This window comes from Colossoma macropomum, unplaced genomic scaffold (genome assembly GCF_904425465.1).
Source record: "Colossoma macropomum unplaced genomic scaffold, Colossoma_macropomum, whole genome shotgun sequence".
In the NCBI taxonomy this organism is placed as follows: Eukaryota; Metazoa; Chordata; class Actinopteri; order Characiformes; family Serrasalmidae; genus Colossoma; species Colossoma macropomum.
Genome location: NW_023494785.1, coordinates 1517811 through 1575941, shown reverse-complemented (window position 1 = coordinate 1575941; position 58131 = coordinate 1517811). Strand labels below are relative to the sequence as shown.

The window sequence follows — 58131 nt, the reverse complement described above, 5'->3', positions numbered from 1 at the left end:
TCAGTAACTACAGGGACTTCAGCACAAACTGACTGAGCTATTCTTAGGTTATAGAAGTGGAGTGGGTCAAGGGGAAAAAGGAGTCAGAGGAGGGTTCTTTCCATATATTAATGGGTGTGGCTGCACTGTGCTCTAGTTCATCTTTTGCACAATTGACAGGACAGACTACTGGCCAGAAAATCTCCCAGTACTCCAGATGACAGTCCGAGCCTGGAGATGCCCAGTAAAAAAAAATTGTAGGCTGGTCGCCATGGGCCTCCCTTCGACCAACTAACCCCCACCCCCCACCCCGGGCCCCCCGTTACACCACTGGGCTCTCACTTGACCACATGTAAAGCCAGGTGTCAACACCCCAGTATGCCCTGTGATCGAATTACAATCAGGTCCCTACACACATTTTCTTCAAACTGCATTTTTGTGCCCTTTTTATGAGATGATCCAGCACATTTCTTTGGACTGTAGTTACGAATTATGATGGAATTCTGATTAGTCAGCCTAATTTTAACGTATGTGTGCAATACAGAGAATCAAGCTGGACAGAGCCGGAGAAGGTCTTTTTTTTCAGACCAGGAGTTACATCATGCAGACTGGCCCAACTTAAACTCTATATACACACATAGAGCATTGATTTTTTTCATCTTTATCATATCTTACTCTTATGCATTATTCATCTGGTGCAATGAGATCTAATGTGATATATAAGAGACAGTCTGTGCTACAAACTAATGCTAGCTAAGTAAGTTAAGATCACTATTTCTCACTGCACACTTCGGATATGCCCTCATCCTCCATAAGTAGTTTTTTCTTGTCTTCTCTTTTCCACCTTGGGTTTTTGCAGTTCTTGCTGCTACTGTTCATCTTTACATGATTCACACAGGAAAACTGTGAAATGAAGTAAAAGTTCTGTAGAGCTGCCTGTTGTGTTAGTCAGCACCTAATTTACACAGATACACTGAATTTGATGTGCTAATTTCTTAAGGCTGATGTTAGCTTCTTATTAGAATTTCTGTTCCACCTTAAACAGTGCAGCAGTTAAATGTTAGCACCCATACAGGTGCCAAAAATGAATGTTACATCATTTAAGGTGGAACAAGGAATGAGAATAAGAAGCTAACTTTAGCTTCGTCTAGTCTCTACCCACTGTATGAGACTCAATTCTCCCCGACTCTCCCGATCACCCATTCTGGCATTGGAACTAGCTCTGATTAACGCAGCATCGCAGTCTGGTAGGTTCAGACTCAGTGTGAAAGATAGTGTTTGGAGTGCCTGTAAATGAACAGGCCTTAACACCACAGCTTATTTCTAACTGCTGTATATTCCACAGCACAGGATAAGGATTACAGGATTGCAGGATTAGAACTGAAACTGTGAAAAATGCATGTTCAGCTTTACTGTGAGGGCTTGTGGGTAGGACATGAAGGAATTCATAGCCGTTATAGCAGTTGCTTATGGTCTACTGGAATAGAGGGCTGTGTACAAACTGTAGGTTATTCTAATATGAGCCAGTGTAGCTGTAAATTCCCTCTAAATCAATAATGAGCGTTCTGCACTCAGTCACTGTTCCAGTTCTAATTAAGTGGGTTGAAACACAGAGAACACAGAACAAAAACTCTATCACTGCCCAAGTACTTATGGACTGCACTTCCCCAAATCACACATCATATATATTTAGCTCTGGTTTTCTTATAACACAGTCACATCAGGCACATTGACCACTTAAGTCATTCTGCTCTCAGCATCATGCTGGTGCTAGTCAACTCAGCTTTTCTGCTGCACAAGGAAAATAAACAGCTTTGTTATTTCAGCCTGTGGTGAACAAACATTTTCCCTGAGTACATTTTCCAATGAGTGTCACTGGATCCTCCAAATGATGAGGTTGTTAAGGAGCCTGAATATACATAATGCTATGTACATGCTAACATGCTACATACATTTCACTGAAAAAAACAAGTAAGCACTGTTTATACCAACACCAGCTACTCAAAGTCTCTAAACTACCACACTTGACAAAGCCTACTGGGGTATTTGGTGAAATTATGATGTCGGTTAATTTCACCAAATATGAAAACATTCCTTTGACTGCACCATTTTTATGGTGGTCAGTTCCGCCTCTGCAGCGCCCCCTCTGGTACCATGACACATCACAGTATGCAAATCGGTCAACCAACGTTACCGCCCCTACTCGTGCTGGTTCGTGCAGTTAATCTGAGCTTAGTTTGTAATAAAGATTTTGGACCGATTAAGCGAGTCTCCGTAAAGCTGCCGGTCTTGGGTCCAATTCACCTCTCCCTTTACAGCTCAGACCCTCGGAGCGACTCACTGAACAGAAATCAACTGCAAGCAACACTGGAACTACGGAAAGCAAAACAGTTCAGGAAAAGATTAATGTTAAATGGCCATTGTTACTGAGTGTGTCATTCTCAGGCTTTTTTCCCGCTTTCTGTAGTTCCAGTGCTGCTTGCCGTTGATTTATGTTCAGTGAGTCGCGCCGAGGGTTCAATTAATAAAGGGGAATGTGAATTTGAGTGGGAACTGAATCAGATGTAACACCGGTAAATGCCATGAACAGCTCGCAGAACGTAAGGATTTAGGGGCCACTGCAGCAAACCCCAACTGACCGGTGATGCAGTCTGCGACTTTGATGTCAAACTGAATGAAACTTAGACAGAGTTCAAAGAAATCCACTTTATTCAATCAGAATTCAGCATCTAAGAAATCAGGACTCTGGTTATATCGAATGTGGACCTGCTGGACAGATAATTAGAAGCAAGCTGTCGCGGTTTTAGAGAATGTTCTACCGTTCGGCGTCTCTGCCTCTCACTGCTAATCATTTTCTGGTGCTATGTTAACTCTTCAGGGGCTTGAGTCAGTGACTCATACTGTTAAGGCTCAAGACGCACTGCCTGATCAGAAACTCCTTCCCTAGTCGAAGATGGGGATGGTAGTAGAAAAAATCGTCAACCTTGTGAGACAGTTGTAAAAGTGCCATTTGATTCTGTCACTCTCCATATTTTCTGGTAGCTAATGTACACTAGCTCTAAAAACACAGCAGCCCAGCCCACCCAGTTTCCCTTCCAGCCCCACCTCCAAACCCGTAGATCACTGCAGTGCCCCTCCCAGCAGGCCCCACCTATTTTGAGCATATTTCAGAGTTGAGCCCGGGGTGGAGTCAGCTGAAAGTTATGGGGTATAGTTACTCTTTAAAACGCCATGAAGCTTCCTTCATTGGTCTTAAATAAACCTATTCCGTGTCCAAAATGGTCCCCTAATCGCTGTATCCTACATTTGGAAATATGGATCACTATACAGAGCACCATTATAGGGAACAGAATTTGTGGTGGTAGTAAATGATTTCAGACACTATGTCATACGGGATTGCTCATTACTGTGAGTAAACACTATTAAGGTCATTTCACCAGTCCGCTATAACCGTTGAGAAGCGTTAACTTGGGTGTCACGTGACGCAAATGGCGGAATAGTGGCTTGGCCAATGTGCTCCTGCAGCCCAACTGAATATTAAGCTTTTGATAACTGCACACTCGATATTAAGAGGCTAGACATTCTAAGACAGTGCAGTATAATGCCGGTTGACCAGAGGAAGCTTACGATTGTGCCAAAAACAACGCAGGGGGGATGAAGTGGAATCGCCGTGAGAAGAAGCTAATGCTAAAGTGGCTAAAGGTGATGAGGGTAAGCTTCAAGCCACATGCAGCGATAGCACCAACTGACTGGTCAGCAGGATTACAACTGAGGTTCTAAAGGGAGTGGAGGCGTTCTTTGACAAAAAGACTGATCCAGTTTTGCAGAGGCTAGAGGCGTGTGCTGCTAGCATCACGAAAAACTGAATCCCAAATGACTGAAGCAGAGGTTCGCATATCAGTCTCAGATGACATTGTAGCGAACCATGCTGCCAAGCTCGCCGATGTTGAGAGCAAACTAGTTGTGGCCACTGGCAAAATAGACAACTTGGAAAACAGAAGCAGACGGTGCAACATCTGCATTGTGGCCTTGCCTGAAGGAACAGAGCGGGGCAGTCCAATTTCATTCTTCAGGACCTGGCTGCCTGAGCTTGTTAAAGTCTCTTTTAAAGGGGGAGCTGTGAAGCTGGACTGTTGTTACCAGGCTTTCACTCGTCACCCCATGCAGGGTTAACGGCCCCGGGCCGTCATTGTAAAGCTCCACAACTTCCAGGCTAAAGTGCTGATCATGCAGGCTGCGAGGAAAGCTCAGGGGCAGTGTGGTAAGAGTTCAGTATTTGAGGGCTTTTCGGCTGTGGTGATTAGGAGACAGCAGGAATTCTTCCTGGTTAAGCAACAGCCATGTTATACCTGGTGGTCCTCCGTGTTAGCCATGGCGGCCAGGAGAAATTCTTTGGGATGTTGAGGTTTTACTGAACAACTTGCAGGTGGAGGCTTTACCTGCTTCACCTCGTTCGCCAAGGGAGCCATCGACATCTGATTGAGGTGGATGAGAAGCTGTCGGCATTCAATGTAATGTACAAAGGCTAAAGTTTATAATTTTGGGTGCAGAAATATATTTGTTGTTAATGCTGTTGTTGTGATTTGTTAAGTTGGTATTCTTAAGCTTTTAAAATGTTAGCAGGTGTTGTGGGTGAGGTATTTATTAAGGTTGTAAGCAAGTGTTGCATATTCTTTTGGGTTGTGCCCAAAAATGTATTTTATGTCTTTGGATTACTGACAAAGCACCTAATGTAATTCAGTGGCAGCAATCGGTAACGAGTTTTGGTTCATATATTAGTCCTACTTGTGAAGTGTATTTTTGATGGCAAATCGTTTATCTGCATATGTATTTAAATGTATCTATGCTTAGGATGTCCATGAAGCTCCCACTGTTTTTTTCCTGTGCTCCATAATTGTATGTTGTTTATAATGGTATTATTATGTCTTTTATATAATAATATCTTTGTTTTGCCCTAAAATGTTTAAAAAATAAAAGAAAAAAAGAAGAGTTTACTTATATCTGTAACAGGTCTAAAGAGAGGAAGAAATCTTCTGGATATGTTCATTTTGAATCCAGCCTGGGTACCTTTAGTGCTGCACTGTAGTTCCAGTCCTGATTTTAATCCAGTCCTGCTGGACTGAAATAACCCATGCTGGTCTCCTCCATTGTGGGCTCAGCTCTGAGTTGCCAAATAGCCATAATTTTAGTGTGTAGCAATTGCACTAATTGAATTAACATGAAGAATTATAGTTTAGTCATTCATAGTAGAGAGTGCCTGGATGTTAGTTTCTGATGTGAGGTCCAGCAGCAGACTGGCCTAAAGGATAGTCACCCTTGAATGTGTTTGAATACAAAGGCCTGATTTTGCTGTTTGCCTGCAGTAATCCTCTGACCACCAACACTCACAATAACATGAAAGAACAGGACTTAAATTAATCTGAATGTGTTTCAGGACTTTCAGAAAATTTCTACCAAATCTACAAGACTTGATAAAGCCTTGTTGGTAATCATGCTTTAGTTCTATCATGATGTTGAATAACTGTGTGTGTTTATTGACTCTCAGCTGTTTGATGTTTTAGTGTCTGATGTTGCTGAAAAGTCTCTCATCTGTGTACTAAAAGTGTCCTATTTTTAGGGACAGTCTGCCAATCATTGTGCGAACCATGAAGGATCTTGGTTGATCGTGCATCCTCTGGATGACAGATCGCTGCCACGTCTCTCCTGCATACTGACCCTCTTTTCAGGCTGCAGATCAGGTAAGTGTCTTTTCTTCTTCTTATAAAGATCTTTTGTTTTTTTGTTTTTCTTTTATCGTCTTGACTATGGGAGCCACTACATCAGAGGTAAGTCATTTTCCCCGAATGTTTTGAACCGAGTGTTACAGTACATTGTTAGATACCACAAGGTCTGTAATAACATATCTTGCAAATATGGATTTCATTGTATTGATCATTCTTCAAGTTGTGGCATCACTCAGCTTGCTGATTTCTGGGTGGTCGACTCCACTGTACTAAAAAATTCAGTACCTATCTTCTCCCATGGTCATCCAGTCAGACTTGTGCCAGTATTTCTCCAGGTGCTATTCTTACTGTCTGTTCATTCAGCACATCAGGATACAGCTTCTTCTGTTTCAGTGGACATTGTTGGCTACTAAAGCACGTCTCCTGTTCTTACTTTTCCCTTGACTTTATGGATGCTGGTGAGTATCTCGTATCTCAGCTGCTCTTCAGCATGAGCTTTTCAGCATTTCATGATCGTCTGCTTTTGCTCTCTTGAACATTTTTCATTTCTCCTCTCACATCTTTCCCTTGCAGGATCTTTCTTCTGTTATTCCAGGTAAGCTCACCTTAGTGCATCAGCATTATTCCACACCTGGATGTATCAGACTTGAACTTAACACTTCTTCATCTGCGAAGCACCCTTAGAGCTCAGTGTAGTCATTTTTAAAGATGTCTTCTAGTGGTTTGTAATCACTTTAAATGTCTCTGTTATAACATACTGGTGGAATTTCATCTGGAATTCTTCTGATGATGATGGGATTCCAAAAATGTTAGCACAGGAAACACATGAAGCACAGGAAGCAGTACAAATTACAGTACATACATACATACATCATCTAAACCGCTTATCCTTCTGGGTCACGGTGGGGTGCTGGAGCCTATCCCAGCTGTCATTGGGCGGAAGGCAGGATACACCCTGGACAGGTCGCCAGTCAACCACAGGGCAATAACAGTACAGGTTCTTACAAATTAATATAGCTAACATTTCAAAATATAGTGAAAATACGGTGTTATATATTTTTTTTAATAACAAATTATCAAATTAGTACATCATCAGTTTATGTACTGGGACAGTTCAGGAAAGCAAATGTGTAATTTGGTTTAGTCACTCAAAAGAATAGAGCCTAACAAATACACACATACAGAAGTGCTGAATGAACCTTCAGTACCTTCAACAGTGCAGTACAAACATTTCAGTTTAGGCTTGGGACAATACTTCTTAGTCGTTAATGAAAACTCCAAGACTTTATGCTGCTTTTACATCACTAGTTTTGGAGGCAGGTGCTGTAAATACTTGGTCATCATTTTTGTTCATTGTTAGATTTTTCCTGAGGCCTTAATTTTGGGGATTTTAGAGACAGTTACAAGACACGCACAAAAACTCTAAACTAAATTTCATTTCATCTCTAATTTTCATTTCATTTCAATGTGTTAAGTGAATACACAGTCATATACATAGAATAATGCACCTACTGACATAAAAAGTAAACAATTTCAGTGCACTGAAGTAAAAAAGGTTATAGTTGAGGGTGATTTATGATGGGATTTTTTTTGGCTCAAGTCTGATTCAAGCCCACACAATAAAAGGCTGCACAATGGAATAATTTACACGCACACACACACACACACACACACACATCTTCTAAGCCGCTTATCCTTCTGGGTACAATGGAATAACTTATTAGATCAATTAACAGAAATTTCTTCAGCAACTGTGAATGCTGGGATAATTCACAAACTTATCAGATTCTGCAGTAGTAATGACTGGAATGCTTTGTTTGTAAGAGACCTCTTTGAATACCTTCCCAGTGTTCAGCTTTATTATTAAAGACATTCTGTTCTCTTTTCTATTTCCTAAAGCAGATTTCATCTTGACTAGAACGTAATGCGAGAAACAATCCATCCATCCATCATCTAAACCACTTATCCTTCTGGGTCACGGTGGGGTGCTGGAGCCTATCCCAGCTGTCATTGGGCGGAAGGCAGGGTACACCCTGGACAGGTCACCAGTCCATCGTAGGGCAGACATACACATTCACACCTAGGGGCAATTCAGCATGTCCAATCAGCCTGACTGCATGTTTTTGGACTGTGGGAGGAAACCCACGCAGACACGGGGAGAACAGGCAAACTCCACACAGAAATGACCCTGGCCGCCCAGCCGGGAATCGAACCCAGGCCATTCTTGCTGTGAGGCGACAGCACTACCACTGCGCCACCGTGCTGCCAGAGAAAAAATCTTTCAGGTGTTTTTTTATAACTAGATAATTGACCACTCAACAAAACATGTAATCTCACAGTGGTCTAAACTTTTGCACACAATGATGTTTATAATGGGTGGGTCAAGGTGCTGCTGCTCTGTGTCTGTATTTCTTTCTTCAGGACTGTGGATGAATGGAAAGTCTCCGTCAATGAAATTTCTGTAGGTACCAATAACACAGTAGTAGTGGGTTAATTCGTTAAAAAGGTTCCTTGGAGCAGTTTTCTAGTACAGTGTTTCTCAACCCTGATCCTGGAGGCCCACTGTCCTTAACATTTCAGTGCTTTTTCTGCTTTAACACGGTCACTTTAACTCAATGATGGACTGTTAATGATCTGATTAACTTCAATTAAATTCATGTATTATATATCACATTAACAGTGATCTGTTTATCTGGTCATTTTTACCTGGATTAATCAGTTTGGTCTGATGAGCTGGAATTTCACTCGGATACAGTATTTGAAATCAAAGAATAATGTAATGCATTGTCTGTAGCTGTAGAAATGTAATGTAATAGATTATAAGAGAACCTTTAAATACCCATGATCAACATGCATATTCACGTGTTGCATCAATATGCATGTTGTAAAATACCAGCAGCTTTTTGTGTTTCAGCTACCTGGAGTTTGGGGTCCAGGTTCTGCCCACCAAATGTACTTACAACACTGCTACTAGACAGTATAAAGTGAGGGAAAACGCACAAACTCATCTCAGCCTTTAGAATGTTATATAATGACAGAATATTATAATCCTGTGGATCTTATTTACTTAGAGACACAGGGAGAGTTTGAAAGAAAAGCTTTATTCAAAAATAGTGACAACATAAGTGCTACACGCATCAAGTACTTTCAAAAGCTCAACACAGCAAACTTCTTCACTGCACAATGCTTGTGAAGATGTTAAACCCAGAGAAGAGGATTTTTGTTTTACGTGTGGCTTACTGGTAAGGTCAACCAATAGAGTGGGCAAGAGTAAAAGTAGAGTGCACAAGCAAGCAGTTTATTTACACAACAGGAAAACAAAAACTGTACAAAGTGAAAAATACACTGAGGATAAAGTATTTACAGTATGTACAAACACTAAGCGTCAGGCTTAGTCATGGCATTTTCTTCCCATCGGTAGATCCTCCCAATAAGGATAAGGTAAGTAGGTCTACCTGCTGTCCCCCTTTTGCTACTTTCCCTTTCACAGGCAGACACAGGTAAGTACCTTCATATACACACATGTATTTTAAAGTCCAAGGGATGGTATTCACTGGTGATGAGGGAGTCCTCGCCTTACCACATCACACAATGCTATCATATCAATTTGCAAACTACAAATGACTGTCTAATCATCCTCTTCCTCATTCCGTATCAGTGCAGTGTATGACCACACTACACTGATACACACTCACTTAGGAAAGCCCACATTGAAGGAGCAGTCCAACAAACAACACTGTCTAATCATTGTTAAATATCATAATCAACAAACCAGGCACAAAATCACCTGCACTGTCACTGCAAAACAGATGGATTAGTGAGGAAATGTCATTTCACAGGCAAATGAATTGGTAGAATGGCACTTAGTCATCCAGTACACACCACTACACGTTCTTCATAATTGTGAAATATACTAATGTGAACTTTCAGGTGTCACGAACCTGCAAATATAATTTTGTACTGAATTATTTAAATGTAAGTCTGATATTTAAACTTTCTAATGTTTCTTTGCTAATGTAGTGGAACTGGCTTTACTTTCTCAACACTGCACATCTTTCAGCTATGCTTCTTGCAAGCATTGTGTTTTTTTTATTTTATGTATCTGTATCTATTATTTTATGTATCTGTAGTGTTGTATCTTATTTGTTCTCTATGTCCCAAATGTAGTATGAAAGCTGCCGTATCTCATTTGGCATAGAAAAAGATTTATGTCAGCATTGATAAAAACCTACTATCAGAAAAAAACTACCATTTTCATCAATATTTGAAAGACAATTAAAGTTGAGTTAGCTTTACTGAAATTAGCTTATCTAGAATCTAGAAATATTGCACAAGTAAAAATGAATAAAAGCATAAGTAGATAAAAAAAATCACTTCACATATTCAGACTCTATTAAACCAATACAAACAGCTACAAATGAGTACACAGTTGAGTACTGCAATATATGAGTCATGCTAATGAACTACATATTAAATATGAAGCTACACAGCACATGCACGACCGCAATCACTGAAAACAATAAAACATTCTGACCTAAAATTTAGTATCCAGGAAGGCAAAAAGTAGGAAATATCCAGCTGACCACCATAAAAACAAGGTGATCACTGGACTTTGAAGGAATCTGACTATGAATGCATTTCATTTTAACTCATGTTTCCTGATTTGTCTTGTGTGATACACTCAGGCTTTTATGCTTAAAATGAACAAATTGCTAGTCAACACGTTTGGTTACTGCCACTCTTTCACACCTTGACCAGAGGTTCTGCTTAAAATACTTATAGTGCCTAGTTGCTGTTGTGTATATCATTCATAGTTTAGTAGTGCAAGGTTGAGTACTCTTGTCCAATATATATTAAATATGAAGCTACACAACACACATGACCCCAATCACTGAAAACACTGAAACATCCTGACCTAAAATTTAGTATCAAGGAAGGCAAGAAAGTATGAAATATCCAGCTGACCACCATAAAAACATGGTTCTCACTGGGATTTGAAGGAATCTAACCGATTATCTGAACTGAAATTAATGCATCAGAATTCCCTCCCATTTTAACTCCCTCGCATGTTTCCTGACCTGTCTATTGTAATACTTCTATGTGTAGTTGCTTAAAACGAACAAAGTGCTAGTAAACATGTTTGGCTACTGCCACTTCTTTACACCTAGACCAGGGGTTCTGCTTGAAATACTTAATATGACTAATACTGTAGTGTGAAGAAAAGTGCTCAACGCAATACTCTAGAGCGATTCTCAAATCCTTGATATTAAAAACATACATTAAAATGCTGAAACCTTATGAGCAACAGCTGAGAATTTCCCCGTTGTGGGACTAATAAAGGATTATTTTATCTTTTATAGCTTCTCGGAATGAGACCATAGAAACAGGGTTAAGCCTGGGTTAATTCCCATTGATGTAAATCACCACCTTATTAACGTCTCCATTATCTGGAAAAGAACAGAAAAGGAGAAGATTAAGAAAACACACTGAAAAACACCTCAATTTTAAAAAGAATGCTTTAAATCCTGTATTGTGTTTCGCAATGTTGGAAGTTTCAGAGAAGCCTTCCTTTCTTTTTAGCAATGAGTTGAAGATTTGTGTTTCAGTTTAAACATAATTTCTTAACTCTGTTAGATTGAAAATAAGGCTTCTCTTTCAGTATATTTACAAGTTTAAAATAAAATCTGAGAATTTTAAAACACTAAACACAATCCCATGTTCATGTAATTTTTTCAAAGATGAGGTTTAATCTGCTTCCAGTAAACCAGGCCTAAACGTTTCATCATGAACTCGTGGGCTCCATGAACCATGATAACAATGGAGTTGTTACAGATGGATCAGCATATAAACTAAGTCACGTGTACAATCAAACTTGTTAACTGCAAACCTGTGTATTAATAATGTTATTGTGAATATAAGAATAATTAAACTTCATGAAACACAAACTGCTGTTCAACTCCATTGGTGCCGTTTGCAGCAGAAAAGGACAAGACAGATCAACAAAGAGATAAGAATACGCACAGGCTGGAGATCTGTTGAAGTTAAAAGACAATTATCTTAAGAACAGCAGTGGCCATATGTATCATAGAGTCCCCACTAAATGCATCCATCCATCCATCCATCATCTAAACCGCTTATCCTTCTGGGTCGCGGTGGGGTGCTGGAGCCTATCCCAGCTGTCATTGGGCGGAAGGCAGGATACACCCTGGACAGGTCGCCAGTCCATCACAGGTCAGACAGACAGACATACACAATCACACCTAGGGGCAATTTAGCATGTCCAATCAGCCTGACTGCATGTCTTTGGACTGTGGGAGGAAACCGGAGTACCCGGAGGAAACCCACGCAGACACGGGGAGAACATGCAGACTCCACACAGAAATGACCCTGGTCACCCAGCCAGGAATCGAACCCAGGCCATTCTTGCCGTGAGGCGACAGCGCTACCCACTGATTATTCTCCAATTTCTCCAGTAGTGTCAAAGCAGCCATTGCACATGGTTATGCACGGTCTTTCCACACTCCTATATAGGCTACAGCAGAGGTCACTAATAGGCGGACCGCAGTCCGAGTCCAGACCCAGACGCTGTCCTATGCGGACAAACTATAAACTATAGGGAATTATTTAATCTTCGCTTTACTATTTTAACCGGCGTAGCTTTTCTAGTCTTTACAGTAGATTCAGCCGCCCGGGAGACTGACAGACCAATCGCATGCGTTGTCAATATCACACGTTACGCATTACAATGAGCACTGAGACTCCAGTGAGCGAGGCACACATGAGATGTCAGAGACGAAAGTGAGCCAGAGGAAAGTTATTTTACATGACGTTCTCTAAAAAGTGAAAACTGACAATAAATATTGTTGAAATATGACTGAAGTGTACTTTATTTGATTTAACATTCAGTAGTTGACTGTATAAGATGTAGCCTAATAGGTATATCAACTTCAGTAAACAGTACATGGCACTGAATCATGATGCAAGTTAGACATTATGATGTTCCGGAAAATATTAGGGATTCCAGATTACTGCACAAGTATATCTGCATTTCACTGGTCAAAGTGAATGTTTCTGATAAACCAACCTACCTGTTGAAGTTGGAATATACACCACATGTCCATTGCTGGTTTCATTTGACCCACTCTTACTTTTCTCACCTGTTAAATCAAAATAATTAAATTAATGCACTCATTTTCATTATGAATGTGCTGTAACTTTTACACAGGCCACATCTTATGTCCCAATATGTTAAATTCAGTAAATAAACGGTAACTGTGTGTTACATGTACAGGAATGTGTTCAGTGTAGGGGGTGTGTAAACTTATTTTCAATAACACTTGGAATTTGACCAGGGGTGCCCAAACTTTTGAGCATGACTGTATATGCTGACTGTCTGTCAGGGAGGCCTGAACGCACTGTGAGGGCAGAACAACACTAACAGACGGCCTGCTGAGGCAGGACGGGGGGAGTGGGGGTGCTGAGATTTCAGGATCCTTTAACTGAAACTCCTTAAATGAAAACAGATCTGAACTGTAAATGAATCTGAACGCAGTAAAGTTCAGTGTGTTTGTTTTAGAGTTTGAGTTTTTATATTTTATCCGTATATTTTCAATCCCTGCAGTAGCCGTTCACTGTTTAAGAGCCGAATCACTTCCCTGACCTGCTGACCACTTTGGGGGCGTCACTAAAACACTCCCAGGTTGAGGTTAAAGAGGGAAGTGTGGTCAGAGCTGTGGGCAGTTCTGAACCCCAAAGCAGCCGAATACCATCTTTACACTCAAACACAGAAAAATGTCCAGCACTTTGAACACATTCTTTTTTTTATTAACTGTTATTTCTCCATTCAAGTGCTGAATCTTGAATGCAACATATATCAGCAATCTGATTGGTCGCCGTTCAGTTCATTTGCACAAAGTTCGCCCAGAAGAAGAGAGAGCAGAGAAATCATTATCAGCGGTTTAATGTATCAGTTATGATATTAAACTGTCGTCCTCATTACAGCAGGTCACAAAACGCTGTTTGATAGAAAATAGAAAATTCAAAATAAAAAGGTGGATCATTTTGCATAAAGTCATGTCACAAACACTGCTTAAAATTTCAGCTCCCCAACTTTAAACACCTTCCCATGTCACTGAACTCTAGAAGTAATTCTAGTAAACTACTTATGATGATTGTCTATTTTACCTGAAAGTAAAAACTGTATTTATAATCCAAAACAAAATGATAATTTGCAACCTGAATGTATTTCAAAAAGAATAAAAGTTACAGACAGAATCTCTGCAGACGTTAATATGAGTCAGCTGGACAGGCTCTACATGAGTGTGTGCTAAACTCAGCTGCCTCTATCTTAATGGGTGGTGCTGTTTTAAGGTTCTGTCCACTCTGGATGGACAGCTCACTAACTAGAATCTCCACAGCTCTACCTCTGACCACTGCTGAGTATCACCATTTGACTGTCCTGAACAAAGTCTAGCTATGAATCACTGTTTTTGTGTGACCTGCAGGCAGATTATCTCACTCTCTTTAGATGCACTGCTACTGGAGACTCACTGTTCACTGATAAAACATAACAACAGGTAAAAGTCCCTGTAATTCAAACTGAGTTCAATTCTAATTCATTTTTCAATATTTTAATTAGCAAATATGATTAAATATTGAAATAAGACTAAATTAACAATGAAACACATTAAAACATTATAAATATTAAGTTACTACACTATACTATGACGTGTGCATGCACAGCAGAGCCGCTCTGTGGGTTCTAGAGACTGTTAGAACACCGTCTCTAAGAACTGACCGGCTGATGTGAAATTCTAAAGGGAGGATCTTTACGGTTCTGGTTATTATAAAGTTTTCTGCCGATTTCACCTCTAAAGCTGCCACTAATGTCACACACTGAGTTGAAGAACAGCTGGAAACATCAGTGACAGCACTGATCTAGTAAAACTCTGGAGATGTTCTGTGGGCAGAGTACATGGTGGAGTATTTACATCACTGTTAATGTTCCTTCTTTAAACAGAGTCTGTACTGATTCAGTCTATACTCACCTCTACTTTTACTCTTCTTTACACAAAAATATATGATCCCACCCAGCACAGCCAGCAGAGCCACCACTCCTACAGTCTCTCCTCCAATCACTCCTCCAATCACTCCTCCAATCACTCCTACAATCACTCCTCCACTCAGACCGCTCTGGTAGTTACTGCATTTTCCATCTGCAGACAAAAAAAATAATCACTTGACTGAAATGACTGAAATTCATCTATCATTCCAGAAAAGCTTCATCCTGTGGAAACAGATACACTTAAACACATCTGGGTGAGTCTGGATCTCTATTGAACTTCCACCATTACAACCACTATTCCACCATCAGAGCTCAGGATCCAGTGTGATGTAATGGAAGACCTACTGTACGACCTGCTGTACGACCTGCTGTACGACCTGCTGTATGCTGTATGTACAACTGTTAATTTATTTAAAGTGTTGGTGCATGATTTTTTATATCTATATTGTTTATATTTGATTCCTATTTGAAACAGATTCCTAAGCAGGAATGAGTCCAGTTTAAGTGTAAAAAATAAAATAACACATCTGGACCTTTTGTAAACAGATAAGCCTCTATCTCTGCTCTTTCTCATATTTAAGAACTATGAGATGTCTGGACTGTGTCCTCCACCAGAGGGCACTGTAGAGCCGGTGTGTAACATTTTGGTCAGAGGTTCTAAGGAAGTATAATACAGACAGTACAGAGTGCAGCTACAGCACATGAGAAGTGCTGAAAACTGCTGATGAACAACTCAAGCTCAGTTTACACTCTATAGATTTAACAGAATAAAATTCTCACAGCAGCAAACACAGTTTTTCAAATCACGCCTTACAAATTTGAGTATCAAATTTGACTGAAATTATAATATTAATGTACAACTGAAACAGGCATTGGGGAAGTAATTCCAGATATGGACCACTCTACAGAATTAGTTTAAACGTATGATCTATTTAAACCCCAGTCATTAACAGAAACAGTAAAAAACTAAATACGTTCAAAATCATGGATTCTTTCTATTGGGAGGTGTCTGGCCCAAACCCAAACTGTTTCAAGACCCCTGGTTCCTATCACCACTACTGTAAAGACATCTGAACCATTTCACACTAAACCACTCTGAATCTCTCTGTTTACATCTCACTCACTTTTAGTTATTTTTGAAAAAAATGTCAGAATTGCTCTTTAAGTGAACTATTTGTGTTTTAATACTGGTTAGTGTTTTTGAGCTCTGCTCAAAATGAGCTAAAATTGCCACTACTGAAACAGTCACCACTGAAACATTTGGTAAAGTTTCGGTAGTGTTATGATTGTTTTGGTAGTGACAAAATGAAATGATGAATCATTTGTTTAATAAAATTAACATAATTAAGGTCCAGAGTCACTCAAAGCAGAAGGATTTTAGACTAAACTCCCAGATCAGTCAAAGGTCTGAAATGTGTTTAAGCCAATTCGCTAGAATGATCCACACTGATGTTGATTAAATCAGACAAATGTTCAGAAATTTAACTCATTAAATGTATTTTTGGCTGATTTTTGGTTTCTGTAAATCTACTATTCTACTGCTGTTCAGCAAAGATAACAACTACATTACAATAATAACTGCAGTAACTTCAGAAGCCTAGAATCTCCTCAAACTGGCTTTCAATCAGCTATAAGATCAACAAACAGATATATTTACCCCACTGTTTAATTACTGGTGTGTTGATGGAGCTGTGAGTCACATAACAGTCATAATCTGCTGCTTCGTCCTCATGGACGTCCACACTCTTCCTCAGCTGGTAGGTTCCATCATCATTGGGTCTGACTCCTGAAGATGTCAGTACATATACAGGCAGTGAAGTGGTGAACTTCCTCAGTTCAATCTCCACATCTTTGGGGTAGAAGCCCGTGGCCAGGCAGGTCAGAGTCAGCTTCTTTGAGTCAGTTACAGGTTTTCTTGCAAACACATGAACATCCATTTGATCTGGAAAGAAAACAAATTCACAATATAGTAAGTAAGTAAGTTACCCTTTATGGTGGGCAGCCCTATCCACAGTCATGTCCGGTTAGCTCTGGGTACCGAACCAGCAACCTTCTGGTCACAAGGCTGGTTCCGTAACCTCCAGCCCACGACTGTTCCTTTGAGAAGGTTAGGTTTCCCATCATCAACATTCCACATAAAAACTGTGTTTACATCTCAATATGGAGGAGTTCAGAAAAATCAGTGGAATTACCCTTTAATACCAAGTTTACCACTTCACTCTGTGTACACCTACATAATACATAATGATTACATCACTACTACTATTAAAATAATAATAATTATATTATTACTCTGATCATGGCAAGTTTCTACATACTCACTCTGTTTGGTTTCAGTGGTGTTGTACTGTAAATAAATCTTCAGCCAGTGCTCACACTCTTCACAATTCTGAACAGGGTTCTGACCGCGTCCAGCGTTCCACTCCTCCATTACTCCATTCTGACTGAATGAGGTTGACCATTTCCTCGAGGCCCAGTCATAAGAGATTAAACTCTGTCCATCGTAGCCGAATTCATTAATGCAGTTTAACACTGAAACTGAGCCGTCAGATTGTTTTTCACCCTCACAGCCGATTCTCCACTGCAGAGAGTGACCATCTGAAATATAAAGAGTGATTCATGTGAGCAAAGCCAGATACAGATTATCTGTCTGTATTACAGCACACGCCTATCTCAAAGATAAAAAGCAAAGAAAGGATCAGCATCATGTCTCTGTCATATAGTTTTCCTTTGATTTATTTCATTTTTTTATTTCTACAGAGTGTTTATATACACATTTTTGAGACGGTTCCTAACTCTGAAGTGGACGCAGGAGAAAACAGTGACTTTGTGTGAGCTTAGTTTTAGTATTTGTCAGATTAAAGCACAGTTCAGTACAGGTTGCGGCTGTAGTTCACTATTCCCCCCTAATTGTGTTCAATCAGTGCAGCTCAGCAGTCATGTTTCTAGGGCTACGTTCACATTATCAGGTTGAAGTGACACAAATCTGATTTTTTGCCCTAATGTGACTCAGATCTGATGTTTTCAGGGCTGTGTGGACATAAAAATCTGATCTTTTCAAATCCAACCTGAGCCGCTTTCATATGTGGTCCTAGATCGGATAGGTATCCGATTCGTGGCCATGTGACCTTAATGTGATGCTCAGACCATCATTCAGCGTTACCATGGCAGCAGCGCCGAACAGAAGTTAAAGTCTGTAAACGGTGGAAAAGCAGCTCATCTCCCCTTTTTCTCCTTCGTCTCGCTCTAATAATGAAGCTGAGAGCTGATCAGAGTTAATTACCTTCTCAGCGAAGCTCGTTAGTTTGTGCTGATGATGCAGTGATTCATTCACGTGACGTTACTGAGTAGGACGAGCTCATGCAGGTAATTTCAGGACGCCGGTTTGATTTGAGCAATGAGGCCTGTAATGTGAATGTAGCCTCGTCTACTCATCTATCTAGGTACAATATGTGATGTTTTCCTTATTAATGCTGACATAAAACAATTGCAAACATGGCTGTTCCTGCTGTGAATCTGCTCTACTCCATTAATCATACGATTACTGAATGCAGTTGAATTTGAAGAATTTGTATTTGAAAAATTTGAAATGTAAAGAATGTGATCAGGCAAAGCAAAAATTAGGAATATAAATCACGTCAGCTGAGCATTATCATCACAAACAAATCAATAATAAGCTCTTACTGATCTGAACTGCGCTCTGTTCAGTTATGTTTATAAAACTGGCTGTAAATTTACTGTCACTGACAGCTGTTCCCATGGTAACCTTGTTAACTGGCACCAGGCATAATGATAAACAATACGTTTCCCTGAAATTCATTCATGGCATGATTACGCCCAATCTGGCAACACTAATCAGGGTTGTGGTGCTGTTTGGATGTGTCAGTGATGAGCAGGACAGCAGAGGAATCTTTATAACCATCACCTTTAACCCCTCTACTCAGAGGGTGAGGAAGTGATCATATTTATATTAATAATAATAAACTTTAAGAATGTAGCACCTTTCATATATTTAAAGTGCAGCTCAGAGTGCTTTACAGCGTGAACTGAAAACAACAGAGAAGGAAAAGAAACAAGTGGCAGTCAAATAAAATCAGCAAACTGCAATACGCAACAAATAAAAGCAGAGAACAATAACAATTAAAAACATAAACGTAAATAGAATAAACAACAATAACAAAAACAAAGGCATCTGAAAATAATGTAGTAGTAACATTCCAGTAAAAGCAGGAGTAATAAAAGCTTGTTAAATGCTGAAGTGAATGACCTTTTTAACCCCTTATAATCCTTAAGGCTTATTATTCAGTAACTACAGGGACTTCAGTTCAAACTGGCTGAGCTGTTCTTAGGTTATAGAAGTACAGAGTTCATCAGACAGTCGGAGATGAATGAAGGCGCTGCGCCATTTAGAGATCTGAAAACTAGTAAAGTAACTTAGTAATAAAATATTCAGCCAGAGTGACAGTAAAACTGCTCTCGTATGATCTCATTCTCTGGAACGTGTTAATATTCCTGTAGGTGTGTTTTGCACAAGCTGCAGTTTGTTGGTTGTGGAAGCGACGCATTACAATAGTCAAGGCGAGAAAACACAAAGGTTTAAGGTATAAATTAAAAGTTAAAAGGTTTTAACATCACTCAGAAACCACTTTATACCTTTTTACTGCGTTTGTGAATCTTACATTTCTCTGTAACGCTAATCCAGACAGATTTGCTAATCCAGAGCCATATTCTCATATTGGTGAAAAACTGTAAAATGCCTCTGGTAACACTTTTCTTGAATTCTGCGACATAAGACTGACCTAATCAGGCCACAAACATGTCGCAGCAGAAATCATTTGCTGTCGTGAGTTGTCATGACAGGTTATGTTCAGTAATATAACGGGATCATGTTACCATTACTGGCAATTATCATTATATATGCCATGATGTTTAATCAAACATAATGTATCTGTCATGACAACTGTCCATAACTGACACTTATATTAATGAAAATAATGTGTTATTCTATCAATGCTCATGGCATGGTTATGTCAATGTAACACTGTTCAAATAATGGTTTTATCTTAAATTTAACATTAACGTTCTATGAACTAGCGCCAGCTCACTATGTTCGTGTTAGCATTTCCCACTGACCACCTGCTCAGATAAATCCAATAACTTGAAGCATTTTACTGCATCCTGAACAAAGTCTTTTAAATAAAGATTAAAAGCAGAATATAATTGTTAATCTACCTCCATCCTCTGCATGAAGACATGAAATTAATAAAAAAAAGACAAAAGCTTTTCCTCACCTGACTCATCGTGTCTGAAGGCCTTCATTTGGTTGTCGAGGACCTTGTTTAAGTATTGTCCATCAGACTTCAGCTTTCCAATGCCATCTTTCCACTCACTCTCCTTTATGTCCTTCATCCAGTCCTGTTTAGCAGTCCTGGTTTCTTTCGTACTGTTGTAAAAGTCAATCTGTCTGTCATCCAGCAGAGTCACTGCACTGAACTCATAGCCTCTGTCTGAAGAGCTTTTAGACTGGACAGTGTAGAGATAACACAGAGAGTGTTCATCTGTGGAGAAATAAAAAGACTGGATATTAAACAATGATTTCACTACAATAAACAGGACCAGTGATTTATATGAAGGAATTTCTTAAAGTCAAGTTCAATATCATTTCATTCTTTTGCACTTTTACACTCCGATTCCACCTGAACTGAATCATAATTTACCTCAAGCATATAAAATATAGACGTCCTGATCAAGACCTGATTTAATTTCAAGGCTCTTTTAATATCCAGTATCTGCTGATACCAAAGTGTAAACAGTGTTTGTAGTTCACAGATATCACAGTCTCAGAGTGGAGGATTCAGTTAGTCAAACAACAAATACAACTAGTAAGATAGCCTATTTCTGTGCATCACCTCTATACATTTCTACACCACCTCCAGAACACTGGTGTAAATAGAGTGAACAGGGTAAACTAGACTTCACAAAGCACTGAGATCTGACCAGGCTTATTGTCGGCGATACCAGTTTCCCTCTTCATACTGGAATTTGGGAACTAATCACTAAACAGCAGCACACATTCCTCAGTCTACAGACTTTCTCAGCACTACTGAACTTCACTCGCCCCAAAACAACAACCTCAGATTAGTTTTCTCTGTTCAAGGTCTCCATTTCTGTTCAGCCATTCGTTCATATGTTACCAGATATTATTCTATTTATACTCCACACAGTGTTTCACTGTCTGTACTCTGGAGAATCTTTAGTTAGGTGATTAACTGGACATTCGCCAGTTGAGGCCTTTAATGACCATAAACATTTCAATACAAACTGAGCTGAACCGAGCTGAGCAGAACCGGTGTTACGGTAAATTCAGTTCCCCCTGTTCCCCCCCTCATCGCGCATGTCGAAATCATGACGTCTTCAGTCGATGCTCCTCTGGGGGGCTCAGGTGGGCTTAATTCGTTTGTGTTTGTACCGTTATGTCGTCCTGTTCCTCGCAGTAAGCGAATTATCACGTTGTTTGTAAAATGCCTTGTAGTTAAACACGTTTAAAGTGTAAAATGTGTTGTTAGCAGATGTTTTAATGCTCAAAACACTACGTGGGCCATCTTGCCAATGCTAGCTTTGGCTCCGTTTCCAGCTACTCCGAGTAACAGAAGTTAGATTTATTGCGCCATTTCTGATTTAATTACCGCACATGCAGACACATTCTGTAGTTCAGACTTCAGTGGTTTTAAGGTGTACTTATGTCCCACATCCTCATCAGTCTCGCCAAGTTCTGTAAATAGATCTGAAACATTTGTTGCTGAAACAAATAAACTGCATTAAGTTACACAGCACAGTAATTAGCCTGTGTTATTATTGTTAGACTACGTATCTCAGTGCACCTAGGAAGTTGGTTTCCCTGTAGGTTTTGAGGCTGAAGTCTTACTGTTATGGTACTAATGTGACTCTTTACAGTAACTTTTATTCATATTTTATAATCTTTACACTGAGAATACAGGGGGAACGTCTTTAACCAGACCACCTTTACACTGAGAATACAGGGGGAACGTCTTTAACCAGACCACCTTTACACTGAGAATACAGGGGGAACAGCTTTAACCAGACCACCTTTACACTGAGAATACAGGGGGAACGTCTTTAACCAGACCACCTTACACTGAGAATACAGGGGGAACAGCTTTAACCAGACCACCTTTACACTGAGAATACAGGGGGAACAGCTTTAACCAGACCACCTTTACACTGAGAATACAGGGGGAACGTCTTTAACCAGACCATCTTTACACTGAGAATACAGGGGGAACGTCTTTAACCAGACCACCTTTACACTGAGAATACAGGGGGAACGTCTTTAACCAGACCACCTTTACACTGAGAATACAGGGGGAACGTCTTTAACCAGACCACCTTTACACTGAGAATACAGGGGGAACATCTTTAACCAGACCACCTTTACACTGAGAATACAGGGGGAACAGCTTTAACCAGACCACCTTTACACTGAGAATACAGGGGGAACATCTTTAACCAGACCACCTTTACACTGAGAATACAGGGGGAACAGCTTTAACCAGACCATCTTTACACTGAGAATACAGGGGGAACATCTTTAACCAGACCACCTTTACACTGAGAATACAGGGGGAACGTCTTTAACCAGACCACCTTTACACTGAGAATACAGGGGGAACGTCTTTAACCAGACCACCTTTACACTGAGAATACAGGGGGAACATCTTTAACCAGACCACCTTTACACTGAGAATACAGGGGGAACAGCTTTAACCAGACCATCTTTACACTGAGAATACAGGGGGAACATCTTTAACCAGACCACCTTTACACTGAGAATACAGGGGGAACATCTTTAACCAGACCACCTTTACACTGAGAATACAGGGGGAACATCTTTAACCAGAGCCTGAGAAAAGTGTTTTCCCCTTGTATATTACAGCTGGAGTGGATTTAAAACACAGCAGTGATGCTGATAATCTATATCTGTGCAAGATCATTTCACTGAGTAGCTTTTATTCATATTATACAAACTTTACACAACACAATTATTACAGTACTTATAACCTGTTGTAATATAAGGAAATGATAGGATTATTAGTACCTTTATGCCCCATTGTAGTGTAGGGAAAGGAAAAACCATTTACCAGGAACACTGATCAAATCCCAGTTGTTTACTTCCATTAGACGTGGTAACATAGTAACAGATGACATAGCTGTATCAAGAAACATTACAGTGTAGTACACCTGCATGTAGTAATCATTGAATTTGAGAAAAATGGTAAAACATATAATGTATCTTTTTTTTACATTTAATTAACTACATTTTAAGATTTTGGACCCATTGTAGTTACTGGGAGGACAGAAAAAGCAAAGAAAGCATTATAGTATAATAAACTGATCCTACTTGCCAGTTTTTACTGGAACTTACTTTTTTAGGGTCACTGGGTAAATCTGTTCTACCGTTTAGTCTCTGTATAAAACAATGTTAATGGAAAAAGCAGTTGGAATAAAATGAAAATATAAACAACTTAATATAATAGTGCATTAAATCTTTAATATCTGTAATCGACTAGTACACTGAGAATGCTGTTCCATCTGTATTCTCAGTGTAAAGGAGGTAATAAATAATGAATAAAAGTTATTGAGTGAAATGATTATGCACAGATATAGATTATCAGCATCATTGTTGTACATTAAATTCACTCCAACTGTGATATACAAGAGGAAACCACTTTTCTCAGGCTCTGGTTAAAGATGTTCCCCTGTATTCTCAGTTCTAAAGATTATAAAAAATGAATAAAAGTTACTGAGTGAAATGATCATGCTCAGAAATAGATTATCAGCATCACTGCTGTACTGTTAATCCACTCCAGCTGTAATATACAAGCGGAAAACACTTTTCTTATAAAATATGAATAAAAGTTACTGTAAAGAGTCACATTAGTACCATAACAGTAAGACTTCAGCCTCAAAAACTACAGGGAAACCAACTTCCTAGGTGCACTGAGATACGTAGTCTAACAATAATAACAGACTAATTACTGTGCTGTGTAACTTAATGCAGTTTATTTGTTTCAGCAACAAATGTTTCAGATCTATTTACAGAACTTGGCGAGACTGATGAGGATGTGGGACATAAATACACCTTAAAACCACTGAAGTCTGAACTACAGAATGTGTCTGCATGTGCGGTAATTAAATCAGAAATGGCGCAATAAATCTAACTTCTGTTACTCGGAGTAGCTGGAAACGGAGCCAAAGCTAGCATTGGCAAGATGGCCCACGTAGTGTTTGAGCATTAAAACATCTGCTAACAACACATTTTACACTTTAAACGTGTTTAACTACAAGGCATTTTACAAACATGATAATTCGCTTACAGCGAGGAACCGGACGACATAACGGTACAAACACAAACGAATTAAGCCCATCTAAGATTTCGACATGCGCGATGAGGGGGGGAACAGGGGGAACTGAATTTACCGTAACACCGGCCTTTAGTAAATAGTTAATACTGCAGTTTAATCAGACACTGAATCAGTTTAACCCCCTCAGCGCTGATTTACTGACATTAATCAACACTATAAAGAGAATAACTGCGCTGCAGTGATCTATAGGTTACCTTATATTCAGTCTGATTCATTTAAAAGTGAAACTAACTTCTCAAACTTCAGTCAGAGTAAAAGGACAGAAAACTCACCTCCAACAACATCAGGCAGAAGAAAACTCAAACTCAGCAGCGCTAAAACTAAACCAGTATGAATCATCGTCACCTTCGACCACCGTGAGCATCGTCGAAGAAGAGTTAAATAAACCATTCTTCGAAAAAGAAAAAGCGGACGAGGGAAAACTTCCTCCACACTCCTGTACGAGGTTCATTCAGAGAACCGACTCTTCGAGTCAGGCTCTTTTATGTGAACGGAGCCGACTCACAAAGCAGGGTTTCCCAGTTAGCCTAAACACTCAGGCCAATAAAACAGGCCTGTCCAACAGGAGAGGAGCTAAAGACCATTCCCACTGGACAGTCCTCGAGTTCTCCTGCTTACTGAGAAATGCTGCTCTGTCAAATCCCCGAGTTGAGTTTAAATGAGTTAAAATGTAAAATGAGGGCAGCAGACACAGCATAAAGCTCACCTGAGTAATGTACAGTAATCTCACCTGTATGTAGTCTGTGGTGTGAGCACTTTCTGTCTTTTACTTCTATTTAAATACAAACACAACACAAGATATCCGAAAGAATCGACTCTCATCAGTGAGCCGAACCAACTGATCCGACTCGCACAGGAAGCTGCAATCCCCGTTAGACCCGTCGTTATGCCACTGCTTACGTTTTCTGTTAAAGAAAAAAGAAAGCTTCTGTTCTGAGTTTTGAAAGTAACCGATTGTTATTTCTCTTTGAATGTCTTCGTTATATGTTATTATTATTGTTGTTGTTATTATTAAAAAAAATATTTTTTTTTATAAAATATAAGCTACTTTTGCGTAAACCTGCATTTTAAAGAAAACTACAAAAACAAAAAAACTTCTTGCAACGTTGGTGCAACATTGTCAGAAGCACCGTCTGCGCTGTTCGCGTATCGACATTGTTGATAATCCCATCTTATTCTCAGTCTCATTGTAAAGTAATGTCGCCCGCAGCCGCGCCTATCAGTACGCTGTTTAACCGACCAACTCATAGCCGAGCCAGCAGAGAAGTGTCGTTCGCGAAGGAGTCGGCTCTTTGAGTCGGATCTTTTAGATGAGCGTTGGGAGCCGACTCGCACTGAGGAGCCGTTTTTTGATTAATCTACTTATCAACATCTAACTTTTTCGTTTCATAACAAACACAACGCACATTTCTTTAGAGAGCAGACGGAGGTTTTACTGAAAAACAAATAATAAACAATATTGTTAACTTGGCTAATCAATAAACGGACAATGCTGCTGAATGAAGAGCCGTTTGGGAGCCGAAAGAGTAGAGTCGACTCTTATTAACGATCTGAGCCGATTGATCTGACTCACTGAAAAGAGCTGCCAGGGAGTGATTTTCCCGCCCACGGCGCGAGGGAGCGATTCGAACAGAGTGACTATGCCGCCCATTGATTGGATGCGAGACTCCGGTTCCTTTCACAGATGTTTATTGACACCACATCAACACCGTAGAACTAAATGTTCAAGTAAACAAAATAAAGACAACATTAGTTATTGTAATCATTACAAAAATAGCACTGCTTAGCATTGTAGCTGGTACCAAAATAATACTCAGAGTAATACTAACCACTTTAGCCTGCTTCTCAACCAACGGCAGAGTCATTCCCCAGAGGCAATCTTCACGGTCAAAAATACAATTCTTCAGCTTACACTTCTCCTAACATCACGTTCACAAGGCTGTAGCAAACGACACGAAGCATGGAGTAATAAAAAGAAAAAACAAACTGGCAGGTAACATCACCGCTACAGGTGCTCCTCGGTCTCTGTGAAGCTCACGGAGTTACGTCCTGTTTGTACTCGTTTCAAAATAAAGGCGTGTATTTCAAAATAAATTCAAAAACTGCTGCATTTACAGTGACCGTTAAACGGTTTCTCCCTCAGGCAGCCGATCCGACTCAAATCTGTGAGTAAAATTACTGAAAAATCCCTTAAAATACATAATTTAAAGGGACGTTTACTCCTAAAACACCAACCGTGAAACCGTGTGATGGTTTTGAGTAAAGTGTAAGAATATTAACAGTATTTTCTGTTTAGCTGTGAGAGGCGTCTGTGACCGGATTAGCGTTAGCTCGCTAGCTTAGCTAACTTAATTAGCCTCAGAGGATCACATATGAGCTCACATGAAAGGGGGAGAGGGGCTTCCACGGGTTAAAAACGTTTTTCTGGGTGTATATTAGAGCTACTAGGTTAAATAAAATTACATATAATGTGTTGAATTTATTCCTACAATCATATTTAGCTCAACAGTAAATTATTATTATTATTATTATTATATAGAAATAAGAAAACCTGGCACTATAAAACTAGATATACACCTTCATCGTTTCCACCTGGTTCTCAGGAATATGAGCTGATGGTCATTAACCAGATCTAAAATGGAGCTAAAAGCCGTAAATTAGCTAAAAGCTCCGCTTCTCTGCTTGAACTGCGCTGTGACTGTAATCATGGCAACATAAGCAACCCACTGCAGCAGCTTTTCTGATATTTCAGTTCATTTTAAAGGGTTGTTTTCTGGCGGTGTCGGACTTTGATTGGGATTCAGATACCGGATTACGGAGAGAAATTACTTTCGACCCGGAATGACTCCGGTCACCGAAACGGAGCTGTCGTTCGTCTCTTCTATGCCGGGTTCTCATTCGAACTTTCCGTTCCACCTTAAATCGTGTAGCAGTTAGTGGGGCCTGTACAAGCGCCGTAATGTAACCTCTGCGCCACTTAAGGTCGAACGGAAAGTTGGAATGAGAAGCTGGTGAACAGAGAGAGGGCGGCATGGTGGCGCGGTGGGTAGCGCTGTTGCCTCACAGCAAGAAGGGCCTGGGTTCGATTCCCGGCTGGGTGACCAGGGTCGTTTCTGTGTGGAGTTTGCATGTTCTCCCCGTGTCTGCGTGGGTTTCCTCCGGGTACTCCGGTTTCCTCCCACCGTCCCAAGACATTCAGTCAGACTGATTGGACATGCTAAATTGCCCCTAGGTGTGACTGTGTATGTCTGTCTGCCCTGCAATGGACTGGTGACCTGTCCAGGGTGTGTCCTGCCTTCTGCCCAATGACAGCTGGGATAGGCTCCAGCACCCCACCGCGACCCAGAAGGATAAGCAGTTTAGATGATGGATGTATGAATAGAGAGATTTTCAAAGCGTGTCGTCTCGATATTAGCATATTAAGCATTTAGAACTAATCTAGAAGGGCTCTGTTCATTTTGAGAGATAAAGGGATTAGGCAGACTGTCTCACTCTGTTTTACTGCAGCGGCCAGACACCTGCCCCTGAAAGGGAAATTCCACCGATATATTTTATTTGTATATATATTATATTTTATTTTATTCAGTCACTATGATGTAAACAGAGTGATTCAGAGTGGTTTGGTGTGAAATGGTTCTGATGTCTTTACAGTGGTGGTGATAGGAACCAGGGGTCACCATGACTACAACACAGACATAGAGATTTTATTTACTATCCAAACCACCAGTGAACCTACACGAGTCTTCTGAGTTTATATGGAATGTTGATGATGGTGAAACAGAGGTGAATCCAAGATTATTTTTGCCTTATAACACTGTGATGATGTTAGGACACCCCAACACATCACCAGGACTATAGTTCACCTCTTACCTTCATCGACATTAAGGTGGCTTTTATTATGACAGACGTTTAGTAGTAAAAATCTAAACTTCTATTTACCTGAGGTCCAGGGGGATCCAGGTGAGGGGGGATCCAGATTGCAGGTACCTGTAAAAAGGGAAGACACAATGTTAACTATGGCTAGCTTATCAATATTGTTTGTACGTTGAATGTGGACATGTATGTATGGAGAGAAACTCCCGCAGCACTGCTGTGTGCTGTTTTGTTTGGGTAAATGGTGGATGCTGACTGAGGGGTCAGTGGAGTCATTTCTCTACATATGTTTGGTTTTTACACTTTTTCTCGTGAGTATAAATATGTTTGTGTGCATAGCTACAATAAACCTTATAGCAATGTGTGTGAGATGGAGATCTGATGTCCAAGTGTGGTGAATTGGGAGCCTCCAAATCACTCACCTACCACAACTCCATCAAAGGTGGCGACCACACTCACCACAGACATCCTGCATGTATCTCTCCACCATAAATGGATTTGGGTGTCAGTGTCTCAGGGATCAAACAGCGTATTTATAATTATTTCACTTAAAAATATTCTGTAATGGATAATTTCACATCAAACCACTCTGAACGACTTTGTGTACATCTTAACTACTTAATTAAATTTTTTTTTTTTTATCAGTGGAATTCCCCTTTAATGCATGTGAATAATCAAAAGATATCTGCGTTACGTTAAACACACTGCAGTGTGTTTTTTATCCATATGAGCATGATGTGTAGTCAGCTATTTTTAAGCTTATCAGATTTTCAGTTTTGTTCTTGCTTTGATTTTTAATGTAGCTCTACATTTATGTACCTGTGTGTGTTAATGATGTTGATTTAAATTATCACCCAGAATTCTGAATATGTTCATTCTGAATCCAGCCTGGGTACCAGTATCTCTTTTTACCCAGCATTTGGTCTGCTGGGCTGAAATAACCCATGCTGGTCTCCTCCGTTGTGGGCTCAGCTCTGGGTTGCCAAATAGCCATTATTTTAGTGTGTAGCATTTGCACTAATTGAATTAACATGAAGAATTATAGTTCAGTCATTCATAGTAGAGAGTGCCTGGATGTTAGTTTCTAGTGTGAGGTCCAGCAGCAGACTGGCCTAAAGGGATAGTCACCCTTGAATGTGTTTTAATAAAAACGCTTGATTTTGCTGTGTGCCTGCAGTAATCCTCTGACCACCAACACTCACCATAACATGAAAGAACAGGACTTAAATTAATCTGAATGTGTTTCAGGACTTTTAAATTGTCTCCATGATCTGACTTGATAAAGCTTTGTTGGTAATTATGCTTTAGTTGTTTGAAGATGTTGAATAAGTGTATGTGCTTAGTGACCCTAAGCTGTTCGTTGTCACCATGATGAGCATCTACAGTGTCTGATGTTGCTGAAAAGTCTCTCATCTGTGTACTAAAAGTGTCCTATTTTTAGGGACAGTCTGCCAATCATTGTGCGAACCATGAAGGATCTTGGTTGATTGTGCATCCTCTGGATGACAGATCGCTGCCACGTCTCTCCTGCATACTGACCCTCTTTTCAGGCTGCAGATCAGGTAAGTGTCTTTTCTTCTTCTTATAAAGATCTTTTGTTTTTTTGTTTTTCTTTTATCGTCTTGACTATGGGAGCCACTACATCAGAGGTAAGTCATTTTCCCCGAATGTTTTGAACCGAGTGCTACAATACATTGTTAGATACCACAAGGTCTGTAATACCATATCTTGCAAATATGGATTTCATTGTATTGATCATTCTTCAAGTTGTGGCATCACTCAGCTTGCTGATTTCTGGGTGGTCGACTCCACTGTACTAAAAAATTCAGTACCTATCTTCTCCCATGGTCATCCAGTCAGACTTGTGCCAGTATTTCTCCAGGTGCTGTTCTTACTGTCTGTTCATTCAGCACATCAGGATACAGCTTCTGTTTCAGTGGACATTGTTGGCTACTAAAGCACGTCTCCTGTTCTTACTTTTCCCTTGACTTTATGGATGCTGGTGAGTATCTTGTATCTCAGCTGCTCTTCAGCATGAGCTTTTCAGCATTTCATGATCGTCTGTTTTTGCTCTCTTGAACATTTTTCATTTCTCCTCTCACATCTTTCCCTTGCAGGATCTTTCTTCTGTTATTCCAGGTAAGCTCACCTTAGTGCATCAGCGTTATTCCACACCTGGATGTATCAGACTTGAACTTGACTCTTCTTCATCTGTGAAGCACCCTTAGAGCTCAGTGTAGTCATTTTTAAAGATGTCTTCTAGTGGTTTGTAATCACTTTAAATGTCTCTGTTGTAAACATAATGGTGGAATTTCATCTGGAATTCTTCTGATGATGATGAGATTCCAAAAATGTTAGCACAGGAAACACAGGAAGCACAGGAGACAGTAAAAGTTACATTCTTTTGGTGTATTTGGTGTAGTAATCTCTACTTGCTCACAGCTAAGTTACCTAAACCCATGCTGCCACCCAGCACTGAAAAAGACACATAACTGAGCACTGAACTGAGCACTGAATTGAAAACTATACATCCAGGTCAAAAAAACATTCAGGATGTTTTTGTGCTATCTGACCTATTTTTTGAACACAGCTTACAATGACCTAATTTTATTCTAACATTGTCTTTTTAATCATGCCTGCTTACAGCATTGGGTCATTCTGGTTTCTTTCTCAGTTCACGAGACTGATTTATTGTGTACACTCTCAGAAAAAAAGGTACGACACTGTCTCTGGCGCAGTACCCCTCTTGTCATTGGGGTGGTACCCTCAGGAGTACGTCTCAGTACCTTTAGTCAGGGAGAATAATTGTACCATAATCCATTGAAATTATATTTTCTAAGTTGTTCTGTTTTAAAACATTAGTCTATAAAAGATACAAATATCTACTTTTCCACTAGGAAAAACATATTTAAGGTACACAACTGGACCTTAAAACCGCTGTTGTACCTTTGAGGGTACACATACATTGTTTGCACCTTGATGAACGAATCATGTACCTGCATAGTACCTTTATTTCTAACAGTGTAATGGCTCCATCTTGTGGCTTAAATATGCCTATAGTGCAGCTTTCCACTGATGTCTACTGTGTTGAGTGTATTCATACTGCACTCTCCACCAGTGTTAAATCTCACACTCTTTCATTTTTAGTCCTATTTTCATCACTATCAGATTCATTATTTGTGTTCAGACTCTTATTTAGGTGTGATTAGTCAGTTTCTTCCAGTTGAATTGGCTGAGCATATTTAAATGTACAGAAGTGGGGTCCCTGTAGAGGATGTGTTATTGTGTTATATGTGTATATAACTTATTTACTATGCCACCTGTACAATGAGTCCAGTCATTAAATTTCCTCGCTACTAAATATTCCACAGTCAACTGTCAGTGGTATTATAACAAAGTGGAAGCAACTTGTAACGACAGCAACTCCACGTAAAATGACAGAGCAGGGTCAGTGGATGCTGAAGCAGCTGCATCCAAGCCTTACATCACCAAGCGCAATGCAAAGCGTTGAATGCAGTGGTGTAAAACTGGACTCTAGAGAAGTGGAGACGTGTTCTCTGGAGTGACCAATCACGCTTCTCCGTCTGGCAATCCGATGGACGAGTCTGGGTTTGGCAGTTGCCAGGAGAACGGTACTTGTCTGACTGCACTGTGACAAGTGTAAAGTTTGGTGGAGGGGGGGTTATGGTGGGGGGTTGTTTTTCAGGAGGTGGGCTCGGCCCCTTAGTTCCAGTGAAAAAAACTCTTAATGCTTCAGCACCAAGAGATTTTGGACAATTTCATGCTCCCAACTTTGTGGGAACAGTTCGGGGACGGCCCCTTCCTGTTCCAACATGACTGCGCACCAGTGCACAAAGCAAGGTCCATAAAGACATGGATGAGCGAGTTTGGTGTGGAAGAACTTGACTGGCCTGCACAGAGTCCTGACCTCAACCTGATAGAACACCTTTGGGGTGAATTAGAGCGGAGACTGCGAGCCAGGCCTTCTCGTCCAACATCAGTGTCTGACCTCACAAATGCACTTCTGGAAGAATGGTCAAAAATTCCCATAAACACTCCTAACCCTTGTGGAAAACCTTCCCAGAAGAGTTGAAGCTGTTATAACTGCAAAGGGTGGGCCGACATCATATTAAGCCCTATGGATTAAGAATGGGACGTCACTCAAGTTCATATGCGTGTGAAGGCAGGCGAGCGAATACTTCTGGAAATATAGTGTATCTAGCCATATTTCAAAATTTTGCACATAAATAAAACACTATGCTTGTCCCTAAAGCTATTAGGAAGCATCTGGCTCTTACAAATTAATATAGCTAACATTTCAAAATATCGTGAAAATACAGTTCATTGAGTTCATTTTTTTTCAATAGCAAATTATTATCTTAGTACATCATCAGTTTATGTACTGGGACAGTTCAGGAAAGCAAATCTGTAATTTGGTTTAGTCAGTTAGTTCTTAGATTTTCCTGGGGCTTTAATTTTGGGGATTTTAGGCAGTTATGCAAATAAGCTCAAAAACTCTAGACTAAATTTCATTTTTCAAAAATGTATTACCCTTTGAATAAATGTATGGTCAATAAAAATATGTTTTAAGCGCATACAACACAGTCATACACACAGAATAGTGCAACTGTACATAGACATAAAAAGTAAACAATTTCAGTGTACTCAAGTAAAAAAGGTGATAGTTGAGGGTGATTTATGATCATTTTAGGAGCATGGGACTCTTTTGGTCTGATTCAAGTCCACACAATGTAACTCGAGTACTTGCCTCTGCTGTGTTCAGTAAAAGGCTGCACAATGGAATAATTTACACACACACATCTTCTAAGCTGCTTATCCTTCTGGGTACAATGGAATAACTTATTAGATCAATTTCTTCAGCAACTGTGAATGCTGGGATAATTCACAAACTCATTTATCAGATTCTGTAGTAGTAATGACTGGAATGCTTTGTTTTTGAGAGACCTCTCTGTATGCCTTTCCAGTGTTTAGCTTTATCATGAAAGATATTCACTTCCCTTTTCCATTTCCTAATTCAGATTTCATCTTGACTAGAACGTAATGCAAGAAAAAATCTTTCAGGTGATTTTCATAACTAGATAATTGACCACACTGACTGCGGTCTAAACTTTTGCACACAATGTTGTCTATAATGGGTGGGTCAAGGTGCTGCTGCTCTGTGTCTGTATTTCTTACGTGTTGGTATATCAGGACTGTGGATGAATGGAAAAAGTCCTTCCTTGGAACACGTCGTAAAATATCAACAGCTTTTTGTGTTTCAACTACCTGGATTTAGGGTCCAGGTGCTGCCCACCAAATGTACTTACAACACTGCTACTAGACAGTACAAAACACACAAACCTATCTCAGCCTTTCGAATGTTATAAAATGATAGAATATTATAAACCTGTGGATCTTATTTATTCAGAGACACAGGGAGAGTTTGAAAGAAAAGCTTTATTCAACAAAATAGTGACAACATAAGTGCTACACGCATCAAGTACTTTCAAAAGTTCAACACAGCAAACTTCTTCACTGCACAATGCTATCATATCAATTTGCAATCTACAACTTACTGTCTAATCATCCTCTTCCTCATTCCTTCAGTGTGGGCTTTCCTAAGTGAGTGTGTATCAGTGCAGTGTGGTCATACACTGCACTGATACACACTCACTTAGGAAAGCCCACATTGAAGGAGCAGTCCAACAAACAACACAGCCTAATCATTTTTAAATATCATAATCAACAAACCAGGCACAAAATCACCTGCACTGTCACTGCAAAACAGATGGATTAGTGAGGAAATGTCATTTCACAGGCAAATGAATCAGTAGAATGGCACTTAGTCATCCAGTACACACCACACGTTCCTCATAATTGTGAAATATACTAATGTGAACTTTCAGGTGTCACGAACCTGCAAATATAATTTTGTACTGAATTATTTAATGATAAGTCTGATATTTAAACTTTCTAATGTTTCTTTGCTAATGTAGTGGAACTGGCTTTACTTGATATTATTTATTTAAACTTAAATAAATGTGAAAAAAAAATAAATAAATAAATAAAAAAAAAAATATATATATATATATATATACACACACATATATATATATATATTTCCATAAATGCAATAATTTAGCTAAATATCATATCACATGACAGCAATACTTTAGTATTTTTAGTGAATACAATATTTACTTTCTCAACACTGCACATCTTTCAGCTATGCTTCTTGCAAGCATTGTGTTTTTTTTATTTTATGTTTCTACTTATTTTATTATCTGTAGTGTTGTATATTATTTGTTCTCTATGTCCCAAATGTAGTATGAACGCTGCCGTATCTCATTTGGCATAGAAAAAGATTTATGTCAGCATTGATTAAAACCTATATCAGAAAAAACTACCATTTTCCTTCACAGTTACACGTAAAAAATACTCCCACCATCAATATTTGAAAGACAATTCAAGTTAATTTAGCTTTACTGAAATTAGCTTTACTGAAATTAGCTTATCTAGAATCTAGAAATACTGCACAAGTAAAAATGAATAAAAGCATAAGTAGATTAAAAAATCACTCCACATATTCGGAACCAATACAAACAGCTACAAATAAGTACACAGTTGAGTACTGCAATGGCATGCTTATGAACTGGATATTAAATATGAAGCTACACAGCACATGCACGAACACAATCACTGAAAACAATAAAACATTCTGACCTAAAATTTAGTATTCAGGAAGGTAAAAAGTATTCATTTTAACTCATGTTTCCTGATTTGTCTATTGTGATACACTCAGGCTTTTATGCTTAAAATGAACAAATTGCTAGTCAACACGTTTGGTTACTGCCACTCTTTCACACCTTGACCAGAGGTTCTGCTTAAAATACTTATAGTGCCTAGTTGCTGTTGTGTATATCATTCATAGTTTAGTAGTGCAAGGTTGAGTACTCTTGTCCAATATATATTAAATATGAAGCTACACAACACACATGACCCCAATCACTGAAAACACTGAAACATTCTGACCTAAAATTTAGTATCAAGGATTGCAAGAAAGTATGGAATATCCAGCTGACCACAATAAAAACCAATTCTGACTGGGATTTGAAGGAATCTAAATTGAATTTAAATGAATGCACCAGAATTTCCTCCCATTTTAACTCATGTTTCCTGGCTATTCTATTGTAATACTTCTATGTTTATTTGCTTATAATGAACACAGTGCTATCCCCACTGATGTCAATCGGCACCTTTTTAACGTCTCCATTATCTGGAAAAGAACAGAAAAGGAGAAGATTAAGAAAACACACTGAAAAACACCTCAATTTTAAAAAGAATGCTTTAAATCCTGTATTGTGTTTCAGTCAGAAGAGAAGCCTTTTTTTCTGTTTAGCAATGAGTTGAAGATTTGTGTTTCAGTTTAAACATTAAACATTTCTCTGTTAGATTGAAAATAAGATGTCTCCTTCAGTATATGTACAAGTTTAAAATAAAATCTGAGAATTTTAAAACACTAAACACAATCCCATGTTTAAGTAATTTGTTCAAAGATGAGGTTTAATCTGCTTCCAGTAAACCAGGCCTAAACATTTCATCATGAACTCGTGGGCTCCATGAACCATGATAACAATGGAGTTGTTACAGATGGATCAGCTTATAAACTAAGTCACGTGTACAATCAAACTTGTTAACTGCAAGCCTGTGTATTAATAATGTTATTGTGAATATAAGAATAATTAAACTTCATGAAACACAAACTGCTGTTCAACTCCATTGGTGCCGTTTGCAGCAGAAAAGGACAAGACAGATCAACAAAGAGATAAGAATACGCACAGGCTGGAGATTTGTGTTGAAGTTAAAAGACAATTATCTTAAGAACAGCAGTGGCCATATGTATCATAGAGTCCCCACTAAATGCATACATACACATATTTTTTACATACACGAAAGACACGTCTGGTTAGATTATTCTTCAATTTCTCCAGTAATGTCAAAGCAGCCATTGCACATGGTTATGCCCGATCTTTCCACACTCCTATATAGGCCACTGTAAACAATAATGACCACAAAAGTGATCATATTTAGAAAACTGAACATTTATTTTCAAACTCGAAATGTGATTTTTAATTAACAGTACTCTTGAAGAACAAATTATTAGGGATTCTAGGTTATTGCACAAATATGTCTGCATTTTATTGGTCAAAGAGAAGGTTTCTAATAGACCAACCTGTAGAAGCTTGAATATATGCCCCACTCTTACTTTTCTCACCTGTTAAATAAAAATGATCAAATTAATGCACACTTACATTTATGTACATTCTTTCTATGATGACCAAAGGAAAATTGTAAACATGAAATATATCCACACTATGCAATAAGCAAAGTATGAGCACTCTGCAGATAGAGAGCTGGCTGGATTTCTTTAACCCCTGGCAGCACTAATGTACAGTTGATCAGTTTATGTGTTTTGAGAGACTGTCTGAGAGATTATCAGCTTCACAGACAACAGTTTCTTTACTAAGATATGGCTGATAATTAACTTATACATATGTATATGATAGTTTCCCACTAGTTGTTGAGCTAGGTGTCTTAGAGCATACTGTATGTATTCACCATTTCTACCTTAGTCACATTAGCTAAAATAAAACAAAGGAATAATGTAATGCAAGTATGCAGGTGTACTCACAGATTTTTCCTCTCTTTTTAAGAACAACGATGACAGCGACCAGGACCGCCACAAGCCCTGCAAGTAGGGCTCCAAGAATGAAACTCACAATGTTCCCCGTTGTACAGTCATAGCACTTTCCATCTTGAAAGGAAACAAAAAGGAATTAAAGGAATCCCACTTGAACTGAGCAAGCACTAACAAAGAAGCTGACAAAATGTTCATTTTGCATTGTGGTTTAGTACAGAATTTACATTTATGCTAATGTCAAGTAGTGCAGCCATTCTCAGTACTAAACTATGAATGTCAAACAAACAACAAATATAATTACCCCATTGTTTAATTAGTGGTTTGTTGAGGGTGATGTGATTCACAAAACAGTCGTATTCTGCTTTTTCATCCTCCAGGATCTCCACACTCTTCCTCAGCTGGTAGGTTCCGTCTTCATTGGGTCTGACTCCTGAAGATGTTAGTAGATGTTCAGGCAGTGAAGTTCTGAACTTCCTCAGACTCACCACCACGTCTTTGGGGTAGAAGCCCGTGGCCATGCAGGTCAGGGTCAGCTTGGTCGAGTCAGTTGTGCATTTCTTCGCAAACATATGAACATCTGGTGGAGCTAAAGAGAACAGATGAATACACACATTTATTTCAAAATACGTTTTTTACCAGATTTTTCTGGTGAGAGCTGACAGGAGCTCCCTCTGTTACATCTAATCACACCAGTCACCATTTCTGCTCAAGCTACCACTCACACAAGTGCTTCAAACTGCAGAATGCATGTGAGGGACGGAAATAGTACCTGAAATAGGAACGGCCATGTTTGGCTATTTTTTAACAATGAAAGGAGCTTCACCATGTTGGAGCTTATAACTCAATAAATTATAACATATTAATACAGGACTGCTGCTGCTCTTTTATTCAGAGCTAACATGCACTATAATGGGCATAAGAAATAGCTGGCAAAGAGTAATTATGAACAATTAACATTTTAATTTTCAACGTTTATGCTTGTCTTTAGAATAAGAATATAGCATCGTATTTTTGTGCCTTGGAACATAATTTAGGTCTGAAAGAGTTAAATGCTTCGGCACTACGAGACATCATTGGCTAATCACTTAACGCAACAAGCACTGGACTGCAGACTGTGAATAAAACTACCATATTCAATCAGGTTACAGGGAGACTATAAAACTCCAACATACAAAGTAAAAAATTTGTCCATGTTTAAGGCAGAGCATGAAAAACAAACATGAACAGACACAATCATTTGCTTAATCCTAGCTTACTTAATGGAAATCAGTATTACATTTAAAGTAAAAAATTGATAAATTTACACTATTTTATGAAGAGCAGTTTCTACATTAAACATTGCCATTTTTACGGTGGGTTTGAACTGCTGGTACGTTTATGATTTTATGACTTTGTTTTATAGACAGTAAGAGTTAAATTAACACATGAGAGGTAATCCTCACTAAAACGTCCCAAAAAAGTTTACATCGTCCCATACACTATTTAGAACAGTTCACTGTCTGTGGAGTATGCTGTAAAATGTCTTCGTTGTTTTTCTGAACCTTTGTTTTGAAGGTTGGACATCTGATCTTAACTATTTAACAGTGACTTGTGAGACCCTAAACAAAGGAAGTAATTTCAATAAAATTAGCTTTCAATAGAAGCAAATAACCCAGTCGAACAAATGGTTACTAGTTCAAATTTAAAAGAAGTTTTAAAAAGGGCTCTTACGAGGCAAGTAAGCAAACTCACAGTGTTTTCTCAGTGTTTCTTCTCCGTACTCCATGAATTTGGTGAGCCAGTCCACACATTCTCTCTCCAGGTAACCCTTGGTGTACTGGTTCAGGATGGCCACATCATCCCATTTCCTTTTGGTTGACTCAGCTTCTGGAACTGGAGCGATCCACCGCATGTTGTCATCATCAAAAGAGAGGAACTCTGACCCATCGTAGCTGTACTCATCAATGCCTTTCAGAAATTTTACGTGTCCATTTGACTCATCGATCTCACAGCCATGTCTCCACTGAAGAACGTGAAGGTCTGGAATTTGAGTTAATGTAACAAGACAGTGAAGATAAAGACATTAGCTGCTCAAAACCAGAGGAATCACACAGTGGAAGGAAACTTGTGATGTTTTTAAAGAAGAATGAGTGACAGATCACTAACCGGTCTGATTGTGTCTCATTCGCTGCATCAGGATGTCCACGTTGACCTTGAACCACTGCTCTTTGCTCTTGCGAGACTGGGTGCCTTTTTCCCAGTAATCTGTTTGCAGCCTCTCCCTCATCCAGTCCTGCTTAGGAACCTTAACCTGGTCCTTACTGTTGTAGTAGTCGATCTCCCGGTCATCGAGCAGACCCAGTCCTGTGAACTCATAGATCCCTGGTAGAGCGACATCTTTGGAGAGAGCGGTGTAAATGTAGTACAGAGAGTGTTGGTCTGGAAGAGAAATGGGAAAGAAGATGTAACGTCTAATTAAAACATAATATAATTAAAAGGGCTGGCATAAACAGCTTTTTACAGGCTTTGAGTATTTGTTCAAAACAGACATATTAGCAATCACTGTTACATCTAAAAGCTTTTGTGTATGAAATGTATTGTAGTTCAGGCTAAAATATGTGTGGCTTATAAAAAGATAAAATGTCTGAATACTAAATAGAGAATCAAATACCACCGTAATGGATGAATACATCATACAGTATACAATATATACTGTATGTATATATAACAACACACTTGGCAACATAGAGACTTTAATAACGGATTAAATATACATAGAAAAAGTTTATGCATAAATGAAATATGACAAAAGTCACAAGAACTGCTCAGAAACAAGCATTATCACGTTTATCACAGCATTTTAAAACTTGCAAAAACAAATAATCAGAACCCCTTTTTTGGACTACACTATGTTTTTGTTTGGAAGAAAACAATTATGCACCCGAACATATGTACAGTACACAAAGACAAATACATACATAACTATAAAGATATGAGAAATTAAACACATACAAAGACAGTTTTAATGTCTTTATTGCAAGAAAGTACATTTAACCCTGTTGACCTTTACAGAAGTCACATGGATTTCACATTTGATCATATGGTGACTAAAAAGCACATGTTCACAAGTAAACGTGACATAATGTGAATGTAACTGCGTGACACATTATGATCACATGACATAATTTGAAGGATATGTGATCATATGTAATGTTATGCCCTAAAACCTGATAAGTAGCCTTGTGGTTATCAAGTGTTGCACGATAACAATAACACAATCAGATATCAGCCAAGATTGTAAAGACATTTTTGTTCTAAAATGTACATTTATATAATATAAAATATATAATAACTTTTCAATACAGGTGTAGCTGCAACATTTAAATACAGCCCAAGGGCACTTATCTGAGTCATGTTATGTACTTGGCCAGTTTACTATTTTAATTCTGACTGATCTGTGTTGCAGTTTTATAGTGTAAATAACATGACTCAGCTAACTGCACTGTACTGAAACATACATGATGTATAGTCATATTTTCTGCAAACATCATTCAATATTTTAAAAAGGTGCAACATAATGTTTTGAGTTTTACATTATATTTACGTCACGTCTTCTTCTGTGAGTTTATTGGCCGGGTGCAAGGCAGAAATCCCATTACTGCCTGACTCATGTAGAGCTGGAGTTTCCCCAGTATCTGATTACTCCAGAGCATGTAAACACACTTAACGATTACTGACAAAATCTGATTTTCTGCACTTATCGGATTAAAAATTCAGTGGGCCTCATTCAATAATATCATCCTAAGTTTGTTCTTATATGTGTTTTTGAGTAAGATCCCAAGAAAAAGTCAGAACTGTTCTCACCTTTGAGCTCTTGAGTGTTTGTAGATTGTGTTCTTACCTAAGAAAAAATCCCTAATAAGGAAACACTGGTGAATCTTGGTGAAACCTGCGTAAGAGGGTTTTATGAAAGGGATTTCTTCTTGAGAACGGAAGGTGAATGAGGCCCAATTGATTATCAGCTAATCTGAAAACTGAATCGTCCCTAACAATTCATCTATCCCTACTTATCACAGGTGATAACGTGAAAGTCCATGAAATCATACATATGAAAGGTATAAATTAATCCATCATGATGAAATTAAAAAATAAAGACGTGTAAAAAGAAAATACTCAGCCAACGTGAGGAAAAAGACGTAAAAAATAACGAGTAAAACATCTGAACAGAAACACGAGACTATTCACAAGTGAAAGTGCGATTGTTCTGTGAGGGATTCACGTGCTCAACTTGTTTAAAGTCGCATTTTTAGTTACACAACAATAAAAAAAAACTAGACATTTCCAGTTTTTGTTAGGTTCTGTTCTTTACATTATCAAAATTAATGCAGCATCATTAAGAAATTCTGATAGAAAAGGAGAACAGCGGGTTAACTGCTGTTTATAGGCTCTGATGGAGCTGCTGAGAGTTACTCAGACCGTTACTCAGCAGCTCTCTTTCTCTCTCTCTCACTCTCTCTCTCTCTCTCTCACTCTCTCTCTCTTTCTCACTCTCTCTCTCTCTCTTTCTCACTCTCTCTCTCACTCTCTCTCTCTCTCTCTCTCTTTCTCACACTCTCTCTCCCTCACTCTCTCTCTCTCTCACTCTCTCTCTCACTCTCTCTCTCTGTTTCTCACTCTCTCTCTCTCGCTCTCTCTCTCTTTCTCACTCTCTCTCTCTCTCACTCTCACTCTCTTTCTCTCTCTCTCTCTCTCTCTCTCTCTCTCTCTCTCTAATGTCTTCTTACCATATGTCCAGGTCTGTGACAGACCCAGTTAGGTTTAACACAGTTTATCTAACCGGTGCTTTAACTCCAGTCCGGATTCTGGGGGAAGGTAAAGTGAAATAAAGCAGGTAATCAGGTGATCAACAGGACCGCTGAGGATATAAATAAATACGCACAGCTGCGTATCTGAGATAGTAGGTTAGCGGTGTCGCGTTTCTGAGCGTGTGGTTTAAACGCTGGTTTGCTGAATTCAGGACAAATGAGCGAAGAGTGTCTTTTCCAATCCCCTAATATCATATTTTAACGTTAACCGTAATTGACTCTGCGTGTTTAGTCCCGTTAACGGTCCTGCTGGTAATAACACACTTTACTTTCGGTTTCGGCGATGATGGCGCAGCAAAACAGTCCGTCCGAGCTGAACTGACTCACCTCCGAGAGCAGAGACAAACACTCCACACAGAAAGACCAAACAGACTGCCGTAGCCGCCCCCATCACCACATTTTATCGCCTAGATCAGAAGGAAAATCCGCCCTGGATGATCGGATATCCTGACCGTCCTCTCGCTGGTCTGTTAGGAAAACAAACCTTTCAGCTCGAGATAACGGTTCACTGCTGTGGCTCAGCCAATAGAAAAACACGATTTCACTTACGTCACTCAATTTCCTCCCACCCCCTTCGCCACAAATGTCACAAAAGAGTCCCTTCACTCTCCGCCTTAGCAGCGGTTTAGCCGTAACGTCAGGGCTTTAATAAGCAGCTGAGCGTTAAGTTAAGCATGATTGCTCTGAAAAAACAATAATAATTCTGCCAGCTGCGCCCAAAACCACATCACTACTGTACTATACAGTAGTAATGTGTAAAGCTGCTTTGTGACAACACCTGTTGTAAAAAGCTCTATATAAATAAACTTTACTTACATACTACTACTATACGCACCAGACTAGTGAATGCATTTCTAATGGTGGTGCACTGTTTTTGGCATACCATTTAGTATAGTAGCTAATATGCTAGTAATGCACCCTGTAAAAAATAAATAAATTAATAAATAAAGAAAGAAACCATTATTTCAGATGCATCTGATAGTTTCATAATCAGATCTAAATGTGTCCTCCAGGAAAGTAGTGGTCTCTTATGGTAACCATTAAGCCAATTCCCATTAGGAAGCAAAACTGGTTTTAATCCTAATATTTCTAGTGGTCTTTGTTTGTTCAGACTTGGATGCAGCTACCCAACTAAAACCAAACACTGCATTTAAAGGACATATTTTGCTTTAAGGGCATATTTTTAATATTTATTATTTATCAGTCAGTATATTAAATTGTCATACAGTTATGACCCGATGTTTGGCGCTTTGAAGTTCTTTGACTTTGATGTGGCATTAAAAGACTGAACTGGTTATGAGTTGGATGAACAGACCAATATGGCTGTTGAAGCGATTTTATTAAAACCAACCATGATAACAAGGTGCGCTGTGATACCTAGTACCACACTGGAGGAGTCGAAAGATTGCTTACCTTAGCTAACCTAAAGAAAGGAAACCAAAGGTACATATGGCAGTGCCCTTTGTCCTAGGGAACTAGACAGAGTAGACTTCTATGTGGTGTGAATGCACAGGCGTGCCCCTCTTACCTGTTTGACACCCCAGGTGGTACAAACAGTCAATCTCTTGTGAAACAAAGTTAAAAGTATGCAGGTAAAATACCAACTAAAGCACTTCCCCAACACAAGAGACAAAGTCTAGCAAACTAAGTTCAAAGAAGCACCAATAAAATACCTAAAACAGAAGCACACTCCCGACACAACAGACACAAGAGATTTTTTTTCAATGATCAGCCACTTCATTAAATATACCTACCTGTATCTGCACTCACTGTCCATTTTATCAGCTCCCCTGACCATATAGGAGCACTGTGTAGTTCTACAATTACAGGCTTTGCATACTTTGTTAGCCCCCATTCACCCTGTTCTTCAGTGGTCAGGACCCCACAGGGCCACCACAGAGCAGGTATTCTTTGAGTGGTGGGTCATTCTCAGCACTGGGTTGGTATGAGTGAAAAAAACACAGTGTATAGCCTCCTTAATGAAGTGAAATTCTAGAAAATAAATCTATGTATTCTCATTCAGATTTAAACTCAGGTTAAACTTTGAACAACAGCTAAGCTAATAGCAGCGCAACTGCATGTGTGTGTATAATTTTTTTAAATACATACATTGTTACACTCACAGCACTCACAGCATAAAAGTCTTTATATTTTTATTTTGTAGAGGTTTACAGTGGAATGCTGCTCAGTGAGAGAGGAAACCCTCTGCACCAGGACCTGCTCCAAAAGGCCCACTTCACCCACAGAGGTACCATTTAACGGAAGCCCGAAAGTGCACTGCTGCATTGAACAGGCCTTCTGCATGTTAAACGAACCACTCTGTTCAGTCATCATCAGACTGTGAAGCAGCCAGCAGAGGGCAGAAACATCAGTCACTTGTGCAGTATTTTATAATTTGGCGGTCGACCGGGACGAGCCTAGTGTCCCACAAGCAAGGAGCTGCACGGTTGTCCTACTTTAATACAGCAAACTGACCCTAAACTGAAGACACTGTTGGCAGTGCATTCCACACATCAGTCATTGCAAATCATTTTGAATTGTTTATCCTGGCTTTTGCACTGTTTTACTGTTTTTCTTTTTTTTCTGTGTGTGGGTCGGGGTGAAGAATAAAATGTTTGATGTGATGAGACACTTTCCCTTCTGGGTCAATAACAGAGTTAGCCTAAACACAGGTCATCTTTAGCTTCTCTGAACAATACATTCTGGAACATTCTGGAAAGCCTAATCAAGACTATAACGATTAACACCTCCTCTAATTGAGTACTCATCTGAGCTGAAAATGCCTTAAACCTCAGTTAATCCATGTCTTTAGCAGGCTTAAGATAAACCTGAGGTACAGCGACATCTAGTGGCAGATGTGTAATTTTTAATCCACGTAACTCATTCAGATTTAAACTCAACCACATCTAGGCTTGAAAAAAGTGAAGCTGCATCATCATGTCTGTTGTACTGTACTGTATTTAAAGAACACAGATGTATACAAACACAGAATATAAATGATTATAAAAACAACAAAAAAAAACTTTAGAACAACAGTTTTAACAGTTTTATTGCAATGAAGTAAATTTAAATCAAAACTGAGTATAAAAGGCTTCCATGATCCAGCTGTCTTTCAGATCTTAAACTGGAAAAGAATAGAACAATCCAGCAAAGACTGGAAAATGTTCTAATATCTAAAGGTCTGAAGAAATCAAGAAAGTGAATCATAAAAACATTAAAGCACCCAGAGTTAAACATAATACAGAGTAAATTGTATCAAAGCCCACTCAATAAACCCATCTAGTTTCATTCAGCTTGTTCAGCTGGGATCTTTTACTGGGATTATTTTTTTGCCGCTGCTGCTGTAAAAGGTCAGCCAGATGAGAGAAACTCAAATACTTTTTTATGAAGTGGACGGCTAACATCACTCAGTATAGAGACAGCCTTCCTGTGCAGATCGCATTCACTGTTCACCATTGTAATCTGCTGATTTAGCAATTCTAGCTGAGTACAGTTACATTTATAAGCCCTTTACAATCTCAAGTTATATATATATATATATATATATATATATATGATCATAATTTGTCTTATGCTTAAATGCATCTTTTTTTATTGAAGCTGGTATATTTGTGTCATTACGTAACAAGTAGTTTAACACTAATGCAGTGCTCTGAAAAAATCAGTTCATGTTTAAAACAGATGCTAGATATAAATCAATAAAAAACACAAATATATCAGAAAGGAAGTCTGCATAACCACCTATGAATATGAAAATTAGTACATTTTACCCAGGTTTGTTCATAGAGGATTCATAAAAAAGACTGAAAGAAAGAAAAAGTAATCATTTTTTTGTTTTATAAATCAGAATGAATAAATCTTTGGTAAACTTTTGCTAAAAAAACATTAATAATCATAAATCATTAAAATTGATACACGTCACCCAGATATTGCTCTAAAAAGTTTCAAATGAAGTACAATTAATCCTTTTCTCTGTATGAATCAAAATGCTTTGAAATTTGTTGAGTTTTTGCTTAATGTAAGATCCACTGTACTACACTGGAAGAACTAATTATTCAACTGTATGTATTATTAACAGATGAGTACTGGAATGTAGTTTTTATTATGGAGAATTTCTGTTAAAGCTGCACTATATAAGATTTTTTGTTAAAACTGAAAGCAGTATCATTACTGACTGAGGAGAATAAAATTAGGCTAAAATATGCTAAGCGTGCGCCACTCTGAGTCGCCCTGAGCCTGAAATAATCATTTAAAAGTCAGAGGCATCAGGTTGGGAGTTCTTCACACCACATCGTATATCGTTACGTTTTCACATCATACGCACAGGCTCAAAAAAAGGCCCAGATGATTAGGTCTCTAATTATCTCAAAATCAACATTACTTGTACTTATGAAGATATGATGACAATAGTATAACTAAGTTTCCAAGAAAGTTGGGATTTTGTGCAAAATGTAAATAATAAAAGAATGCAGGAATGTGTAAATCAATTATCCCCTATATTTGATTGAAAATAGTACGACAACATGTCAAGTGTTGAAACTGAGAAATTGTATTGTTTTTTTGAAAAGTATATGCCTATTTTGAATTCAATGGCAGCAACACATTTAAGAAAAGTTGAGACAGGGGCCTGTTTACCACTGTTGTATCACCTCTTTTTCTAACAAGAAGTGTTTGAGAACTAAGGAGACACTACTGTAGTTTTGAAAGTGAAATGTTTTCCTATTCTTGCTTGATACAGGATTTTAGCTGCTCAATAACTTTGTTGTATTTTTCATTTCATAATGCTCCAAATGTTATCAGTGGTGACAGATCTGGACTGCAGGCAGGTCAGTTTAGCACCTGGACTCTTTTAATATGGAGCAATGCTGCTGTAATACATGCAGAATGTGGTTTGACATTGTCTTGCTGAAATAATCAAGGCCTTTCCTGAAAAAGACGTCGTCTGGATGGCAGCATATGTTACCAAAACATGTACATATCATTCAACATTAATGGTGCCTTCACAGATGAGCCAGTCACCCATACCATGTGCACTAACCTTCTCCTCTTTAGCCCAAATGACGCAACATCCATGATTTCCAAAAATAATTAAAAAATGTATTTGTTGGACCACAGGACACTTTTCCACTTTGCCTCAGTCCATCTTAAATTAGCTTAGGCCCAGAGAAGGCAGCGCCACTTCTGGATTTTGTTTATATATGGTTCTTTTTTGCATGATAGAGTTTTAACCTGCATTTGTGTACATAGTGACAATTTATGTTCATAGACAACGCAGTGATTTCCACTACAGAATCAGTCTGTTTTTTATCACAGTGCCACTTGAGGGCCCAAGGATCATGGCCATCAGATATTGGTTTTAGAATTAAATGATTTGCACATCATTGCACTCATTCATTGCATTTTTTCACATTTTGTACAGTGTCTCTACTTTTTTTAGGAAACAAGGTTGTAGATTATCCACTCACATCCTCAAAAGACACGTTCTTCACCAAGTTTTGACTGAGTTCTCTTTGAATTCTCTTGCAACCATCAGATTCATCCGCTCAGGGAAGGCGTCCCAAGAACAACCAACATTGTAAAATTACATGCTGTGTGCAATTACAGATTTCCACCAGAGGAATCCTCCAAATCCCCGGATCTTACATAGTGCAGCTTTCTCATAACAAAGATGTAAAAGTAATGATTTGATCAACAAATGGAAAAGAGTCCCTGCTGCAAGAAAATTGGGGGTATAATCCTGGATGATCTGAAGTTCAGTTCCTAGGGCTCCCTGTGAAACAGAGATTAAATCATTGTTATTTATACTCGCTATTCATTTTATTAGAAATACCTACCTTGTACTTCCACTCACTGGCCACTTTATTAGAAACACCTCTCATATATATCCACTGTGTAGGTGTTCAGTTGTAGACTACATCCATGTTTTTCTGCCCAGTTTATCAGTCCCCTCTACCCCATTTGTCATTGTATAGTTTCTGACCACAGGACTGATGTTTTCCAGATCTTATTTGGGTGGTGGTTAATTCTCACAAGTACAAGTATATCAGGTAACTCTGACACGGTAGTGCGTGTGGAGCTGGTACGAGTGTATCGGACACAGCGGTGACTCCGACACAATAGTGTGTGCAGAGCTGGTACGAGTGTATCGGACACAGCGGTGACTCCGACGCAGTAGTGTGTGTGGAGCTGGTACGAGTGTATCGGACACAGCGGTGACTCCAACACAATAGTGTGTGTGGAGCTGGTATGAGTGCCATCCGCCTCAAAATATGCAAACTTTATTCGCTAATAAATCTGTTTTAATCTCCTTTTCTCTCTCTCTCTCAGATAGAAGTTTCGCTCCTCCGGCTTTGGCCCATAGTGCCTACGTGACGAAAGGTGGGGGTATGCTGATGCAGAGTATCTCATTGTTTTTCACATTGCATCGTAGTCTGAAAGGAACATTAACCTATTTTTATTTCCAGGTTAACGTATCCACTGGTTTACAAGTGTCCAAACACTTTTGGCTATGGAGTGTAAACTGACTGTGATGGAATTAAGTTAGAGGCATTAGACTCATAAAGGGTATATATAGTGTGAAAACGTTTCTGTTTCCTTTGCTCTTGTCTATTGAAAAAAAATGTTTTTGGACGAACACTGTACGAAAAGCGTAAGTCAGATCGGTTTTAAAAGCGCAAGCGCTCAGGTGTAAGTTCTATGTTGGTGCCAAGTTTAGTGGTTCTAGGTCAAAAACTGTATGATGAGAAACTGTTTAAATTTTGAGCATAGAATAAGAAAAAGAATACGATGAAGAAGAATTACCCAATTTCTTAGTTATTGGCTCTTCAAAGGTTCTGTGAGTCACATAACAGTCATAATCTGCTGTTTCGTCCTCCTGGATCTCCACACTCTTCCTCAGCTGGTAGGTTCCATCATCATTGGGTCTGACTGCTGAAGATGTTAGTAGGTGTTCAGGCAGTGAAGTTCTGGACTTCCTCAGATTCACCACCATGTCTTTGGGGTAGAAGCCCGTGGCCAGGCAGGTCAGGGTCAGCTTCTTCAGGTCAGTTGCAGATTTCTTCACAAACACTTAAACAGTTGGTGGAGCTACAGAGAAAACAAATAAAAAATACACATTTATTTCAGTTAGTTTTCCCCCAAAGTGATTCATAATCAATTCTCTCCTGCTGCAGCTGACAGTCTGTAATTGTGAGAGCTGACAGGAGCTCCCTCTGTGACATCTAATCACACCATATCACCATCTCTGTTCAAGCTCCCAGTCACACAAGTGCTTCAAACAGCAGAAAGCATGTGAGGGACGGCAACAGTGACCTAAATAGGAATATTTGGCAAATTTTTAACAGTGGAAGCTTATAACTGAATAAATTAAATTCATACTGGACCGGTCCTGCTCTTTACAACCAGCATGCATGGGCATCAGAAATAGCTAGTAAAGAGTAATTATGAGCCATTATTAACATTTAATTCTTCAGCATTTATACTTGCCTGTAGAAAAGAAATATAAGCTGTGTCCCAACTCAGAAGCTGCATCCTTTGAAGGACACAATCTATGAAGGCGTGTCTTAAAAACAGAAAGTTAAAATAGTTTCTAATCACTCACCCAGAACTCTTCTTTGATTTCAGAAAGTAGATGGATGTATTTCACTAAAAAAGCAAAGAAATCTCACCTGTATGTTTTCTTTTTACTACAGCAAACAGGTTTTGGGCAGCAGGATGCTAACATTACTGCTACTGAGCGCTGATTGGTTAGCATTGCTGCTACTGAGCGCTGATTGGTTAACATTACTGCTACTGAGTGCTGATTGGTTAGCATTACTGCTACTGAGTGATGATTGGTTAACATCACTGCAACTGAGTGCTGATTGGTTAGCATTACTGCTACTGAGTGCTGATTGGTTAACATCACTGCTACTGAGTGCTGATTGGTTAGCATTACTGCTACTGAGTGCTGATTGGTTAGCATTACAGCTACTGAGCGCTGATTGGTTAGCATTACTGCTACTGAGTGCTGATTTGTTGGCGAGCAGAGCAGCTCATGGACGTACACGAGGCATCGTTTTAAACTTCTATAACTCAAGTTTAAAAGTGCTCCGAAATGTAACAGCGGTGTTAAAATGTTTTATGCCGTTCTGTGTTCAGTGGATTTCCTGTTTGCATCACAGCATCGCTGTTCCCATCGTTACCGCTGCATCACGATTCGCTGCTCCTTAAAAGTTCCTTAAAACTTTTTAAAAGATGGAACCAGAAACTTTCATCTTAGTTTTTTTTATTTTTTCATTTATAGAGCTGGAGACGCTCCTCTCTTTTGGCTCCTTGCTCCCTAAGACAAAACGTTAGCATAAGTTTTTCTTTAGACCACATTGGCCTTTTTTTAACATTTGTATCGTCAGCTATTCAACTCAGTTTAAACCCAGTATTTACATTTAAAAGTGTACTCTTCAACCACTGTTCGCTCCTCTGCTGAGAAGCGTATTAGTGCAGGCTGGAAAACCTCCAAATGGGAGGGTCAAACTCCAAATGGGTGGGCTGTAACTCTAAGTGAGAGGGGCGTTGAGAAGTTTGTTGGGATTTCTGTGCCGCAGATTCTGTGTTCCTACTGGCTGGTTGTAAAACAGAATTATGTTGCTGATAATTTTTAAATCGTTTGTGCGTTAAATATATGCACATATCATGATTGTCTATTTAATTTTTAAAATAATCTAAAATGTAAAGTAGTTCAATGGGCTAGATCCAAGTTTGATCCACAGCCTAATGTAATTCTTTCCCCTTATGATTTTAGGTTAAAATGTCTAAAAGTCAATTGGATATGCATTTGTGTGAATAATGAAATGACTTATTCTGCCAGAGCTTTAGCTCTTTTATATCGACCGAACCTAAAGGTGATCTGTGCAGATTTGCTTTTTTCAGATAAAAAATGAAGTAAAATCAATTAATGATTATAGATGGGCGTCTGAGCTGCGTGTTTCTTGGACCAATGAATGTCAGCAATACTGATGTTTGCTTATATTCTCATGCATTCAGCAGAAACAACCAACCATTTTCATATTATTTCATTAAATTAATTGTTCAGCCTCAGTCAACAAAGAACTCATGAGATCATGTTTTTGTGTTCATGGTGCCACCCTACTTCTCACCCAAACAAGTTTTTAATTTTGTTGGTTGTAAGATCACACTTAAGCTGGAAAAAATCAGACATCGCTCATTTTTACATCAGAAAATACTTTCAGGCATGATGGTCCATATAAAACTGTTTATATTGTGGTGTCAGGTCACGTCTGAGTTTAGTTATTCAGTTCTGTAGCTTTCATTCAGCCCTAGTTCTGGGTGCTCTGTTTTTTTAGGAGAGCAGTGAGAGCTAATCTACACTCTTATAATGATGGTTCTTCAATGGTTCTTTAGTAAAAATTGTTCTATGTAGAACCATGAACACTCAGAGAACGTTTTGCATAATGAAATGGTTCTCTGCACTGTGAAAGTGTTCTGCAGATTGATGGAGAATGTGCTGTATATGATTCTATACAGAACACTTGTAAAAGGGTTCTATATAGCATCAAAACGTTTTCCGTTATTGCTGTGATATCAAGTTTGCAATAATGGAAGAACCCTTTTTGGTGCTCTACAGAACATTTTTCTTTACTGAAGATCCCTTGAAGAACCATCATTTTAAGCGTGTAGCCTGAGGATGGTGTATATCACTTTTCTGTGCGCTGTTCTGTACTGAGTTTAGTAAAGCCAGGTTATGGACCTCCCGAGTTTCTCCTGAGACCACCCGATATTAAAAGGTAAACATTTCATAACACTGACATAAGCACTGAGTTTTAAACAAGTCGAATACAAATCATTGTAAAGAGAGCTGGACCCGCTACAGTCAAGTCTGTTTGTATGGACACATTTCTCGGCCGCGTATGAAGGAGCCTTCAAAATGGGACAGTTTAGTCGCACCGCTGTGATGCAGTCAGCCTTCAAATGCAGTCTCTGAAGGATGCAGCCCAACTACTGTGTCATATTATTGTGCCCTGGAACGTAATTTGAGTCTGAAAGAGTTAATTGCAGCACTTTGACACGTCAATTGGCTAATCACTGAACACAACAAACACTGGACTGTAGACTGTGAATCAATCTACCATATTCAAGATATACCATATTACAGAGAAACTATAAAACTCCAACATGCAAAATAAAGAATGTTTCCTGAATGTTTGTTACAATCTTTAATTGTAATAGTATCTAATAAAGTGAATTAAAAGTTTTTCTGGATTAAGCATTGCTATTTTTATGGTGTGTGAACTGCAGGCACATTTATGATTTTATGACTATGCTTTACAGACATTAAGTGTTAAATTAATGCATGCAAGGTATTCACCACTGAAATGTCCCAAAAAAGGTTTAAATATCGCCCCATATGTCATTTTATTATCTCTGGGAATTTTATTTAAAGTGTTGGCTGTTTTTTTTGAACGTTTGTTTTGAAGGCTGGACAGCTGATCGAGACTATTTAACAGAGACTAGTGAGACACCCGGGACCTCCCTAAACCAAAGAAGTCATTTCAATAAAATCAGCTTTTAATAAAAGTAAATAACCCAGTCAAACAAAGCAAATTAAACCACCATTTTCCTCAGGTTACTAGTTCAAACGTAAAGGGATTTTAAAAAGGACTCTTACACAGTGAATAAGGGAACTTACAATGTTTTCTCAGTGATTCTTTTTCATACTCCATGAATTTGGTGAGCCAGTCCACACATTCTTTCTCCAGGTAACCCTTGGTGTACTGGTTCAGGATGGGCACCTCATCCCATTTCTTTTTGGTTGGCAAAGCTTCTGGAACTGGAGCGATCCACCGCATGTTCTCATCATCAAAGGAGAGGAAATCTGAGCCGTCATACCCGTACTCACTGACGCCTTTCAGAAATGTTGGTTGTCCATTTGAGTCATCGATCTCACAGCCATGTCTCCACTGAAGAACGTGAAGGTCTGGAATTGAGTTAATGTAACAAGACAGTGAAGAAAAACACTAGCTGGCTCAAAACCAGGGAAATCATGCAGTGGATGGAAACTTGTAATACTGTAGTGTCACGCTACTGGCCGGCACGGCTATAGAGACTCTGGACGCAAAAGCTCATTTACAAAGAAGTACAATGGGACCTCTCGTTGTTAATGTTGTCAGTTTAAGTTACGTATATGTGGGGGTGTGGGTGTTTGTGTGTAAGGGCGGGTCATCGTGAGATGGAAGCCTATGGCTTGTGGTGACCTCCCCCTTTGTAGGTGCCTTTCTGATGGTCTCTCAATAAAAGAGCACTACTCGCAGCAGAATCCTGGTCTTACCTGTGTCTTCATCTACGCTGATGCCACTATATATTTTTTAAAGAAGAATAAGTGATAAATCACTAACCGGTCTGATTGTGTCTCATTTGCTGCATCAGGATCTCCACGTTGACCTTGAACCACTGCTCTTTGCTCTTGCGAGACTGGGTGCCTTTGTCCCAGTAATCTGGCTGCAGCTTCTCCCTCATCCAGTCCTGCTTAGGAACCTTAACCTGGTCCTTACTGTTGTAGTAGTCGATCTCCCGGTCATTGAGCAGACCCAGTCCTGTGAACTCATAGATCCCTGGCAGATCGAGATCTTTGCTGAGGGCGGTGTAAATGTAGTACAGAGAGTGTTTATCTGGAGGGGACATGGAAAAAAAGGTGTAAGAAAACTAACTGATAAATGAAACGGTTATACTCTAAAACACAAATCTCCCAGCCTTTTATGTTGCAGGCAGTGTAAATGTAGTGCAGACAGTGTTCATCTCAAAGGGAAAAGGGAAAGAATGTGTATTTAACATTTACAGACCACCAGGGCCCTACACAGAATTTTTAAAAGAATTTAGTGATTTCGCTGCAAACCTAGCTGTGTGCAATGATAAAGTAATAATTGTAGGAGATTTTAATATCCATTTTGAGAAGGCAGATGACCCACTAAAAAGGCATTTACTTCAATCCTAGACTCTGTTGGTATTACGCAAAATGTAACAGGGCCTACACACTACTGTAGTCACACTTTAGATCTAGTTCTGACACTTGGACTTGACATAGACAGGCTTAATATCCTACCGCAAACCTCAGTAATCTCTGACCATTACTTAATTTCTTATGAGCTACATCTTAGCCATAATATATGTACATCCCCTCGCTATTCTACAAAGCGCTCAATAAAACCATTTACCGCCCTGCAATTCATAGAAAACCTCCCAGAACTAACAACCCTAGTCTCCACTCCATCAGACCCAATGGAGCTAGATGTACTAACCGACTATTTAGAAAATACCTTCCGATCTACTTTAGAAAATGTGGCGCCACTTAAATTCAAAAGGATAAGACAGAAAAAGCTCGCCCCGTGGTACGATGATAAAACCCGTACCTTAAAACAAACAGTATGGAAACTAGAGCAGAAATGGCGATCAACCAAGCTGGAAGTGTTCCACTTTGCCTGGAAGGAAAGCCTTATAGAGTATAGAAATGCTCTCACTAAAGCTCGCTCAGCATATCTGGCCTCGCTGATCGAGAATAATAAATATAATCCTAGAGGACTGTTTAGTGTGATTTCCAGAATTACAAAAAATCAGGCAGGTACTGAACCACAAATTCCGGCGACTCTCACCAGTGACGTTTTTATGGACTTTTTTAATAATAAAATTGAAAATATTAGACAACAAACTCAACCCACAGTATTAAATCCAACTTGGCTGTCATCTGATGTGGCTGATATAAAACATAAAGTAGTTGCAGAGGAAAGGCTGGAAACTTTCTACCCACTCCCACAGTTAGAACTAGAGAAGATTATCTACTCTGCAAATTGTACAACCTGCACACTTGATGCGATTCCCTCAAAATTACTCAAAGAAGTGCTACCAGTTATCATTAATCCTCTTCTAACTATAGTAAACTCGTCCCTTAGCCTGGGCCATGTACCCAGAGCTTTTAAACTAGCAGTTATTAAGCCTCTGATCAAGAAACCAAACCTTGACGCTGCGTATTGTCTAATTACAGGCCTATTTCTAACCTACCATTTATATCTAAGATCTTAGAAAAAGCTGTAGCCCAACAACTTAGTTCATATCTAGATAAGAACCACATATATGAAAAATTCCAATCTGGATTCAGGCCACATCACAGCACTGAGACAGCTCTAGTTAAGATAACAAATGATCTTCTTGCCTCTGATCAAGGCTACGTATCCCTGTTGGTACTACTTGACCTCAGCGCAGCTTTCGATACGATAGACCACAATATTCTCCTAGAAACGTTAGAAAACATGGTTGGAATCACAGGGACCGCCCTATCGTGGTTCAAATCCTACTTAACGGAACGTTATCAGTTCGTAAAGGTAAATGATTCATCTTCCAGTTATTCACAAGTAAGATCTGGAATTCCTCAAGGCTCTATTTTAGGACCATTATTGTTTACATTATACATGTTACCGTTAGGCACAGTTATAAGTAGCCATGGCATTAACTTTCACTGTTACGCAGACGATACGCAATTATACATATCAGCCAAGCCTGATGACAAATACAGGTTAAAGAAAATAGAGGACTGTGTAAAAGATGTGAAAGGCTGGATGTTACGTAACTTCCTCCTTCTAAACAGCAACAAAACAGAGGTTCTTCTTCTGGGTCCAAAAGTGGCAAGAAATAAATTACCAGATTTAATTTTAAATCTTGCTGACTTTCCAGTTATACCTGGTTCAGCAGCAAAAAATCTTGGCATCATAATTGATCCAGATTTATCATTCAATCAACACATAGGCAGCATCACTAAGACCGCTTTTTTACATCTTCGCAACATCGCCAGAATAAGAAATGCCTTATCGCTGCACGATGCAGAAACATTAGTACATGCCTTTATTACTTCAAGGCTAGACTATTGTAACGCACTACTATCAGGATGCACCAGCAGGAATTTAAGTAAACTTCAACTAGTTCAAAATGCTGCAGCCAGGGTTCTCACTAAAACCAGAAAATTTGATCATATCAGTCCAGTTCTATCATCACTTCACTGGCTGCCTATTAAATTCCGTATTGATTACAAAATTCTTTTATTGACGTATAAAGCCCTACATGGGCTCCTGAGTACCTACAAGACCTTATTTCCCATTATGAGCCACCACGATTACTCAGATCACAGAGTGCTGGCTTTTTAACAGTTCCCAAAATTCAGAAGACTTCATCTGGGGGAAGAGCCTTTTCTTATAAAGCCCCCAAACTCTGGAATGATCTTCCAGAAAATGTTCGGGACTCAGACTCAGTTGCAATATTCAAATCTAGGCTGAAAACTCACTTGTTTAGTTTAGCTTTTGGTAGTCAATGTTCCCCCTTAGATAAAGGCAGCAGATCCAGGGGTCCATGGACGCAGGGAATTATAGTAAACTGAGACGCTGGTGCTGTTGTCCCGCCGCTCGCACGCGATCACTCAGGTTTGTGGACGGTGGAGCGGAGGGATGCCAGATTGTTTCAGGGTGCTCCCGTGTCTGTGTGTCCTTTTGGTTCTCTCCTTTTAGTTAAGCTGTTATAGTCAGATTTACCGGAGTCGTTAGCCACACTCTGGAAATGTTCACATTCTCTGTTTTACATACACTCAAACAAAATAAAACTAATTCCATCTCCCTTCCTTTTTCCAAGTAAACGACTGCCCACCTGCCGGACGGACACTGATGGATGATTGTCTGTGGAGCTCTCCTGCTATCCGCTTCAGACCAGTTGCCCACGCCCCAGTCGCCGCCACTTGCCTAGCAACCGCCACTTGACTTGGACTAGCTGCACACTCCCACTCTACACTGAAGTTTTTCATGGACTCCTAACTACTACTACTATTACTATTACTACTACTACTACTATTAATATTAGTAGTATAATAATTTTGTCGGTAGTTTGACCAGAGGAGGATGGGTCCCCCCATGTGAGCCTTGGTTCCTCCCAAGGTTTCTTCCTCAGCTCTGAGGGAGTTTTTCCTTGCCACTGTCACCCCTGGCTCGCTCACCTGGAGGATTTACATTTCATGTTAAAACTTTGTCTTTAATGGATTTCTGTGAAGCTGCTTTGTGACAACATCAGTTGTAAAAAGCGCTATACAAATAAATTTGATTTGATTTGATTTGTAAAGTCTAATTAAAATGATGATATAATGATATACAATGAATAGGGCTAGCATATACAGCATTTTACAGGCTTTGAATATTTCTTGGTATTTGTGAACGAGTAACCTGAACACTCGTCTTCAAAACTTCCCTTAAAAGCAATAGTTACGTTTCATAATTGAGAGTCTGTGCACAGTTGCTTGCTCTTTACTCATGTCATGCTAATATATCACATCACTGCCTACTTATTTCAGATGATTCATCAAACTCGTTTTGCAAACAACCTCTTATCACGAATTTTGCACTGAGCATTTTTGTTATTGTCCAATAATTCGAACGTCTCCTGCCTGTGATTTATCAGATATTCTGCTCTCTTAGCTTCAGTGGTCGTGTGAAAAGTGGTGCAGTTGACTGCGCTCGAGGCAAGGTGACATGATTGCCTGGCAATGTTATTCTTAACATATCTAAAGGCTTTTGCTGATGAAATTTATTGTAGTATAGGCTACATTTTTTGTGAATTAAGAAAGGATAAAACCTCTGAATACTAAATACAGAACTGAATACCAACATAATGAATGAATTCTTGAGTTTTAACATTTTTTGGGCATAGTCTAAAATTTGAATAAAAAGACTTAAATAAAAGTGGATGCATTTTAGAGAGTCTCATTTCTAAGAGCACTAACAGCACACTTCATAAAAAAGAGTAAAGATTTTAATAATGGATTAAATCGATATAGATAAAGCATACATGCATACTGTAAATCAAGAGTACACAAATATATATGACTACAAAAATATAAGATGATAAGCACATAAATTTGATCATCTAACAATTTTAACATCTTTATTGCAAGAAAGTAAATTTAACCCTATTGACCTTTGACCTGACAGAAGTCACATGGATTTCACATATGAATCATATGGTGACTATAAACCACATGTTCACATGCAGACATGTGATATAGTGTGAATCTTGTAACATAAAGTGAATGTGATCGTTTGACATAATGTGAATGAGATCACATGTGACATAGTATGAATGTGACCACACGTGGGTACTTGTGACATACTATAAATAAGCTCATAATGTAAAGTGAAAGTAATCGTGACCTAATGTGCATGTAATCACCTGACGAGTGATTGTGATCACGTGACATAATGTGAATGTAATCACATGTGACATATTGTGAATATGTAAAATAATGTGCAAGGAATCACATGGCAGTGTGAATATAATTACATGTGATGTGAATGTGATCACGTGCCATAATGTGAAAATAGTAAAATATCAGTAGATAATAAAAAAGTACTGTGGTTTAAGGCTGAGCCCGAGCTGCACTTCGTCGAGAACTATCGGGGCTATGGCTCTGATATTAGCTTAGCAGCAG

The 58131-nt window shown here is 39.0% G+C and overlaps 3 protein-coding genes across 3 annotated transcripts; all 3 read right to left on the bottom strand.

The window, feature by feature from the left end:
* Positions 1-8787: 8787 nt before the first annotated feature.
* On the bottom strand, positions 8788-24656 carry LOC118815056 (H-2 class I histocompatibility antigen, alpha chain-like). Its single transcript, XM_036580992.1, has 7 exons — positions 24482-24656; positions 20058-20324; positions 17089-17364; positions 16424-16708; positions 14750-14917; positions 12791-12859; positions 8788-11149 (listed from the first exon to the last, which is right to left on the bottom strand). The coding sequence occupies exons 1-7, from the start codon at positions 24597-24599 to the stop codon at positions 11103-11105; spliced, it is 1230 nt and encodes a 409-aa protein (XP_036436885.1). The 5' UTR covers positions 24600-24656; the 3' UTR covers positions 8788-11102.
* A 9545-nt stretch (positions 24657-34201) lies between these two features.
* LOC118815066 (class I histocompatibility antigen, F10 alpha chain-like) lies at positions 34202-42139 on the bottom strand. Its single transcript, XM_036581003.1, has 7 exons — positions 41955-42139; positions 38929-39201; positions 38515-38802; positions 37085-37369; positions 36775-36897; positions 36316-36357; positions 34202-35358 (listed from the first exon to the last, which is right to left on the bottom strand). The coding sequence occupies exons 1-7, from the start codon at positions 42016-42018 to the stop codon at positions 35288-35290; spliced, it is 1146 nt and encodes a 381-aa protein (XP_036436896.1). The 5' UTR covers positions 42019-42139; the 3' UTR covers positions 34202-35287.
* A 5241-nt stretch (positions 42140-47380) lies between these two features.
* Positions 47381-53303, bottom strand: LOC118812823 (class I histocompatibility antigen, F10 alpha chain-like). Its single transcript, XM_036577956.1, has 4 exons — positions 53018-53303; positions 52312-52599; positions 48429-48695; positions 47381-47397 (listed from the first exon to the last, which is right to left on the bottom strand). The coding sequence occupies exons 1-4, from the start codon at positions 53301-53303 to the stop codon at positions 47381-47383; spliced, it is 858 nt and encodes a 285-aa protein (XP_036433849.1).
* Positions 53304-58131: the final 4828 nt, after the last annotated feature.

Coding starts and splice junctions, on each gene's coding strand:
- LOC118812823 (XM_036577956.1), bottom strand. CDS start 53,303: ATGTCCCCTCCAGATAAACACTCTCTGTACTACATTTACACCGCCCTC. Junction 52,600..53,017: donor AATGAGACACAATCAGACCG/GTTAGTGATTTA, acceptor ACTCAATTCCAG/ACCTTCACGTTCTTCAGTGG. Junction 48,696..52,311: donor AGAATCACTGAGAAAACATT/GTAAGTTCCCTT, acceptor CAACTGTTTAAG/TGTTTGTGAAGAAATCTGCA.
- LOC118815056 (XM_036580992.1), bottom strand. CDS start 24,599: ATGGTTTATTTAACTCTTCTTCGACGATGCTCACGGTGGTCGAAGGTG. Junction 16,709..17,088: donor CACCACTGAAACCAAACAGA/GTGAGTATGTAG, acceptor TTTTCTTTCCAG/ATCAAATGGATGTTCATGTG. Junction 11,150..12,790: donor GTATATTCCAACTTCAACAG/GTAGGTTGGTTT, acceptor GTTCTTTTCCAG/ATAATGGAGACGTTAATAAG.
- LOC118815066 (XM_036581003.1), bottom strand. CDS start 42,018: ATGGGGGCGGCTACGGCAGTCTGTTTGGTCTTTCTGTGTGGAGTGTTT. Junction 38,803..38,928: donor AATGAGACACAATCAGACCG/GTTAGTGATCTG, acceptor CTCAAATTCCAG/ACCTTCACGTTCTTCAGTGG. Junction 35,359..36,315: donor ATATATTCAAGCTTCTACAG/GTTGGTCTATTA, acceptor GTTCTTTTCCAG/ATAATGGAGACGTTAAAAAG.